Consider the following 66,772-nt stretch of genomic DNA (forward strand, 5'->3'; position numbering starts at 1 on the left):
TGGCACCGCCTCCGGCCACTCCTCCTCCCCCCGCCACCCCGCCTCCGGCCGCTCCCACGCCGGCCCCCAGCACCGCCCCGACGCTCCCGCCCGTGGCGACACCGTCCGCGTCCCCGAAGAGCCCCAAGACCCCGAGCCCCGCCGCCGCAACGTCCCCGTCGCCCGCGCTCTCGCCCGCGGGCACGACGCCGAACGAAGACTCGGGTGCAGGCGCGCGCGCAGCCGGCTTCGCCACGGTCGTGGCATTGGCGGGCGCGGGCCTCGCCGTCCTGCTTTGAGTAGTAGATTTCCTCCTCCTCCTCCCGTCGATGTTGTCACCTCATCCCTCCCCGTGCCTCGACGACGTTGCTGCTCCTCCGTTTCCATTTCATCTCTCTTTTTTATTTCTTTCGTGTTGTTATTTAATTTTACCGGCTCTATGCTCGATTCTTGATGTACGATGATGACGATGGTGATGCATTGGTTTCTTTGGTTCCGCGGGCGGGTGGTGGTTAGTGCTCTGCCCGCGGGTGTCGCACTGTACTTTTACCGCACTACATTTTGGTTCTATAGAGAGGATTTGTGTACATTCTTGGTGCATTATTTCCGTGGCCGTTGAATAAATTCTCTGTGCATTATTTACCGCGATGATCTAGTGAATAGATTTCACCCGTGATCTGACTTAATGGTACCTGCACCGAAGAGCCAATGGTGCTTTGTAGTACGGTGTTGGACGAGATCGCAGCGACAACTGCGACGATTTCATTGTGTTGGTTCAGAATTCAGAGTTGGGTGCAATGTAATTACCACGGCGCATTGGGATCGCAGGTACGATTTGTACGAAATTAATTTGCTAGGAACATGTGCATGTGATGACCACGTCCAGGGTTGTTCGTGCTGCTGTGCTGATTTAAACCGAATTGACAAGCGAACCGAATGAGCAATTCGGTCTCTGGGTTTCTTCGGACTTTCAGAGTTGGGTGTAATCACCACGGTGCATTTGCAGGTAGGAACTACTAGTAGCTAGGAACCTGGTGTCCTGGTCCATGTGAGTGACCATGTGCATCTGTAAAAAAGCACGGACACTTTAGATCACGGTTTCTTCCCCGACTCGCCTGGATCTAGATGCGAAAATCGGTAAATGATATAGGATGTACTGTTTGAACGAAAGCGTAATCATCTGGGCCTTTTTTTTCCTTTTTAAACAAACGGGCCCATCGGCGGGGCCCAACCTGAATTAGACCGCGGTGTCAGGAATGAAAAAAAAAGATGTCATTGCTCAAAAAAAATGGAAAAAAAAAGATGTCAGGGAAGAAAAGAACGGTACGAGAAATCATTCAGGTTTTAAAAAACAAGAATCATTCAATCAGAATTGAAAGGAAATGGCGTTCCAGGTTCCATATATCCATTGCATCGGATACCGTCACGTATGAGTTTGGCTAAACGGTTGTCGTGCTCCGCCTTCGGCAGATTCCAGTTACACCAACAATCATCACAACTTGTAGCGGTGAAGTATTTATAACAGGGTTTCGAGGTTGGGAAAGCGGACTGCTAAATTATACGTTGATGTATTCGAAAAGTAGCACGTAACTCGTAAGCACCATACTCAATAGAGTCCCTTGCTGAATTCTGAATGTAAGGTAAATCAGCGTAAAAATCTCTGGGCATCCACGTGATATGATCAGAAATCTTCCCACCAACCGCTCGTACTAGCGATCGCAGAGCAATTGCCACGACACGCGTGCAGCACTGCTCAAAGTTCATGGTGCAGGTCACGCCTCCGGAAAAGGGCCTGGGATCGAGGACGCAGGGCAAGCAGGGCCAACGTGACATGCTTGCGGAGTTGCGGTTGGTGGGTGGCCGGAGTCCGGATGGGGGGACCGGCCGCGCCATCACCGCGAACGAATTGAAGGCGATCACGCACGATCGGCAGTCGCGCCAGCCCGATGGACCCGGCGCCGGAGGCACGAGCGAGAAAACGGATAGAGGCGCCGGCGCGCGACACGTATGGTTCCCCGCGCAGATCGCTGTCGGGACCCCTGCGCCACGCCCACGCCGCTCGAGTACGGCGCCAGCCCCGCCGCCGGGCCGCCGTCCTCCCTCGCTTCGGAGGCACGCCATGCGCCCATGCCCACGCGTGCGTGGGATCCTGACCTGCTGGCTGCCATCGGATGAGTGCGCGGTACGCAAGGAATCCGCTGGAGCTCGCTCTTCAGCATGCCGAATCACGGATCTGTTTGTTTCGTGCTGCCTCGACGGAGGAAAAGGTAGAATCTGCTTCCTGGTTCGTTCGACCAGGAGCGATGCGTGCGTGCAGGAACGACGCGCGCGGAAATGCGCCTCGGTTAAGTTGGGGTTAGCACGTCATTTTCACTGATGATGAGAGGCGCTTTCGGCCCTGATCTCGCTTCGGTCTTGCATCGCATGCACATGAATGGGGAGCAAGGTGTGGTTGGACGGGCCATCGCGCAATGATGCGGCCGTGGAGAGCCGTGGACCAGAGCAAGGGGCCGGGGCGATGGATGAGGACGCGGAGCACAACTGGGCTGGAAGGATTAATGTTCTGGATCGATCATCAGTTCAGGGGCATGTATGCCGTTACAGATTTACTATGCCGCTGTGGCTTTTCCAGACAATTGCGCGCGACTAGTCCATCTCAGTAGAACAATTTCCTTTCCCTTCCAACCTAGGATGAACAAAAATTTATTCAAGATGAAAAAAAAAGACAAATAGATGCATGAATAGTTGCGGATCTAATTGAACCCGCAATATTACTATCCATGCATTGCTTTCTCTTTTTTTATGCAAAAAAAATTTTATCCTTAAATTTTGCATGATGGTAGAAGATGATAAATGTATACATTCATATTTTTACATGAATTTTTGATGCGCATTTAGAGGTGCATCCACGGATTGGGTGCACGGTAGCACTCTAACCCCGCGGCATCACCTGAACATTTCTCCTTCACCATATGGGTGCCTCCAATAACTTAATTTTTTTTGCAAAGGGTAGCTCAAAATAATTACTATTTATTTAATTAGTGTTATTCGATTTGAAAACTGTTAAGGAGTTGATCGATACGCACGAAGCTTATTGGCCGGCCCACAACCGAAAGGCCTTTTGGGCCTCAGCTGTCGGCCCATGAACAGCCAATAGCGTTGTAGGTAGCCCAAAACGGACGGCCAAGACCTCCTCCGTGGACGTCTCGGCCTCTCCGGGGGTGGCTCTGTCTCAGTCTCAGTGCTGGGCGCCAAGCGTGTACTACTTTAGTTTGTACGCCTGAACCCTTATGTGCTGCTCTTGGTTTTGTTAACAAGAAATGTTAGCCCTGCCCCCTGGTTTTGTTTCGGTACTAGCCAATTGGCGCTCGATTATTAGTAGGAGTAACTGGCAAAGGTTGGTTAAGTTTTGTGCCTCACGAGCCAAAACTACATTGCTGCCCGATTTACTCGCGGCGCGTCACGGCCGTCACCTTCTCTCCCGAATCCCGATAGGCGACACGGACTCAGAGACAGCACGCGGTGGGGTTCAAAGACCAAACATCAGAGAAATGTAGTTTTTTTTTTTCTAAATGAAGAACGACCGTACAGGCACAGGCATACAACACGAGTCTCGAACCAGACGTTCGCGACGCCTAAACGTGAATTCAGAGTGCGTAAACACAATCAACCACAACCACCAAACGGAAAAGGCACGGCGCACGGGAACGGGAACGACAGCACTGCCTCTTGCCTAGGCCATCAGGGCGAGGCCGACGAGCCCCGCGGCGCCCGCCAGCACGCCCATCGCGAGCGGTGCCTCCCCGGCGCTGGCCCCGCCGGTGCTGCTCGGGGTGGCCCTGGTCGTGGGCGCCGTCGTGGGCGTGGACGGCGTTGTCGTCGTCTCCGGAGGAGTGTCGTCGTCGGAGCCGGGCGCGGCGGGCGTCGTGGCGGGCGGGGACGACGCCGCCGGGGCGGTGGCGTCCGCGGCGGCGACCGTGACGGCGACCTTCATGCCGCCGCTGCAGTGGCCCGGGGTGCCGCAGATGAAGTAGCGCGTGCCGGGCGCAGTGAGCGCGATCTTGGTGTTCTGGTCGCTGTACGACTGCAGGGAGTTGCTGGCCGAGCACGCGCTGTAGTCCGCCGAGCTCACCTCCGCCACCGTGTGCATCGCGCTGTACTGGAACACTGCATGCGTCCGTGCAACTTTGTCAGTCTCAGCGACTCAGCGAGAGAGAGGGAAAAAAAATCTGCCTCTACAATTCGCAACCACAGTGCGGCCGACATGTGGGCCATGTTATGGGATTGGGCTTGAGGCTAGTTCTTACCCAGGTTGTCGCCAACACTGAAGGTCTTGCCTTTCGCCCAGGTGGTGTAGTCCACACCGCTGGTCCACCCGGACGAGCCGCCGACCACGTAATCCGTAGCGTACGCCGGAGCGGCGGCGACGGCGAGGAGTACCAGGCCGGCAATAACTAGAGTGCCAGCCATGATTACAGCTTCAAGAACAAGGGTGGGTCTGCAATCTAGGCAGATGAGTACACTGTTGCAGGAGGCTCAGCTTTGGGCAGTGATGAGTGCTGGGACCTGGAGTGACCCCAGCGGTTATATAGGGTCAGCGAAGCGATGCAGGTGCTAACTGAAAGTGATTTGGTGAGTTTTGGTGGAGTTGGGTTAGTTATGCTGAATTGCTCATCAGTCATCACCAACTCTCCTGCTGGCGTCCCCTGATTCCCTGGACAGTTTCTGGTGATGCAGGGACAAGAGCCAACAAATATGTAGCTACGGTACCTATAGATGATTTGTGAGTTTTAGTAGAGAACTAGAGATGATGGAATGGCGTCTACTTGTTTAGGATTCCAATAATTACTAGGCAGTAGGCACTCACTAATCACCAGTCGCTTTAAGCACAGACGCACAACGACGTAAAAAACAACTGCAAGTTCACAGGGCAACTACGACGCATTTTGCTCACATCACAGGTGTTCTCAGTTTAATTTCTCACATGTGTTACAACTTTATTACCAAGACGTGAGCAATGGTGAAAAACACCCTATCAAGACGCGCGCATGTGTTTTCTATAAAAAGGAAGTGCTTGTTGCGCTCAATCAACCTGTTGTAATTCCTAAAAGACTTCACATCACTGCAGGTAGAACATCCCTCCGCCACAGAACTAGTAGAAAGTTTTTCATTACTATTTTTTCTGATCAACTTATATAGGTGTGTTTGGATGGAGAGACAGGATGTGACGATTTCAATTTTACATGTGTTTGATTGGAGAGATATTGGAACGAGGACGACATCAAAGTGAAATATTCCTCGAAAAAGTGGGATAGATCCGTTCCTAATAAAGGCCGGACCGATCCGTCCCTCGCGGACAGCGCTAACGCCGTCTCGCGCAAGGCCGAGGCGGCGGCGCGAGCCAGCCGTGGCCGGACGGCGGTGGAGGAGCAGGCCGCGGCGGGGATAGGCGAGGATGCGGCAGCGGCGGAGCCGGCCGTGGCCGGGCGGCGGTCGCGGAGCAGGCCATGGCGTCGGTGGCGGAGCAGCTAGCAGTGGTCCCGCAATGTTAGAGTGAATGACAATTGGGACCCACATTTAACGGCACGAAAACGTCGTCCATCTCGTCCCTCACCCATCCCTCCAACTAAACACTAAACCAGGGACGTTCCCATTCCTCCAACCAAACATCAAGTGAAATCATCTCATCTAAAAAAGAGGGATGACCCTATCCGTCCCCTCCGTCCCTCCATCCAAACACACGCATAGATAACACGCTACTATATGATATTGCGTGAAATGCTGCATTGGACAAAATACAACATTAAAGCGGCTGCAGTAGTCATGAAAGGTACAGCTAAAAGATGTAGCAAGCAAGTTTTAGTTGAGCCGTTGAACAAACCAACTTGATAGCTTCTGCATCGTACCTTGCGCGGACCTAATTTTATCTAAGCCCATCGATGATTGATTAGCTTTTCATTGTCACAAGCAGGTTTTCTTTCAAACACTTTGTCAAGCAGGTGAGCCTGACGGCGATTGCTGGGCGATTCCTGCAGCTGCTGTCAGCACCTGTTATACTAGTATTCATCAAGATTTGAGGGGCCCTGTCTGGTTGGACTGGTGGATGCAGTTATGTAACATGTTTAACTACTATTCACTTAAAATTTGCTTGCGTGATGAAGGTAAGCACTGTGCAACTAACCATGGACACTTCCCATTGTCTGACCGCCTCTCGTCTGTACAATAAAAGGCGCGCTTTGGGATCAATCATTTGAGCGTTTACTGTCAGAACAGAATTTTGAGTGTAAAAGGTGGCCGTCATTCTGAATGACTGGTCAGTGGCTTTTTTCATGAAAACACCCATTTTCAGTGAGATGCAACATGTACAGGCAAGTTGCCACACCTGTTTAGTTCAACAAATTTCCAGTCAAACTGTCCACTGCTGTTTGACGACTGGAAGTCTGAAGCATCAGAGCATGAGAAGTCGATGGCCTGAAGTCTGAAGCAATTAATCCGGGTGAATTTTGCCATTCCTTTGTGCGTGCTTGAGAGCAAATGACGCCTTTTTTTTTTATTGTTGATGTTCTAAACCGGGAACGCAATTTTGTTCTTTCTTTATGAAAGAAGGGAAAGTACCAATGACTTTTGATGCCTTATTTTTGGATACAACAATATAGAGTATCACTCAGTCACTCCCATAAAAGTACATACAGTAGTACTAGCAGTCGCCCACAGAATGATCAGCAGAGCTAATAATCAAATAAAATGAAATCAAGTTTTCCTCACAATAACCGAAAACCGATTATTTCTCGGTCTATTTCGGGACAGTCGCCGTGACCAGGAAGCCTTTGCCGTCGGGGATCACGACGACGAGCGCTTCGTCGCCGCCGGTCACGATGCTGTAGGACACGTGCACGGGCTTGCTCTCCCTGAGCGCGAACTCCTCGAGCCCGAGTTCCTGCCACTGCGCAACCTCGAGCTCGTGCCCGGAACCCCCGGACGCCGGCAGGCTATCGCCCGCCGCGCACGTCTCCACGGTCATCCCTCTCGGGTTGCCCCCGACGCCGTCCCTGGCGACGGCGACGAGCGAGAACGACCGCGGCGCCTTGCCCGCGCCGAGCCTCTCGCTGGCCTCGTCGACGCAGGCCCTGGCGAGCGCTCGGTGGTCAAGCGCCCCGCCGCCGGCGGCGGCCCTGAAGAGCACCGTCTCGGTGCCGGCGGCGTCGGCGGCTGCAAAGGCGTCGAGCGGGACGGACCTGATGCGGCGGGTCATGGTGCCCGGGTTCTGGAAGTAGCCCGCGTACTGCATCATCGGGATGGTGGCGGCCTTGTCCCGGGCCTTGATCTCGGCGTGCACGCGCGCCCACGACAGGAGGAAGCGCGCCAGCGCCAGCGGGTCGCACAGCATCAGACTGCAGCTCACGCCCACGGCGTAGCCCCCGTCGCCCTGGAACCGTGTCAACTGCAACGCCGCAGGGAAAACAGCAACACGTCAGAACTGTTCACGATTCTGCAAGGGTGTGGTACTGTAGATTCCAAAAAGAAAAAGCAGGCTCGTGCTCGTGTTGCATGCTTTGCATCACACACCACACCGTCTTCGAACAAGCTACATTGATTGCAGCCTTCCAGGGTGTGGTAGGGAAGAAGCACGTTTGTGCCTTTGTGTCGAGATCTGGCTGGATGTGGGGTGGCACAGGACACGTGTGGACCGCACGCTTCGCGCAACTTGCGCTTCTGTTTGTAGGAGCAAAGCAGCTTGCAGTTCGTTACGTGTCCCAGTCGAATTTACTCGAACCACCTCGTACTGTCCATGTCCCCTACATTATGACGCATACGGAATTACGGATGCTATACGTTTCTCGAGTCCACTCTGCTGACTGCTCGAGGCTTGGCACGGTTTCATTCTCTTGATTTGGCATCTTAATTTTCACTCTTGCAAGACTGATTAGTGGAGTGTTAGATTGCTTTTACATCCTAGTTTGAGTCCGGTCGATGCCGATCCCATGGTGGACAACCACAACCTACCATACTGACTGTAATCTCTTTACAATATGAAAAGGTGACAGCTTCCTAGATACTGAATTCCAAATAAGAATTTGATAGCTTTTTTCAAAGGTAGAAATTGAAGGCTCGAAGTAGACATATCTGGCGGTCAATCAAATTACGCATGAAGCAAGCGATTAGAACGATGATCCCAACTTGCTAGTCAAACGTCGACTCGCGACACGCAACGCCGATGATCGGACGCTACCACTAAAACTTGATTAATAGTACGGTTAGTGTCAGGTGTAGGTAATCACGCGATTTGAGTCGTAAAAAATCGGAATAGGTCACACATACCTGCACGAAGCAGAGGGCGCACATGTCGGGATCCTCGGCGTCCACGTCGGTCCACGGCACGAGCGCGGCCTCCCGGCGCTCGCGGCCCTCCTCGCCCCCGCCGACGAAGTCGTCCACGGAGGCCTCCACCGTGGCCAGCACGAGCCTGACGCCCGTGTCGTTGAGCTTCACCTCCCAGGACCCGTCGGCGCGGCGCCGGAGCCGGCCGGCCATCTCCGGGTGGTCGGCCACGGCCTCGCTCAGCGACTCCTTCACCAGGAGCGCCTCCTCCTGCCCCCACGGGACCCCTGCCCCAGCTACCGCGCGGTAGTAGAGCACCACGCGGGCGCGGCGCTGCAGCGCGGCGGCCGGGAGCGGGGGCGCGGCCACGGACACGGGGCGCGCCCGCCCCGGCTCCACCTTGCGCGTGGGCAGCGCCGTCTGCAGGGCCTCGATGTGGACGTGGCGCGCGGCGGTCGCGGACGCCATGTGCGGCGGTTGCCGGTGGGTGCGCGGAGGCGGAGCGGTGGGAGGGGAGGCTGCGGGTAGGAAAGGACAGCGGCAGCGTGGTACAGGGCGAAACGTCCCTTCCGCCGTGGCGCTATTTATACGTGCTCGGCTTGCCTGTTTCGGCTGTATTGACGGGCCGTATTAATTGCCGTCAGCCCGTGGTGCACAGCCTGTACGAATACGACTCCACCGATCGGTGATGAATACAGAGCCTCAAATGGATTGAAACTACGGAATTGCACGTCACAAATTCAGAAGTATACTATTGTCGTCAATTTTAGGTGAAAAACTTTGCATTTCGAGCATCACGTCATCGAAAGTCTCTGATCAGACTCTGAAGTATGTGCCCAACAGGCCAACACCATCACTCCTCGAGTCCATGTGTCCTTCTGAAAGTGTTGTTCTCATGGCTAAAAAGGGGTCCAAGTACGAATGTACGATTAAATAAAAAGGCAACGATAACTATGCTGCGCTAAAGTTTAGCACCCATCACGTCGGATGTTGGATGCTAATTAGGAGTATTAAATATAGACTAATTATAAAACTAATTGCACAGATGGAGTCAATTATGAGTTGGGTGCTTTAACCATTCAGCCTAATTAGTCCATTATTTGATAATGTGGTGCTACAGTAACCATTTGCTAATGATGGATTAATTAGGTTTAATAGATTCGTCTTGTGAATTAGTATAGGATTCTGCACATGTTTAGTCCTCCTAATTAGCATCTGAAAATCTAATATCTAATATGACTGCTTAAGGGGCTGTTTGGGAGCACTTCACTTTAGAAAAACCAACTCCACTCCACCAACTCCACACTTTCCTAGCTCCACTCCAACAACTCCAGAAAAATATGGAGCTGTTGCACGTGTTTGGTTGGTGGCAGTGCTCCAGCTCCAAAAACATGAGCACTTCTTGTGAATAGCCTATTTTACCCTTTGTGAACGGACCCACATGTCTGTCTCTCCTCTCTCCTCCCCTTCTTTCCTCTGTACACGCCACCATTTGCTCAAGTGGGAAGTCCTATATGCAGTATTCAGAGATGCTAGACAGAAGTAGCAGCAGACGGTCATCGGGCGGGCGGCAGGCGGGCGGCGCGCGGCCGGCGACGGGCGGGCGGCGCGCCGGGGCGGGCGCGACAGGCGGCGGGCGACGGGCGGGCGCGGCAGGCGGCGGGCGGCGCGGCAGGGGCGGGCGGCGGCCGGGCGGGCGCGGCGGGCGGCGCGGCGGGCGGAGCGGCCGGCGGGCGGCGCGACGGGCGGCGACCGGGCGGCGCGCGCTAGGGACGGGGCGACGGGAGTCTTGTTCCAGCAGTCCGGTCGGCGGCGCGCCCCCTGCGGAGGAGCTCCTGTTCGCCCCCCGTGGACAAGATCGACAAGAAGAAGGGGGCGACGGGATGGAGGAGCGACGGGAGTCTTTTCTTTTCCGTGAATCGAACCGTTACATGTATAATGAGTGGTAATGGTAGGTAAATACCCACCAACTCCACGAGGAAGTCTGTATGGGGGGTTTTTGGAGCACCTCCTGAGGTACTCCACAAAAAACGTGGATCTACCCCACTGCTCCACCTTTTTCCTGAAGCCGGAGTTGTTGGAACTAGACGCGTTTGGCTGCGAAATTTTCGGAGTTGGTGAAGTGGAGCAATTTTTCGTGGAGTGGAGTGCTTCCAAACACCCCTAAGTTGAGCACAGGATGTCGGCCTCCATTATCGCCGCGCTGCCCGACAGATTCGAGCACTAATGACACCACGGTCACGTCAGGTAACCGTTTCCATTCAAAGTCGCTACTGTACTTTTTGGTAGTGCCGTTGAAGGTTGCTTTTAAACTTCATCACGGCTGCTGCATGGCTGATATTCAGTCATCTCCAGAAAAGATAGCTAACAACTTGTCATCAGTGCTCGCATCTGTCGGGCACTATGGAACTCCTGCTAACTGTTGAGCCTCCGAACCAGCAGGCACTGCCCGGTGAACGAACCTGTCGATGCACAAGCACAATCATCAATCCTCAGTAACAAATCGCATAGACAGTCGGATCGGCGCTCCAGGTAATCTGCGTTACATTTTTCTTTTTTGATGAGTAAGCACTGTGCTCAACAGCTCAAAGTGACTGAAACGTTGTTACTTTTCCCAATTACCCTTTTCGCCTCAATTAATTCGCGTACTGCAATTAAGCTCGAAAAGAAGAATGTTCCGTCATCGAATATTAGCAAAGCTATTAAAAGAGTAATATTTATGTAAAGTCACTCACGGTATATATGTACAGAGCAGTCACAATAAATGTGATGCCTACCGTTAGTACGATCGTTACATATGAACAACCAACCTTATCAAGTTATCAACCGCCATCGCCTCTCCCACTACCCGTCCTTTTGTCATCAACCTTGACCCCTGATTGATCCTCGATGTAGAGTCAATATAATTGAGCTCGCATTTGGGTGTTCAAATTCGCTTGTGCAAAATTCTTACATTGACCACGCAAAGGCCAGGGCCAGCGCCAAACAATGAACTCAAAACATCATAAATGATGTGTCGTCCAATCTAAATGTGTTGGGTCCAATGTTGGCCCTGTTTGGAAGGAAGGTGCTAAAATTTAGCCTTGACTAAATTTTAGCACCATCAAATGGGGTGCTAAACTTTAGCCCTTCAGGGTGTTTGGGAAGGAGGTTAAATTTTAGCACATGTGTTGACAAAAGATAGATTTGCTCCTGCTTTCTCTCTCCTTCACCCCTCCTCTTCCTGCTTGTTTGGCGTCATGCAGACTATAGTAGTGCATTTTGTACTTTGATTTGTCGAGAGCAGCTTGCGTTCTCGAATCATTTGTAGTACCATTCATTTTTTTACTAGGTAATGCAAAGATTTCATCAAGCAGCAGCATCACTAATCACACGCTACTCACTTGGGTGGATCATTTGTAGTACCATTCATTTTTTTACTAGGTAATGCAAAGATTTCGTCAAGCAGCAGCATCACTAATCACATGCTACTCACTTGGGTGGCGTACATCTGCCCGATGGCCGGCGATGCCTCCACCATGGCCCTCACCGTCAGCATCTTCTCCACGGGCGGATCCTCCATCGCGGGCAAGGCCGGCGGAGGCCGCGGGGGCCGGGCAGGGCCGGGCGGGGCCGGCCGGAGGTCGCGGCGGCGGCGGCGAGGCGGAGGCGGCGGGCGAGGTGGAGGTGGCGGGGGAGGTGGAGGCGGTGGGGCCGGCCGGAGGCGGAGGCGGCGGCGGCGGGGCCGGCGGGCAAGGCGGAGGCGGCGGGGCTGGCCGGAGGTGGCGGCGGCGGCGGCGAGGCGGAGGCCACGGGCGAGGTGGAGGCGGCGGTTCGGGCGAAGGAGCGGGGAGAGAGAGACTGAAGGGAGGAGAGAGAGGGGAGGGGGCAGGGGGGAAGTGGTCCGGGGGAACCACCTTTTAGTCCATTTTAGCTACCCCCAAGTGACTAAGGGATTAGTGGGGAGCTAAAATTTAGTCCACCAGTTTTAGCTCACCTGTTTGGGAACACAGGTGACTAAAATGGATTAAAGTGGGGGTGCTAAAGTTTAGCACCCCTCCTCCAAACACCCCGTTGTAGAAATCCTATATTTTGACTGTGATGGTGAATTACTGGTTTTGCCTTTTATGGAAAATGCTTTCTCACTTTCACTAGTCGATGTACAAATTTCCATGGCGTGTAACCTTCCGTTAATGAAGTACTCCCCTCTAGTCATAAATGAGTGACGTTTTGGGCTGTCTTAATTCACCCTTTCAAATTTTGGTTGTATATTGAGTTTTGATACCTGGAAATGCTATGTGTACATTTGTCCTGGAATTTATATTGTTCCTATGTTTCATAAATATTTTGTGATAAAATCAAAATTGTATTTGTTCTATGCCGATGTGAAGCCAAGTTACCAATTTCCTGCTTAGTTAGTTTTTATCACTGATTTTGTACTACTATAATACTCTATTTTAGCCACTAATAAAACAAACAATTATAATACGAACATTGTTTTTTCTTTGAGATGAATCTCCATATGCCACCTTATTGTCGGATACAGAAATATAAGACTCAATAAGGTATATATCGAATAGCTACTGAAGTGCAAAAAACTTAGCTATGTTCATCCTAGAAACATCGTCAATTCGTCACCCATATATGGACGATTTGCAACTTAGGTAGGACCTGCACTTAAAACGGCACAACTCCTCATTTTTATGGAGATTGAGCTGCTATTACGTACTAAGTTCATGGTGAAATTTCTAAACTTCAAACAAAACTTCTTGTAGTATGGCATGTTTTGTTCCATTAGGACAAAGCTTTGACCGGTTATATTGTTAATATGTCATCTATGTGATACGAGATGGTAATCATAAGTAATATCATAAACGACTCTAATAGCATCAAGTTTGTATCCCAAATATTTTTTTGAATTAATAGAGTAATTGTTTGTCAAAAAATTTGACCTAACTAAATGAAATTTGTAGGTTCAAACAGATGAAGTAGGCACAGTTTATTTCTTGAAAGTAGAGTGACCTAAAATGGGCAGTTTGTTTGGTGTTGTTACTTTATTAGATAGGTTAGGGTACCTATTGAGTACGGGCAGTCCAGCCAATCCAATCGGGAATTGCGTGCGCAGTTCAGATAACACATAGTATGTTATTATGTGCTGCTCAAGAAATCTCTTGACCCAATTAGAGGAGATTTCTTTCAAACGGATTGCTCGTATTCGTACGAGGACAGTGCCATGTAATACGTAGTATAGGGAAGATCTAACCTTCCATTACTATAGGTAATTTAGTAATTATTATATTGTAAAAAAGTGAGATTCCACTTGGAACGATCTTAGTGTAAAAAAAATATTATAGTGATACAATTAATCTTGACCATAAGATGTTTTCATACTAATCTTTTTTTTCTAACACAAGTACCGTAAAAGAGGCTTGTTTAATGCCCACTTGTTGCTAGAGTACTCCTACTAGTTCATTTAGGCGAATCTACGCCAACAGATTAACAGGAAATCGTGTAGCGGAGCTGAGCGCTGCAGCTAGCTGACGGTTTGCTTACCAGCAACTGACGGAGCCAATAAATCAGCTAGCCCGAAGCTTATTTCCTCACCAACCACCAACTGCCAATTTGTGCCGTACTACATGGGCCTTGTTTTTGCTTAAACAAGCTGTAGTTTTACATTAGACTAAAGCGTCTTGCGCGATTGATGATTTGTGTTGCTGTTTTGCTCATTGGATATCCCGTTCTTCGATTGAAGGTGGACTACCAATATGCTTGATGGTGTATGAATCACGATAATTGAGCTTCAGAAATGCGGTGGTTTGCCGGCAGGTCGCAGACTCTCTTCGTTTCTTGTAGGCAACATTTTGTGATACGGCCCAGCCCACACAGCAGGCCAGCAGCACAGCACAACGGTCCCACGCAGCCGCCGCCCGCCCGCTCGCACTAGCGCCGCCGCTTGCCCGCACGAACGCCGCCGCTCGCCGGCAAGGGGGACTGGACGAGCACTTACGGACGTCGCAGCACGCTCGAGCGCCGCTTCCCCCCCGCTCGCGACGAACATCCACCTCCAGCGCTCGCCGTTATCTCCGGTGAGTTTCCCCTTCTAGATCTAGTGTTCCTCTGGAGTCTGGATTGATCCTTCCCAGTTATTTTCCTCGTTGATTTCCTCCTCCCCACATGTTCTTCATTTCTTGAGGAGTAGATGGCAGCATCGAGCAGCACTAGTGCTAGAGTAGTATCTGCGGCCGCAACCGACATCAAGGCTCCACTATGTGATCGTGTTGACATTTTAGAGAAACCTAAATCTGGTGTAAGCAATATTTTCTGGAAATGCAATTATTGCTCAATGGAGAAATTCACTAGCTACACTAGGGTAGTGTGAACTTTGTTATGCATTGCTATTTATTATTCTTAAAAAAATGCTGAAACATATGCGCATATTGGAGTTTTCAGGTGGAAATGCCGTACCCGCCTATCCATGTAACATAGGGAGTAAGCGCTCACTACGCTGTGCTGTTTTGATTAATCAAATCAGAAAGGTTTCTGAGTCTGAACTGTATTGTTTTTGTAATGTATGGGCTTAAGCCACAACCTGAGAATTTCTCCATACTTATTTGTATTCATTATAGAAATTTAAGAATTATCGGCAGTAGTATGAAAATGTTTGCTTCTCCTGTATTTCACTTATGAATCACATCTTAAGGTTACATTTGATCCATTGAGCTTAAATAAATTAGAACTGAAAAGCTAGAAGTTTTTATTGATTCAATATCTGGTTTTGTGAAGAATAAGGCAAGATGGCAATGGCCACATCATCAGCATACCCTCCGCCTCCACCATTTTACCGACTTTACAAGGATTACGAGCAAGATCCCTCATCTGCACCAGAACCTCCACCGCCAATTGATGGAATATATACAGTCTTTGGTGTTGAGCGCAAAGTATGTTGCTTATTGTACTTTTCATGCTACCCTCTTATTGGTTTTTGCTAAACTCACTGTGATTTGTCTCCATGGTATCTAGGTAAATGAGGGGCTGCAAAGCTTGGAGAGTCTAGGTCTCCACCAGCTTTATCCAAAGGGTCCCAATATTGGTGCGTCTTGTTCTTGAGAAATAGATCTGTTTATCTGAGTATGCATATTTATCTCAAATGTCTGTGATTTTTTGAATGTTAGAAATATTTATAAGCATAAGCTAGTTTAATTTTTTATACCAAATAAGTTGTTTCTACAATTTTGAGTACTTAATAACTTGTATCTTTGGTTTAATGAGCTGCCTCTTTGGAAAATTGATTAAATTTAGACTTCAAAAAGGAGCTGAGGACCCTTAACAGAGAGCTTCAACTGCATATTTTGGAGCTGGCAGATATTTTAGTGGAGAGACCTTCTCAGTACGCTCGCAGGGTAGAAGATATTTCACTCATATTCCAGAACTTACACCATCTTCTCAATTCCCTACGGCCACATCAGGTGTGAGCGTGTGAGCCTAGTCTTTGTTCCATATGGTGTATTGGTGTATTTTTGTGCAATTCCCAGAAATGTAACATTCTTTAATACCTCTTAGGCAAGGGCCACATTGATTCACATGCTTGAGAGCCAAATTCAGCGCCGGAAGCAAGCAATTGAAGATATAAAACAGTGAGTAACTGCTCCTTTTACATTCTTTAATATCTTTAGGCAAGGGCCACATTCATTGACATGCTTGAGAGCCAAATTCAGCGCCACAAGCAAGCAATGGAAGATATAAAACAGCGAACAACTAGTCCTTTAGCTTGGATGCATAAATTGGAAAATGGATTGTGTCCAGACATGCTTCCTTGTTCACAAATGTTGCAAAATTCTTTTTGTGTCTTTTTTCTTTTACTACAGCATTACAACTTTTGCACAGTAAAGAACTGAAGAAGTGAAGTATTGTTATCCGTTACAATACCGAAGGACCATTTAACTACTGTTTACTGCTTCAGTTTGAAATGTATATTGTAGTTCAGGAGATGGGTGTCTGATAGTTTTGATAAGAAGTGGTAGAGAACATGGTATTCGATAAAGTTGATTTGTTACCTTGAATACACATTTTATACATTATCCTGTATGTCTGCTTCATTTTTGTGTGTAACCTTCGTCTCAGGGACCATAATAATTAATCGCTTGCTTGCAAATCTTTTTTTTTCATTGTAAATTGTGACTGCACAAATGTAGTATTTTGACAACCCATGAGTATTTTCTTACTTCAGGAGGAGACAGGAAGCGCAAACGCTGCTTGGCGAATCACTGCTTGTCTTAGATGGAAGCCAAACTAATTAGGCTGGTGCCATTTGACTGTCAGAAGACAGATTAGTGCTCTATGAGTTCGATAGTGTGTGTAGAAGTTTGCTTGCAGGGACAACCCAGAGACGGTATTGAGATATTTCTTGCTTCTTGTGGTGTCTGTTGTCGCCTTGTTGTATTTCAGCTTTGATCACTGAATCTTACATTGATGGTCGATGCTAACATACTCCAGCTACTTCATGCTTAACTGTGATGTTTATGTTCCATACCTTTTCTCAGTTGGGAGTTGCTGTTGCATACTTGCATTAGTCTGTAGTCTTAGCGGATTGTGTGGTTGATGCCCATACTTTAGATGCTTCTTTAATTTTATTTTATATTGCTATGCGATTGCACGCCGAAACAAGTCGGTCAAATGCCAAGGGATTAAACCTGGTATTACGAGAGCCAATGTGTTCTGTAAAAGTGCGACGGACTAGTTTGTTATATATGTCCAGTTTTGATTACTAGCGATGCCATCGTCTTGTTGCCACACATCCTCTGCATCCTATTTTCTATGAGCCCGTGTCTACTTGCTGCGGTTTTGTCAGTACAAATATTGCGAAGCAGTATTTTAGTTACTGATTGTGGGTTATCTGAATTTAAAGGCTCCCCTGTTTGGTAGCCGCCAGAGCTCGCAAGAGCCGCGCCTAACCTGTGGCGGACAAAACGTCCGCCACGCTTTTGGCGTACTACAGCGCACGGTTATCGCTAAGCTCTGCTTCCTATGACTAGCTTGGCTGTTTATGGGATAGCGTCAAACATGTGAATAGCCCGTCACGTCTGTTTTCCTCTTCCCGTAAAAGTTTCAGATCCTGATCATCCGACCTTCCACTGACGGCTACGATTGCTGTCCCGCCAACCAGAGCCAAACACGCCTACCGAGGCGTAAAGGCAAAACTTGCAACCGAAGAGCATGGGAATACTTGCAAAAATCAGAACACGCGAATCCATTGGATTGGCAAACAGTATATCAACAGACATATAAAAAAACATCGTCTTCCAATAACTAATAATGTGAACGAGAGAACCCCACAACGGGTAGCAGAAGAGTCTAGAACATCCACAAATGCTCGATTGCAATTTAGGACAATCTCTTGTGTAATCCATAAAAGTGATCCAGCAATGCCTCGCCACAAAATATTACTGGAGTATCTATGTCACTGCCACCTGCACTCAACTACTGAAATGCTTTTAATCACAATGCATACGCTTCTCCGTTTGAAGTTGCTAATGATAAGATGCCCAGTAACAACAGGCTGGACAGTTTCTTGCCGTCTGAGTGCAAATAAATCCATGAAACTATCTTAACTACAGGAGCCCCTCAGTAGAAAACAGAAGCCATCAGCCGCAATGGACTCCAGATAAGTCACACTCCTAAAACACACAGAAAGAAAGTGTCAAAGAATCACTCATCTAGACCTAATTTAGATCAATTGGTAGACCGTACAGACAGATGCACAAAGGAATGGGTGTGGATACCATCAGCTGCGACAGAAAACAACATATATTGCCACCCCCTTCTAATTGGCCAGGCGCTTATGAGGTGAGGTAAGGCAACGTCATACTAATCCAAGAAATTGCAAACCAGCAGCGTGGAGGACGCAAAAGGAAGGAAAACAAAAGGATAAGAAGGGGCTCCCAACCTACCAGCCAGCCCATATGCTCCTCGGGCCCATGCTGTATAGGGTCATCTGATCCAGTGCGGCCACTACCCCTACGGCCCTCTTGCTTCCTCCACACCCCTGTTCTACAGTTCACTACTGCGACCTGCAACTCTCCTCCCGGTCGCTTCCTTCCTTCACTGCTCTGTGATCTCTGATGAACCGCAGCTGCTGCCCCTCCTCTCCCCAAGGTCGACAATGCCGCAGTTTACTGGAGCAAATTTTGCACCACCCACACCGGAGCCAGCGGGGACACACAGAATTCCAGCACGCCTCATCTCCTAGGTGACGACTTGAAAAATATACACATCACAATAGTCTAGAAAGTATCTCTCTAAAGTTATAATAACAAATAATCATGTAGCTAATCTCTAAGGCTCTTCCTAAAGAATGCTAAGCAATCTTATGTAATTCATTTTACGAACATCACAAGATTAGAAGACTAATATTCTAAAAGACTAAACAGCACATAATGGGAGCAGCATTAATATCCTGAGCTCACAATGAGACTATGATAGTCAGATACAGGATTGCAAGCTATCTTTTTTCACAGCTCAACACTAACCTTTTGTGAACTACCCAGGAAGCTCTTGGCTTTAAATCTTTATGGAAATTTTGAGTCCTTATGATCCCCGTTCAACAAGGCAGTAAAACAGTTTGCTAGTTCCGAGATATCAACCTCAGTAGAATATCATTAATTCTTATTCTAGACCACTGTTAGAAATTAGAACAGTAGTTTAGCATAAAGTTTGGAAGTAAATTATTAAAAGAGCTCTGTAGGTTAAGACCAATCAAGCAGGACTCTACTGCTGCTATGTAAAGAGATTGTCACACAGTTGAGTTTCCTGAACAACACACTTCTTAGAACTAATGGTAAATTTTATTTGAATTGGCATACCTTCACTAAAATTCCGGGAATGAAGTTTCTGGCTCCATCTTAGCAGCAACAAAAAGTTCAATGGTTATATGCCTAGCTTATCAAGTTTTACACGTATGGGTGGCACATGGAGTGGAAAGTAGAATATATAGTTCCGAATTCAAAGACATACTGTGTTTGGAAAATGAAGATCATTTGGATCACTAACAAGTTAAAATTTATCACACAGACAAGTTACGCAATTAAGGCAGACAGCATATGGATTACAATCTTTCAAACTCATGTACCCATTACCTCAATAGATGCTTATCGGCTTGTCAAGGCATGTGGCATCAATAACGTGGTCAACAATATTTCCTTAACATATATTAGTGGTCAAAGATGAGCAAATGGAACTGCGGGGCACACAAAGCAACGTCTCACAGTACTAGGAAGACTACGTCTAAGTGCTAACAGGAACTGCATAATCATCAAATATAAGTGTATGATAACTAGCAAAGACCGAATCTCGCTTCAGAACCTATAACATCAGAAATGCAGTAATACAAAAGCATTCCAAGTTTGAATGCCTACAATATAAGAAATAGTGGTCCAAGTGCATGCTAGTACTATAGCATGGAAACGAATTACAGCAATACCGCATGCAAGAGTCAATCGCATGACGGTGAAAGAAATGCAAGTAATTTTTCTCGAAACAAAAAGCCCTAGAGCCAACTCTAACAGAAAATACCAGAACGTACCACCAACCCATGGCAGTAGTCTAGTAGGAGACAGTTGATAAACTACTAACTAGTTTCATAACTGCTGCTCCATAAAAAGGCGAAATAAATCTACACTGTCCCAACCTTAGTTAAGTAAAACAAAGTGTAAGGGCTGCTTTTGTCCATAAATCATGTTGAAATATGCAATGCATACTTGGAATATTTTAGAAGATTGTGGAGATCTCAAGAAACTAATTTTGCCATGTATAAGGATAAGATCATGGCAAGGTAAGAAGGTTTCCTAGGTGGTTCTCCATGTTTCAATTAATAGATGTGGTGTTGTAATAAAGCATAAAGGAACACAGAGTAAAAAAATAAATAAACATAACCATGTTGTTCATTTTACCAACCCAGTTGAGCAAACTAAGCATCATCTACCAACAAATTTAATTAAAACAACCCGACTGCAAGGTATGATCAAAAGAGACTAGGCATCATCCTTAATAGGAACCCATCATTTTAATGCAAGCGATAGATAAATACTGTGCATAAATTGCATGTCATTTAGGTATAAACGGGAATGACCAAGGACACTTGCCTTCCTTAGAGCCCTACTGCTGCTCAGAGCCTTCAAAGCCTTGATCTTCTATGAATTCTTTGAACGGCGCACTCTATACGCATCACAGAAGTACATGCAAAGAAAGCAATACAAAAAATGAAAAACAATACACCAATAGAAATAGTAGAACTAAAAAGTGGTACAAACTATTATATACGTTATTATGAACACTTGAGCAGAAGAATCACTCAAAATGGAGTTAAAACGCGAAAGATATGCACTAAACAAGGTTAGGGGCTTGTTGGCAAGTTTTAGAAACTTCCAAGGGCTTAACTGTGAAAACCAAGGGCATAAATGTAAATACACATATAAACACGAGGCCTAACACATAAAAAGCTAAAATCGAACTATAATGAGAGAATCTATACTTTCCGAGGGCTTTTTTCACAAAAGTTACAAGACACCTAACTACTACAATTAATTACATGCTTCTTCGGGGATCAAATCGCAAAAAGGTCATCTTCCAGCTCCAAACCAGAGCAGCGACGGTTGTTCTCGTGGCAATGGGGGCTTGGGACGGTGCTGGTGGCACTAGCGCGGGTGCACAAGCGAACGGCTGGCGGTGCGAGGGCGCGGGGCAGCTAGGGGCGTGGAGGTAGGAAAGTGCGGGCGCAGGTAGGGGGAGCAGGTGGTTGAGCGAGCGCGACTCAGGCGCGGGCACACGGGCGGCCGAGCAAGAGGGGCGGCACTTCTGCGGCTTGGGAAGTGTCGACCATGGCCGGTGCTATGAAACAGAGGGACAACGAGAGACTAGAAGGGGAGCGATGACCATGATTCATTACACTCGCATAAGATGGTGAAACAGCGATACCGACGAGACGAATGCGATGGTGTCCTCACCTTATGGTGTATTTGCTTGTCAAAGTTCTCGTCGGAAAGTTTGTTGGAGTTCCGGAGATCCAAAAATTCGGCGTCGAACCCAGGAAGTTAGGGTTTGCAAAATGAGATTGGGTTTGCGGGGTTGGAAAGCGAACGTCGAGGAGATTACCGGGTATATTTATAGTTAGGGTAGGAGTCGGGTTTTATATTCTCCTTTTTTTTATTTCAGGAATTAAAATAATATGGTTTGGGACACGGAAAATCCAAATAAAATATTTAAAGCTAGGGAAAAACTATGTAGGACCTTATAAAAATTAGATTTAGCTCTAGGAACAAGAGAATAAATTCTCAGAAAAACCTAAACCTCGCATAACGCATTTTTAAAATTTTTACACTCATGAGACACCAAAATGCACATGCATGAATGCATGAAACACACACTCATTTGGACTAAATTATTGGATATGATATTTAAATTCAATTAGCCTATGGAAATTCCAATTAAATCCTAGGAATTTAAATAAGCCTTAAATAAAATATAGAAAATTCAGAAAGTTGCTAAATAAGTTGTGTAACGAATTTTAGGGTGTTATGTAGGTGCTTCCTTCCGGTTGCTAAATAAATTCAGAAAGTTGCTAAATAAAATCTAGCTCCATCCACAGATACGGCTGGTGTCTAAATAGGGGTCGTATCACGTCCACACAGGAACACTACCTGGGAAACAAATGCATCATCATAACATGGCATACAATGCCACCAGGTCCTCCGGACCTCAACCTATGACCAATGCCGACCAGACCTGGGGCTATGCCAAGGTCCTGCTCTAGTCTACCTGTTGCCCACTGTGGCCTCTTGAGATGGTTTACTAGGTCCAACTTAGGGATGAAAATGGTACAGATATTATCCACCTGTTCGTCCGACCGAAGGGGTTCAGATACTCAAATGGTAAGATTCGGATAAACTCAAATGGTAAGTTCGTATCCGAATCCGGACATTCAATATCCGTACCATATCCAAATCTAGATACTCAAAATTTCATTTCTAAGATCCTAATAGGATGAATAACAATATTCAACACATCTTGTCACTATTTGTATCCGAATTCGATCTAAGAAAAAAAATAACTATATATATTTGTATCCGCAATATCCATTCGTATCCGATCCATTTTCATCCCTAGTTTAGCTGGTGGGGTGTGAATCAAGGCTTCACATGGACAGGCACTCCCAAAGACTGTACCTTTTCGGCACGTATGGTTGCACGCTTTCACTAGAAAGATTTGCCCATGAATCGGTCCTTATATGACCGAAGTAAGCTCTTAAGACAGGATCCTCCACCAAGGCTGTCCCCCGACTCCCAAGTCTCTTCCTTAATAGTATCTAACCCTTAGTTGGTTCTTTTTATGTTTTTCTACAAAACGCACACATTTAGGATTTTCCTTGAAAAACATTGTATATTGATATTAGTAAGATATTCTATTTCTAAAATAACGCTCGATCGTTGATCCAGTCATGATCGGGGTCATTTATGGGATTTTTGGCTAGAAGTGGCTCCAAGTCAAGGCAAGGAAGAGAATAGATGTGGGTTGCTCCTATGGTTTTATAAAATTATGCAAGTCAAGTTATTATATTGGCAACTTTTAATATTTATGAAAAATATAAGATAAAAATATGATCAAGGAAGAAGGTGCTAGGACTGGCCTTCATTGACATTTCCTAGGTTGACCAGGGGTTCGGCTTCTTGCCTTCTGGATTCTCAGCTTCTTGTCAGAGCCTGGTCAGGTGAACGCTTCTACACGTCTTGTTCATGGCCCGACCTTCATATCTTCTGGATCCTTGGCTTATGGCCAGGTCTTGGTCATGTCCTTGGTTCACACAAACATACGAATATACAATCAATTGTAGCAAATAATATATGACTAAAGAAAATGGAATAGGACTGTTGATGGACGCTTTGGGAATTATCTAAATGATAATCCCCGGATAAAAGATGAAATGGTTTGTTAATTATTTAGGAATAAGTTTCTACATAAATAAATGGATAAAATTGTTGAATTTTGAGAAGAATTCTAAGAAATAAGGAATGGATTTTCTAGGGTTTTTGACAGGCATCATGATGGCTAGATTTTATTGATATCTAAGATTTTGGTTGGCGGCATATCGACTAGGTTTTGGAATAGACCCTAGGTATGATTTGGGTGTTGGGTGGTGCAAATGGATTTCAAGGCTATGAAACTTGCATGACAGGCTCGGCTTCGACTCGGGGGTCAGCCGTACAATAGGTGGAGCTAGTCAAGTTTTCTTGGACGTGTGTGTCTGTCAATCCTGGGACATTATCCATCAAAATCTTCCACCTTTTGGTAGATTTTGCAAACAATGTGTATATACGTTGGATGAGATAAAAAAAGAAATAGCTTGGCTGCAAGATTTAACAAATAGTAAGTTTCAAACTTTTCCCAAGTCATGGCATATTATATGAAAACAATGCATAATAGAAATAATAGTTTACCTGCAAGATTTTCTAATATCACAAAGAGTAAGATTCAGACTATGGCATGCACACGGCATGTATAGTGCTCTTCGATTAATTTCAAGCAAGCGCTTCTGAACACCTTGGTGAGGACCCTTCATATTTGAACCATTATTATAGCCTTGTCCTCTCACATCATCAATATTCAAATCAAGAGAGGCCAATACATTCTTTAATTCATTCAATTCATTCAAGAGAGGCCAATACATTCTTTAATTCATTAAAAAGATCCAACCTGATGTGTCATCTACCTTCAAGAACTCTAGGAAGAACTCCTTTACCCTTGGAACATTCCTCGACATATTGACACACCGAATAATTAGAGTCATTTGTTCTTCATGGCCCACATCTGGAGTACAATCTAAAATCACAGAAAAATACTTGGCATCCTTGATGATCTTTAATGCAGTTTGTTTCACACAATCTGCAAGAAGAGAAATCATCTCATTCTGAATTTTATGCCCAAGATAATGATGATCAATCTCACTATTTTAAATCTGCCTAATATGGTCTTGCATCACGGGATCAAATTCACTCATCATTTCAACTGTGCCCAAAAAGTTACCATTGCTATCTTGATATAGTTTCTCATTTTTCCCTCGAAAAGTAAAATTATGTTTAGCAAGAAACTTGACTGCAGAAACAATTTCTTACTAAAACTTGTCTCCAACATTCTCTCTCCTTTGGAATTTCCCATTGCAAATCATCATCAATTATTTTATTTTTGCTCAACCTTAGCCTAAGTTCATTCCAAGTATTCATGTTTGTTATATGCTCAACACTATTCTCATGTTGCTTGAGTCTAACACTAAGATGTTTCCAGTCCCTGAATCCATCATGTGCTAGCAAACTTTTGCTCTGACTTGATTTGAACAATTTGAAGCAAAAACAAAAAACTTTGTCCACATGTTTAGAGTAAACCAACCATTTTCTATCAACCACCTCACCATTGCTTAACTTTCTGGAGTACTAAGCATATGTAAAACGTCTATTAAGAGCATCTATGGGGAACTCAAGATTCAATTCTCTCACTGGCCCCTTTTCAATCAATATATCTCTACCCTTTTTATCAAGATTTTCCCAAGTTCTAGGATCAAAGACATCATCAATAGAATCTTCTTGCACATCATCAATTGAATTTTCAGGTTGAGAGGAAGGCCGTAAATTTTCATTCTCTGTAGCAATATCAATGACATCAACTTGTTCACTTAAATTATCATTAACTTGTTGCTGCCCTTGTTCTTCAATATCAAGTCTGCAATATTTTAGTGGAGAGACCTTCTCAGTATGCTCGCAGGGTAGAAGATATTTCACTCAGTATGCTCGCAGGGTGAAGAGACCTTCAAAAGGGAGCTAAGGACCCTCCACAGAGGGCTTGCTTGCCTCGCTGAGGGAGCTAGCTTCAAAACCAGCGCAGATTTCATGGGCTGGTACTTGATTGAGGTGCCGAACTGCGACCGGATGGAGCTGGAGCACCTCTACAATATACCCTGATCATCAGTCCCAATATGCAGATGGCAGGCTCTGCAGCTATGGCGTTGCAAAAATCAATGCAGAGCTGCACGATGGTGCTTCTCTGAAGCCTCCTTTTGTTATGTGAACTTTCTTAACATTGTTGGCCTCTGTCTATTTACTGGTTGCTCTAGAGCATTGTGTGGCATCGGGACAAGGTGTGCTCCCAGCTGCACATCGATGTGGTGGACTGGTTGTGTTTGTTTTTCCCACCTGGGTAGTGTTCAGGGTGTACTCGACTCTTTCAAACTGAGCTTTGTGTTTAGGCTTTGGAAGTGTTGATGCCTCTCCGAAAGTGTGAGCTCAAGCGGAGCCTTGTAATGAACTCAAAACCTTTTATGTCCTGTTGTGTAATGCATATGGACTAGGGTGGTTGCCCTGGAACTCTAAAATATTTCACTCATATTCCAGAACTTGCACCATCTTCTCAATTCCCTACGGCCTCATCAGGTGTGACTTGTGAGCCTGAGTTTTTGTTCCATATGGTGTTGTATTTTTCTGCAATTCCCAGAAATGTACTTACATTCTTTAATACCTTTTAGGCAAGGGCCACAATGATTCACATGCTTGAGACAAATTCAGCGCCGCAAGCAAGCGATTGAAGATATAAAACAGTGAGTAATTGGCCCTTCTTTTACATTCTTTAATATCTTTTTTGGCAAGGGACACGTTGATTGACATACTTGAGAGCCAAATTCAGCGCCACAAGCAAGCAATTGAAGATATAAAACAGCGAGTAACTAGTCCTTCTTTAGCTCGGCTGCATAAGTTGGAAAATGTATTGTGTCCAGACACGCTTCCTGGTTCACAAATGTTGTAAAAATCTTTTTGTGTCTTTTTTCTTGTACCACCGCATTGCAACTTTTGCATAGTAAAGAACTAAGAAGTGGATTATAGTTATCCGTTGCAATACCGAAGGACCATTAACTACTTGTTGACTGCTTCAGCTTGAAATGTATATTGTAGTTCAGGAGATGGGTGGCTGATAGTTTTGATAAGAAATGGTAGAGAACATGGCATTCATGCATTTGATAAAGTTGATTTTGCTGCCTTGAATACACATTTTATAGTATCCTGTATGCTGTGCCTTATTTTTGTGAGTAACCTTCATCTCAGGGACCATAATAATTAATCACTGCATAAATGTCGTATTTTGACAACTCATTGAGTATTTCTTACTTCAGGAGGAGGCAGGAAGCGCAAACGCTGCGTAGCGAATCACTTCTTGTCCTGGATGGAAGCCAAACTAATTAGGCTGATGCCATTTGATTGTCAGAAGACAGATTAGTGCTCTATGAGTTCGATAGTGTGTGTAGTAATTCCCTGGCAGAGACAACCCAGAGGCCAGAGATCTTTACTTGCTTCTTGTGGTGTCTGTTGTCTCCTTATTGTATTTCCAGCTTTGATCACTGAATCTTGTACATTGATGGTCAATGCTAACATACTCCTCCAGCTACTTCATGCTTAACTGTGATATTTATGTTCCGTACCTTTTCGCAGCTGGGAGTTGCTGTCGCAGTTGATATTTATGTCTTAGCGGATTGTGTGGTTGATGCCCATACTTTAGAAGTTTCTTTAATTTTATTTTATATTGCTATGCGATTGCATGCCGAAACAGGTGGGTCAAATGCAAGGGATTAAACCTGGTGTTACAAGATGTGGTCTGTAAAAGTGCACCGGACTAGTTTGTTATAAGCCCAGTGTTGATTAGTGATTACTCCCTCCGTCTCAAATTACTATTCGTTTTGACTTTTCTAGTTATATAGTTTTACATATGCACCTAGATATATACTATGTCTAAATACATAGTAAAAGTTTATGTATCTCTGAAAATGAAAACGAATTGTAATTTGGGATGGAGGGAAGTTTTTGTATCTCTGAAAGCAAAAATGAATTGTAATTTAGGATGGAGTACTAGCTATGCCATCGTCTGTGGCCACACATCCTCTGCATCCTATATTTTTGCATCCTATATTTTCTATGAGCTCGTGTCTTCCTGCTGCGGTTTTGTCAGTATCAGTAATTACAAATATTGCGACACAGTATTATAGTTGCTTATTGTGGTTACTGGTACGCATTCCGCTTAGTTATCCTGGTTACTAGTTGCTTCTTGGGCCGGTTCCTTTTGTTTTATTTTGGGCCGGCAGAGCGCTAAAACTGTGGTCCAGCAATATCGACTGTTGGCTTGACTAGTGACGAACTGACGACGGATTCCTTCAGCACGAAAGAAGATCAGCGGGGCATGCTTCGAATCGAATAATCATCAACTTGGCCAAGAAACAAAGTGTGAACAAAATGAAAGAGAGGCTGCTACAACATCTAGAACCTTCTGGGTGGAGTCAAAGCAACAATCAACTTTAACTGAATCAACATTGCTGTACCCAACTAGCACTCCATTCTGCAGCCGGGACGCAAACATGGAGACATATCTCAACCGTTGGATCGTCCCGTCATGCAAATCGGGTCGCGAATCGCACGATTTCCTGGCTCTCTGCCGTACTAGCAAACTCGTGCCGCGCACGGGGGGATCGCTGAGGTCAAACCGGGCACGTTGCCTGGCCATCACGGCCGCCCGTGTCCCGGGGTCCGTCGCACCGAAGCAAACGCGCGGCCGACGCCTCCCTCCCGCGAGGGCAGCGACGACCCTCGCGGCTACGCGGTACGCCCTCGAGTATTTATCGTTCGGCCCCTCGAAAATCTCCCACGTTTGCTTCTCCAACCACCTGCCCCCCCGCGTCCCTTCCTCTTCCTCCCCCAGATCCATCAATTCGTTCGGACCGCGCCCTCTCCCTCCGGCTCCGTTCGAACCCGCGGCAGGCGAGCGATTCCGCCAGATTTGATTCGACAATGAATCCCGAGTAGTAAGGCCTCCGATCCTCCTCTCCCCTTACCTCCCCCGCTCGTCCCTGTGATCTGTGTAGGTTCTCGCTCTCGTAATTTGCTGTGGTTGCGTAGTTTCGGTTGTAACTTTCAGGGTCTCTCTGATCAGGTGCGCGCTGGTAGGTCTCACCAGCTTTCGATCTGGATCTGGGTACCCGTGTTCCGAATTAGGATTTCGTGAATGGAAGGCCTATCTGTGGCCGCGGCTACCTTCATGGAGGAACTTATGTGGTTTAGCTTGTTGATGAGGGGTGTGTTTGCTCGGTTTAAATTATGCGTTGATTCGTAGGGCGTGGTGAGAATGCACTGTTGTGTTAAGGCATATGTTTCCGGGAAAAATTCTGGAGGCAGGGAACATCACAATGGGAACACAGTCATCATTGTGTTATATGAATTATGTTTATATTTCGCAATGACTTCTTTTTTACTGCGTGAACACGTGCAAAAGAATCCTGCATTTGTTAAATGGTTTGCAGATTTTGCACTTATGTAAAGAACACTAAAGTTATTTCTTATCAGGCACAGAAGCATTTGATTCTCTATATATGGCCGATATGGAGTGCATATGTTGAAAGTGTTGAGTACCAAATATTGGAGTATTGTCTTGTTTACCAAATCTTAATAGTACCATAGTAGCATTGCTGAACCATCAGAAAGACTGATAACTCTACTACTAAAGGAATTGATCCTAGAAATATATGTCATTTGTGTATCACGCATGATAGATTGGTCTCTTTCTTCATATGCGTACTCAAAATCTTCGTGGGCCGAAACAATGAAATTTTGGAACTTAAAAAGGTAAAACAATTCTGAATAGGACTAGTTGAGCACGTTTATGTTGTAATACTGGTAATTCTTTCTTATTGGTGAAGTGATGGCAGCCATCATGATCTGCTAGTAATGCATCCTGTTAATGTAATGCACTACTTAATCCTGTTTTCCTTTTTGCAATTTCAGCGACTACCTTTTCAAGCTTTTGCTTATTGGTGATTCTGGTGTTGGGAAGTCCTGCTTGCTTCTCAGATTTGCGGTGAGAGCTCCCATCTCTTCTCATGATTGCTCGTTGGTAGTTCATACTGCAATGGTGAATTTCTGCAGTGTAGTTGTTGAGATATAAATAAATGTACATTGGAAGAAATATCCACTATTTGACTTAAGCTTACAGCTGCAGCCAAAAAATATTGGTTACAAGTATCCATATCCTGGAGAGGTCCTTTTGATGTTTCTGTTTCATCACTTTGCAGGACTATAGATTACTTATATTAACGTATCACCTTTGAAGCTTAATGTACCAAATATTGTCTCACATACTCCCCCCGTCCCAAAAAAAAAGTCATTCTAGGTTTGTCTTAAGTCAAACTTTCTCAACTTTGACCAAATTTATAGAGAAAAGTATCAATGTTTATGGCATCAAATAGGTATATTATAAAAATACATCTCATGATAAATCTAATGGCACTTATTTCATACCATAAATATATGTAGTTTTTTCTATAATCTTGGTCAAACTTAAAAAAGTTTGACTTAGGACAATCCTAAAACGACTTGTTTTTTGTGATGGAGGGAGTAGACTGAACGTTACTGATACACTGTTTGTTTATGATTAGGATGATTCATATCTGGACAGCTACATCAGCACAATTGGAGTTGATTTTGTAAGTCCATTTCAAATTCATTTACTTACTCCTGAAAAGAATTCATATACTTCAATTCAAGTTTTCTTTGTAGCCTAGCAATAAGTTTATCTTTTTGCAGAAAATTCGGACAGTAGAGCAAGATGGGAAAACCATAAAGCTTCAAATTGTAAGACTGCTGCGCTGTATTCAGTTGATACTTTCTCGTGGTAGCTATGGTAGGAAAATAGTTATATGTTGGCTAATTGTGTAGTAAATAAGTTTGAACGTGATGTAACATTGGTTCCCACTAATAGCACACGAACCCATGTTCTCTAACCATGGAAACGATATTTCCACTGTTCATATACCTTATTGCATATTGATTCTGGTTGCTTCATTGCACAAGTGACTAATTATTTATCTCTAGCAATTAGCATGATCACAAATTTACGTAGTGAATAGGGATCCGTACTTGGTCTGTCCTCATGATTAGGATTGAGGGTGTTGAACTTTTGATACTGTTCTGCAAGCTGATATGCTATTATTTGAAGAAGAATTTTTTTTATAGATGAGTTTGGTTGGGTCTGTCAAATTTTGCTGTCAATATGTAATAGTGACAAACTGATAGTACATTTTCCATGAATTGTTTTTGTGAAAAATTATGAATCTAAGTGTAATTTGGCATTTCGTGGTAACAAACTTACATTGCTATTCGCTATAGCACGTTGAGAGAATATCATAGTCTATCTAATTCACATAGCAACGCGCAGCAATCTAGATTTCTAGGAGAAGTACCAATATGACACAGCTACTGTGTAATCCTTCAGCTCACATGGTTCTGTAATTGCTACAGTGGGATACTGCTGGGCAAGAGCGTTTCAGGACAATCACTAGCAGTTACTATCGGGGAGCTCATGGAATCATTGTAAGTTGACCTTCTGAACTAGTAGTCTTTCTGAAACTTAACCCTCTTGATCACTTTATGATACTATTTGTAACTTTTGATTGCTTGCAGATTGTATATGATGTTACAGACCAAGAAAGCTTCAACAATGTGAAGCAATGGTTAAACGAAATCGATCGTTATGCAAGCGACAGTGTTAACAAGCTGCTTGTTGGGAACAAGAGTGATCTAACTGCCAACAAAGTTGTGGCAACTGAGACAGCAAAGGTAAGTTCTCCAAATTTCATGAACGAATCATGACAATGACTGCAATTGTTCGTGTCCACCACACCCCTAGGTCTTGTTTAGACATTTACAATTGATTAAAAACACCATTCAGGCGTTTGCTGATGAGATGGGCATCCCATTCATGGAGACGAGTGCGAAAAACGCCATCAATGTTGAGCAGGCCTTCATGGCTATGGCCGCATCCATCAAGGACAGGTATAGCCAACATTTCTAAAGTGCTCAATATTCTTTTGTTATCTTGAGATTCTACTGGGTTTATCAAAATCCTACCTTCTGCTGTTCTCAGGATGGCCAGCCAACCAGCCGCGTCAAACGCAAGGCCAGCCACCGTGCAGATCCGCGGGCAGCCTGTCAACCAGAAGACTTCTTGCTGCTCGTCCTAAGATCTCCTTATTGCTTTGGTTCCTTGTAAACGACACGCTATTAGTACCGTTTGTGCACGCATGAAAGATGTATTTGCATAATTTGTTCAGGAAATGCCCTTGCTGATAGTATCTCTTCGTTGGTCAGATGGTTAGAGAGCTGCAGATGTGTAACATCACCGTAGAGAGGCCCTGCAGTGCTCTCTCAACTTAAGGAGCAAACAGCAACAGTTTATTACCTTCATTCTTTTCTATCTTACAGCCTAACTGTTTATAAAGTAACTCGTTGCATTTGTGAACAGCTATTGTAATCCCTAGTTGCGTATTCATAGTGAGATGGAATTCCAGTGTGGGAAACATGTTTTTCTTTTGCATGTTGAGTGGTCATATTCATCTGCAATCATGGTGCCTCGTGACAGGCCCTCGTGGTCTCGCACTGATCTATGGATATGATGCGCCTTTTTCCTCCTCTAGAATGCAGTGCTTTGGCGTGCATAGCAGAGGACCATGACCTGCCGCAGGGCCCGCCACCACCGCCAATTGCTGTGCCCTGTGGTGTCCCATGTTAGCATCAGATAATAAAGTTTGACAAGTGAAGCGATATTCTTCTGTCGGGACACTGAGCAATTGCGATCTTCTCGATTTCTCGTTGAATATACTACTATTATTATATTAGTATGTAAAACTTCAGTGGCTTTCCAGAAATTTCACCTAAAAGCTCATGAGTCATCACATAAATCTCTGAAAGGCTGGCAAAATCAGTGTCGAGCTTTTTTCTTTCTTTCTTTCTTTCTTGAATACGCAGGACTATACATAGTAACACCATTGTATTATGAAAGATGCTTGAAGAGTTTACGTCATTGCATCACTGTATATTAAGAACATGTTTGAAGAGTTTACAGGGCAGAGCAACGCCGTGCTCACGCTTGGCATAAGCTGGGGTCTCCTGCTTCTCGTGGAGATCTACCCGTGGCCCCACCCCCCAAAATGGAGCAACATGGACATGCTTACATGCAACATGCATGATGAAAAAAGAGATAGATCAACCTAGAAGGATCTAGATTTTTCATTAAAAGAGAAATAGTCACCTATAGAGGGGACTCAAATCTAATAGTCAGAGTGTACGACCACACCTCCCACACGAACTATTTAAGCTAGGCTCACTTCCTTGCAACATGCAACATGCATCTTATCGTCCTAACCTCCTAGGACCTGGATGAACCACGACGCACCATGGTGCTCCTTGATGCACCACCGCCCTGTCCTACAGTCCACAAAGTCACGACGAGTCCACGAGTACATTCGGCTATGAGATCTTCTTGGCGTCAAGCTAAGAGTGCACGACCACACCTCCCACACAAGCTCACTTCCTTACAACATGCATGATGCATCACGACGCACCATGGTACTCCTTGATGCACCACCGCACTGTATGAACCACGATGGACCATGGTGCTCCTTGATGCACCACCACCATGGTACTCCAAAGATGCACCGCCGGCTCTACCGCTCCAGATCAAAATCACGACAAGTCCACGAGCGCATTCGACTATGAGATCTTCTTGACGTCAAGCCACGAACCAGCACCGCCACAACGTGGCGATTCCCTCTGGCGCTCGCTTTACGGAAAGCCGAGTAGTGGCCGTGCCCATCTCGCCGGCGCGCCACCCCCGCAAGATTCGCCCGGAAAAACGCGGCGCTCCTTGCGGAGAGCTACGGAATTCAGCACGCGGAACACGCACGGTGGCCGCTGCTTTTCTGCACGGGGGGGTGGGGCATTCGGAAGCAAGATCCAATTTCCGTGGCTGTTCCCGCGTGCCCCCCAAATATTCCTGCGAATCCGGCAAAGGAGACAGGGGGGAAATGCTCCAGGAAAATGTTACGATCAGAGAGGCCGTGATCGTATTGGCGTGGATGAAGAAGATGGCACATGCACAACTGTGTACTTATTCGAGAAAAAATGAGGACGGCAGAACGCAAGAACTGCCAAACCTTGCAAGCAGCTCTCTTGGATCTGAGAAGCTCCATGATTCGAGAGCGATTAAGTTATCATGCTCGCATAGTTAGGATCTCGACAACACTTTACACCATGCTTTGGTACTTAGCATTTGTCAACGCCCATATAGTATAAGGATTTTTAAAAAAAAATAAAAAAGTTGGACGGAGACGCAGCAGTTCCTTTCTTTTTGTGCACAAGCTGGTCCTGGCTAGCTAGTAAAGTTATCTGCAACTGCAAGTACAGCGTCGTTCCCAACTTCCCAAGCAAAGAAGCCATTATTTTAGGAACAGTAGTGGCGAGGTCAGTGGGGAGACGAGAGACAACTAAACAACTTGGCCCGAAGAACGCGACGTCCATTACCATTAGTCTCCGGTCCCGTGTGGTGGTTAGCGTACGTGGCCAACTCACCCTCGCTTTCATCCATCTCTCTCTCGCGGGGGATCGATCGCTGCCACCCGATCCCATCTTTTCCCTCACGTTCCTCACGTCAAAAACTGGCATTGTTCACGCCGTGAATTAACAATGCGACCCCCTTTTTTTTATCGTCCCATTGCTCGTCTCCGTCCACCATGATCATCCACGACCACGATGAGACTAATCCACAATTCCGCTTGTTGATTGGTCACTGGGAACCATTTCGGGCACACCTGAAAAGGCCTCGAGCACCTTGTCCTCTGCTGTCCTGGTAATGGAGTTTTGACCGTTGAGATCTGGGCGTGCATCAACTTGCCCCATCGTGCACTGATCCTGGCAATTTACGATGAACGCAATTCATGTTTTGTAGTAGATCCGATTCATGGTGTTGATATGTTGCCTAACTTCAAAGGGCTTTTAAAAAAAGGGTACTTTTGCAAAAAGAAGAGGAAAAAGAGAGATTAAAAGAAATGAAAATAACACTGAAAAGGACTTTCGTCAGGAAACGGCTTTCACTAGCTGTGTGCCTGTGTCGGAAGAAAAAAAAAGAAAGAAAAGGAGGGTCGAGCCTGTGAATAGGTGAAAGGAGCCTTTGTACTGTAGAGGGTGCTCTGCCTTGTCGGATAGGATGCAGAGACCAAACTGGAGGACGACGATTAGACCACGAAATGATTAGCGAGCCAGTCTTGAATCTGACCTCGCTCCTCGTTCCAGTTCAAAATGCGGTTGCGTTTCAAACATATTTTGCCCAACGACCCCGGTCTCCAGTCCGTACCCGTACGTTCATATGCAAAAACAAAGTTCGTGCCGATCCCTTTGAGTTGTGGAACCTTTGACGTTCGTGTTATCGTGTAGGCCTCGATGGCTTGCGACCTGACTCGCCGGCCTATTATGAACACGGTTTGTTTACTGCACGAAATGATCGGCACTACTGATGCTTAAAAATCGCCGAACATGTCTGCTAACGGGAGAGCTCGATCGCATCAGGCCGTCAGGTCCGGCGACAATGCGGGAGGCAAGAGTTGAATTCCAGCTAATGGCATGAGGGGACAGCGCATGGAAACACGGTGTTTGACCTGACAAACCGAAAATTTTTCTGATCTCCTCCTGCAACAACTACAAGCTCGTCGTCGCAGCTGGCGTTTCGTTTGTTCCTGCAGTTCGGCGGCAGTCAACACCGCTTTGCTTGCGTCGGCGCGCCCTGCGTCACCGCCAGATCAGATGTGTGAATCCAGGCCCCCGCGGCCCGCGCGGTCGCGTCGCGTGGTTGTTCGCCTGCCAAAAAAACATTTACCTGGACCGGACCTGGAACCGTACGCATACGCGAGACTCCCGGGCGCGCGCGGCCATGTGGACACACGCGCTCTCCTCGGCGAATTGCTAAAACGAGGACCGGGCCACGGGCGCCAGGAGCCCAGGAGCACGTCACGACGTCGCCGGCGCCAATTCTACCCAGCGATTCTGGGCGGCGCATCCGCGCATGGAAGAACTGACGGACAGGGACGCCGAGTCAAGGCGGCAGCAAGGTCCAACGCGCCCGCGCGCGCACCGCGTTGCTACGCTACGCAGCGGCGCGGCTGGCATCTGGCAACGCTGTCGCTGGCGTGGACTAGTCGGCAGGGCAGGCACCCGGTTCGGCTCGGCTCGGCGGCAGTTGCCGCGCTCCGTGGCAAATCGGATCGGCGGCCCAGCCCTACCCAGCAGGGCGCGGACGCAGCAGCGCACCCATCCCCGACGGATGACCGTGTCGCGTGCCTCGGGGCCACGGAATAGCGACGTCCCTCGGAGTCGCCGGTTGCAAGTGGCAACCACTCCATTAAATTTCCTCCCCCGCCCTGGCCGCTTCCTCCCCCCGGTTTATAAAACCCCCTCGCCCCCCGTGTCATCTCACATTTCGGAAGCTAGCGAGCAAGCTCAGGGGACCTGGTGAGCAGTCTACAGGCTACATACAGGGCAGGGTAGCAGCAAGCACATCGCGCATCGATTAGGAAGGATCTCTCTCGGCCGCCGCTACCGACGCAGGAGGCAAACCCGATGACAATTGCAGCCGCGGTGACCGCGCCCACGACCGCGCCAGTGCACGTCGCGCCGCGCCACGCCGCGCCCGCGTTGCAGCCGCGCGCCGCGCCGCGCCGGGACCCGTCGCCGCTGAACCCCAACACGCCGGCGCAGGCGCTCCGCTCGGCCACCTCCGCGCCTCCTTCTACTACCTCGGCGTCGGATGGCGCCAGGGCTCACATCGACAACCTCGACAAGGTGCTCGGGAAGCCGCCGCAGGTGCCGAGGGCCGCCAAGCAGGAGCCGGAGCAGGACGGCGGCGAGCAGGAGCCGCTCAGCGTCCGGCACGGCCTGCTCAACGCGCTGAACCTGTCCTTCTTCGTGCCCATGCCCGGGATGCGGGCGCGCACGGCCGCCGACGAGCACATGTCGCCGCGCAGCCTCATGCACATGCAGCAGCTTCTCTCCGCCGACTCCCCGCGCGCATCGCCGAGGTCCACCATCGCGCCGCGCTGGCGCAGCCTCCACGGGGAGGGCGGCTGGGCGGGGCTCCTAGACCCGCTCGACTCCGACCTCCGCCGCGAGCTCCTCCGCTACGGCGACTTCGTGCAGGCGGCGTACCAGGCCTTCCACTCGCTGCCCACGGCGTCGGCGAGGCACCGCGGGCTCATGCTCCCCGACCGCTCCTACCGCCCCACGCGCAGCCTCTTCGCCACCTCCGCGCTGTCCATGCCGCCGTGGGCAAAGCGCCCCAACACCCCCGAGTGGCTCACGCAGCAGTCCAACTGGATCGGCTACGTCGCCGTCTGCGAGTCCGAGCGGGAGGTCGCCCGCATGGGCCGTCGCGATATCGCCATCGTGCTGCGAGGCACCGCCACCTGCCTCGAGTGGGCCGAGAACCTCCGCGCCTCGCTGGTGCCCCTCGACGGCGAGAGCAGCGACGGCGCCGACGCGGGGGCCGAGGAGCCCAAGGTGGCGCGGGGCTTCCTCAGCCTCTACAAGACGGCCGGGGAGAAGGTCAAGAGCCTGTCGGAGGAGGTCATGGACGAGGTACGCCGCCTCATGGACAAGTACAAGGGCGAGGAGCTCAGCATCACGGTCGTCGGCCACAGCCTCGGCGCCGCCCTGGCGCTCCTCGTCGCCGACGAGGTCGCCACGTCCATCCCCGACGCGCCGCCCGTCGCCGTGGTCTCCTTCGGCGGGCCCAAGGTGGGCAACGCCGCGTTCGTGGACAGGCTCGGCAGCAGCGGCAAGGTCAACGTCCTGCGCATCGTGAACGCCGGCGACGTCGTCACCAAGGTGCCAGGGGTGGCGCCGCGGCTGCCGCACAAGAAGGAGCAGTACCACCACGTGGGCGCCGAGCTCCGGATCGACAGCAAGAACTCGCCGTGCCTCCGCCCCGACGCAGGGCCCGCGTGCCGGCACGACCTGGAGGCGTACCTGCACCTCATCGACGGGTTCACGGGAACGGGGCGGCCATTCCGGCACGACGCCCGGCGCAGCGTGATCCGGCTGCTGCAGCTGCAGAGGGGGAACGTCAAGAAGGAGTACGTGAACCGCGCGCGCGAGCTCGGCGTCGACCCCGCCGCGCCGGCGGACGTCGGCCGGAGCATGGCGTACGGCAACTGCGCCGTCGCGAGCCCCTCCTCGTGACGGGATCAAATCACGTCTGTTTCAGTGGCCCGTCCTGTAAATTTTGTAGAAGGAAGAAGATTCTTTCGTTAGTTGCGGTTTGCGAGCGGGGAAGTCCCTCTCATTTTTCGCTCTCTTTTTTTCGATAATCCATGCATGTACAGGAAAAACTAAGCAAGCGCAAGTGCGCAGATCAATCAATCTTCTAGTTAAAATCGTGAGCTTGATGTTTTCTTTGCCAGTTACCACTGCCAATTGCTCTCTGGTTCAGCTTTTCTTTCTGAGAGAGACTTGCTCTCCTCTGTAGTCGAAGTCTCGAAGAGGACTTGGAAAATTTCAACTCTAAATTAGATCAACATCATAGCATCAGAAAGGCCAATTTTTTTTAAAAAAAATCTCTGCTGCAAGTCCTGTAAGCTTGTGCAGGTTCTGACGATCAAGTTATTACTATCATGTAATTCACATTTTTAGTTGCAAGTTACAAGTTTCCAACACTCCTTTGGATCGAAGCAAGGCTGTTGCGGCCTTTCAGTAAGAGTTGATCGATCAAAGCTGTATCCTACTAGCTAAATTCTCACGTGTCTTATTGGACGTATGCAACCATGACGTGAGTACCAGACTACCAGTAGACTAGCAGTAGTTGCGGTCACGAGCAGCATTTTTATACAGTCCACATCACAGTGCTAGCACCAAACGCGCCTCTCCAACTGCCCCCTTCCAGAATGCGCAGCCCGCGGGGCCTCCTCGCCGTCTCCGGCTATCTTGCCGGCCGCCACGCTCGGGCGGCCTCCGTATCCACCACCGGCCACCACTCCCTCTTCTTTGCCCGCGCCTTCCAAATCCTAGCCCAGCCGGAGCCCGTCCGCCTCCAGGAGCTCTCGGCACCCGACTCCGGTCTGTGACCTGGCCACCTATCTGTCACCGTCTCCTCTTAAAAGTTCTGCCTATTATTCAGAATTGCTCTAAAATTCCTCCTTTTGATTATTCTTGAATCTTGACCCGTGTCCGGGATCAGGGATCCTAGAGCTGAGGCTTGAGCGGCCGGAGGTCAAGAACGCCATCAATTGGGATGTGATGAGGAGGCTGCGGAGCGCCATAGAGAAGATTCAGGCCGACGCGACGGCGAAGGTCGTCCTGGTTGTGAGCTCCGTGCCGGGGGCTTTCTGCGCAGGCGCCGACCTCAAGGTCTGGACTTGCCCGGTGAGATGGGGTTTACTAGTCGTTTAGACATTGGAACACAAAGCACGAGTTTTTGTTCGAATAGAAGACAACCGAAAGTGGTGTAGGTGCATGTGCGAATTCTAGATGAGTTATATAGATGATTAAAGAGTTGTTGCAAGATGTTGCTAGCGGAATTGATGGCTGAACTTTGCGTTATGCTGACATTGATGTTCAGAAATAATTGTGTGTTGCTAGATTAATTGTTAAAAGAAAAGGAATGGCTGGAGTGGAGTGGAGTGGGGAAATGAAAGACTCATGGCCAGACAGCATATAGGGGAGTCGGTTTCTTGAGTAGCGTCTAACTATATGAGACAAAGAGGGATGAGGTTCATGTTTTCAAAGACAACTTTATAAAAAGAATGTTTTGATTGGCAATTCTAGAAACTCTAGGATTTATAATTATTAGTAAAGAATAGAGAGTGTGGCTTAAAGAGGAATACATGTGAATTCTCAGAGGGATAATTAGAAGATCTGTAAACTTATTTAGTACTTGAAGTACTAGGATTGCACATGTGCTTGTGTGTTTGCTCAAGATATGATTCTGTATAATTTAGTACTATACTACTATGTACTGAATACAATAAATTCGTATCACGATACAATGAAAACTATTCTAGATCTTTAGGTTTTTTTCATCTCTTGCTCCCTCTTCTTAATATTTTGCTTCTTTTGTTGGCTCTTCTATGTTTCAAGCTCTAACTTTAAGTTGCAGTTATTTGTTTCTATGTTTTTAGATTATTTATTATCTTCTGGATCATTATTTGTAACATCCAAAACGATGGCAACTTTCCTTACAATTTGACCATGACTATGTCCCGTCAAAACAAAGGTTGGATGTTTTTTTTCTTTTAAGAAATTTCTAGTGTATTTCTCTTTTCTCTTAGCAGCTATAAAATGATTATCATAAACCTTTATTATGTAATAAACATCAGAATGCTGCTAAAGATCATGTTTGCATTTCCTGTGATGACATTGATTTCTCAACCAATTTGTTTGACATCATAATCAATACATTAATACTTGACTCCTTGCTGCTGTCCCTTGTCTTTGACCTTTAGCTCAGTTCATGAATTAAAGAACATCGTAATCATGTAGAGCAAATAATGAAACCATGTGGGCCGCATCTCAGAGCAATACTATTGTTATCAGGAAAGGAAACTAATGAGCTCTTCTGAAGTTGGAGAGTATGCTAGATCTTTGAGGTCTACATTCTCTTCTTTTGAGGTTTGTTCCTTGAACTCAAATTTAACATGCCCTTTTGCATCTATAACATTAGATCAACAAAATGAGTAATGATAAACGTATGAATGCGCACATGTATATACAGATTCCTTGCAGTACTTATTATTTTTATTATCACTGGCCATGGTTGTTCTATGTGCATATACTTACAGGGCTCAGGAATTACAGTTTGTTTGAACAGGCACTCCCTATTCCAACAATTGCTGTCATTGAAGGAGCTGCTTTAGGTGGTGGGCTAGAACTTGCTCTTTCATGTGATCTCCGCATATGTGGTGTTGCCTTTAATCTGGAATATTACCAAATTCCTTTCATCCTGTGGGATAACTATTTCCTGGTGTTTTGAATATTTAAGTGTATACCTTCTCTCTAACGTGCAGGGGAAAATGCAGAACTTGGACTGCCAGAAACAGGCCTTGCCATTATACCTGGGTACGTGATTATGTAGCCTACATAGTGCATTACTTTCTAAAACAAATGGTTTAAGAACCTATCATGATGTTCTGAAATAAATTGCTATTTTATCACTGGATGCTATTTTATCAAAATAAATTGCTCAGCTCATAGGGTGGCAACTGACCGTTTCCTATCCTGCAATAGAATGTGATTGCTGAGGAAGATTTGGTCACCATTTACACATGAAGACTGACTTTGTAGTTAACATAGACTATTCTTCAACTTGGCTGACAAAAAAGTTTTAACACAAAAGATGCAAACATAAGTGACTTGCAGAAGTAGACGTCTACATCAATGTAAGTGCATTGCAAATAGTCAATTTGAAACACTGATGCTGAAAAGGCGACACCGACAAGCACGACTTCACATGATGTGTTTATTTTTCTAGAACCAAAATGGACAGTGGTTTTCTTTGTCATGATGGAACTTGCCACTGCATGTTTTGACTTAGTAAGTGTACATGCATTTTCTTACTATAACATTAAAAAGTGTACAAAACCTTTCCAAAATGACGAAAAGAATCTATCTCGGTGAAAATAACCTCCATTTGCTGCACTAACAGAGCCGGAGGCACTCAGCGCCTTCCTAGGATCGTAGGGGGGTCCAGAGCAAAAGAACTGATATTCACTGGCCGGAGATGTGATGCAGCTGAAGCTGTAATGATGGGTAAGGCTAGCCTTGTTACCTATTTTTGCCTACTTATTGGAAAGATTCCTAAATGTGTTTGCATTGCAGGACTTGCAAACTATTGTGTTCCAGCAGGGGAGGCTTATCAAAAAGCTCTTGATATTGCACGCGAGATAATGCAGAAAGTAAGAATCATTCTTAATCCTACTTCTGAACACAGGGAAGTTCACCATGAGTTCACGTTTCTGAATAAGCATTTACATGCCACAGTATACAAATAAGAACAAGTTTCTGTCAGTACAAGTGAACTTGCGGGAACGAATTCATCAAAAGCATAATAAGTGAAAGTTGCAGGAGTAATTTTATTGGGGCCACTGATCCAGCGGCATGTACCTTTAACCACTCCGAGCATGGTTGTTCTTTCTTGCAGGGTCCCCTGGGGATAAGAATGGCGAAGAAGGCTATAAATCAGGGGACGCAGGTCGCCGACATGTCCTCGGCATTGGCTGTCGAAGGGGAGTGCTACGAGCAGCTGCTGCACACGCAGGATCGCCTTGAGGCCCTGGCTGCGTTTGCCGAGAAAAGGAAGCCTGTCTGCACAGGAAAGTAAGCTGTTGGCTGGTGGTGGAGTGTTTGTAAAAGATAAGGAGAAGCGGTGAACTGGCCTTGGATTACCGATGGAGGCCCAGTTACCTATTTCAGCCTGGTTGTTCTGCCTGGGCAGACCGGGCTGCGTGGGCCAATTCTAAACGATTTTTCTGCCTTGCATTAGGCCCATCCGTCAATGCCATCAAGTGGCTCTCTGTACTCTGTAGCTCGCGGCGGCGGCGGTGGCTGTTTAAGACCAGCGAGGGCTGTGTCAGCTAGCGGCTCTCACTGCTCACGGCGCTGCGGGAGCACGGGGCTCTCAAGAGTCAAGAGTCTCGCTCATGGACATGGGTCGTAAGGTCCCAACGATATCGGAGAGACGGAGGCTGCCATGGTCTCCGCAACGCGCGCATCCGGGCATGCCTCACGACGACCGCAGCGCGCCGCGTTTTCTCGTCCGCGAGAGCGAGACCGCGACCGCGACCGGAGATGAGATTGGAAAACAATACAGCCGCCGGCCGCCGCGCAGCTTGGCGCATTACGGCACGTTCCGATTACTCTCCTACAAGACCTCCTGCTCCAATTATTATAATATTCGATCCGCGCCGCGTGATCCCTATCCAACGACGCTGTTGCGGGACCGTCTAATCGGCGCACGCGCGCCAGCAAGAGTTACCCTTTTCAGCTACTAGCAGCTTTCCTTTTTGGGCTTCCGTGCGCACAGCTCTGCGGGCACGCGGCCCCCGCCGCCAATTTCTCTTTTCGCGTGCTTTTTCTTTTCCGCGCGTGCGTTGCACGATCCATTTTTATTTCAACGCGCTAGTTTCCGTTGGATTCTCTTTTAACAGGCCATCATTCGGGACAGTTAGGGATGAAGGAGTAAAAAATGGGTGGGGAATTCGACGATGAAAGCTAGTTTCAATACCATTTTCATACTAAAAATATGTTTAATTGTATATAAAAATACTCAGAAAAGCATTCAAGGTAACAAAAAAAATGTATACACAAGTTGTCATATATAACTTTGCCCCTTATTTCTCTTCCATATACAACTGATCTAAATTCTTGCTCGACCCTGTGTACATGTGGCACAGCCTATCATTTCAAGTAACAGAAATTGAGAATAGAGTCAGTAGTTCTATATTATAGTATATGAAAAAATATTGTTCTCTAAAGTTTATCCCTAAGTTTGACATACTCAATACTTTATTTACATAATTTATGCACATAAAAAATATATATAAATGATCTATTTGTTTGACACATACAAAATTTACGAACATTATGCGAAAAAATATGTATAGACAATTGTTGTCTCTCATCCTAACTTATTGACATGGCACAAATTTATCCACATAACTAATAATGTGCAAAAAGTTATATGCAATTATTTAATAACATAAGACAAAAACTTGAGGCCACAACTTACATAAACTGCTATGGAACAATGTTATTATATTAATGACACATCCTATATACATATATATAAATTATAGGCTATATGTTGTATAAAAGAACTTGAGTTCGCATTGGCTCAAAAAAAGTAAATACAAAAACAAATGGCTATGCGGATATTAAAAAAATAGAAAAACATTATCTTATAACTCATATACAACTTCAGTGCATAATTTATAACCGGTATATAACTTGAGACATATAAGTTGTGTGCATAACTTATAGGTTATGTGTATAAACTTATACCTACATAAGTTATAATTCTATGCTTAATCTATGTGCAACTTATATCATACAAAAAATTGTGAAGGAAAAAAGTTATACCTTAAAAATATATAACTTCTTTGCATAGCTTATAACTGATATATAACTTCTGGTGTATATAACTTATGTGCATAACAAATAACTCTTATGTCTAACTTATGTGAATGACCTATGCTGAACAAACTTTTGAAGGGAAAAGTTTCTCTTGAAGATCGCTATCCCTTAGGAATACTAAATAGCACAGTAGACAGGGAGAACATACAGAGACAAAAATGCACTGAATAGGCCTAGCGACACAAATCATTTTACGACCACATTTGTATTGTGTACATGCGGTAGATTGGAGTCAAAACAAACTAAGGGGAACAAAATTGAGCAGCATATGTGCCTATACAACAGCAGACACAATTAGGATACTAGATCGGTTGGTGTTGAACTGGAATACAAATCATGTGACTACTCACTAGCTATTGCCAAAAAGGGCAATTCCAGAAGGAGTAGAAATTGTGCTGGCGCTGCAATATGGAAGGATCATGAAGTTAGCAGATTGTATATAACATTTTCACAAGTAAAATATTGTATTTGCTTTGAAGGTAACAAATAAATACAGTAGATGTCTTGAATAAAAGAGAAGAGAACATTTTCTGCACAAATTATGAATAAATGTTATATAGCAAAATTTTTATAAAACCTATTTAGAAAATCCGCTCATAACTTTTCTGCACATATTAGCTTACGAAAGTTATCTAGAAAAAAAATGCCTAGAGAACATTTTGTAGATAACATTTTCAGAGAACTTTTCTATAAAACTTCAGCACAATCTTTTCTTTATTACTCTTCCATGTAACAGTTATTAAACAACATTTTCAGAAGAAGTTATTCCATAATAGTTTAGAGAAAAATTATTCCATAACGTTTCATAGAGAAATATAATAACATTTCAGAGAGAGGTCATGTAACAACATTTTTAGGACAAAACTTATTACGTAACATTCTGCAACAAAGTTTTTCCAGACCATAACTTTTGCAAAAAAGTTATTTAGTAATATTTTCACAAACAAAGTTGTATAATAATTTTCCTTAAAAAATGAGCAGAATATTACTTTTGATGAGCTATATTGAGGTCCCTAACTCCACTTAAAGAATATAAACTAATGCTAAAGTAGTAGTTCAGGCACAGAGTCATATATTTGCAAAAAAAGGAAACATTCCTAAGTACTAAACAAAAACTATTCATGAGTACCAAACAAATAATTTGGACATACAAGATCATGCAGAAAAAGGGTTGAAAGAAAACTACAGAGATTAGAGAGTAATAACCCTGAGTGCAATATAGACAATGTCTCCCAGCATTGCTTGCTCCCTGACTTAATAATCCAAAAAACTGAACCAACTGCATGTGGACCTAACCTATTGCACGACAAAATTATGATAAAAAGTTGTGAAAAAATTGTTGTCGTGTGAAGTTATATCCCTGAAATTGGGATGGTCAATAACTTATGTGTATAACTTATATCACTAACTTATTAACATGACTAATAGTTATGTACATTACTTATGCGCACAACTATATAAAATGGTTCTTTGCCTAACTTATTGACATGACAAAATTTATGTACATAATTGATGCAGAAAATTTTATTTGAATCTCTCTCCTAACTTATTGTCATCAAAATATATAAAATAATATCACAACCCAACTTATTGCGCATAAAAAATATGACAAAAAATTATGCAAAAATTGTTGTACTATAAAGTTATATCCCTAAGTTTGACATAATCAATTATTTATGTACATAACTTATCTAGAAAATATATATAATAAGTTTTTAGCATAACTTTTTTTCACATGAACAAAATTTATCTACATAACTTATGCAAAATGTATACATATAATAATTTATCGGACCAAGTTATTGATATGCCCAAAAAAATATCTACATAACTTTTGCACAAATAAATGTATACAATAATCTCTAGATCTAACATATTGACATGGAAAAAAATATGTCAAAAAGTATATGATCAATCAAAAGCATACCTGGATCCCGCAGAAAGTGACTCATAGCTTTGTTGCCACATTTCCAGCCTTCAAGCATCTCTCATCTTATTTTGCTGGAACAGATTGAACCTGAATATAGAAGTGGTAGTTTTAAATTTATGAAAATACCACTCGTCTTATGAAAATTTATGAAAATCACTTTCTATGGAATCAAAACAAGTGCACAACTTAAAATACCACTCAACCAGCTTTATCGAGCAAACAGGTACAAGAGAAAAATCCCATTAGATATCTGTATCTATATTGCTACAGATTGATGTAATATTGTAACGAATGAATCTATATGTTTCATAATCCGATCCCCTCGAACGATACAAATTACTCTTGGTCCAACTGTCCAAGAAAAAAGGAAGTAGAATTTATGAGATCCAAAGTTACTGTCATTTGCAATATTTTTGTTTGTCTACCAAGCCACCTCGTACACAAGTAACCTATTGTTCCCAAAACTAGTGCAAAGTTACTACCACACGCACAGCCAAGTGATAAAGAGATTTGCAGGCTGATGTTAGCCTGTTATCATCAAACTGCAGTATATAAAAAACATATGACCTTCAAGCCTTTCCTCTAGAACCACCTCTCCTTCAGGTAACCTCCTGCTCTAATAGACTACCATTTGGACTATAGTTAGCTCTGTCATGCAATGAAATAACGAACTAATCAGTGATTCCAGTAGCAGTAGTGACTAATGAGTTACTCAGAGGATCATAACGCATGGCAGTTGAGTTGAACACTGAGATTATTGATAGTGAACACAATATTAGAAACTAAACCAGGCATTGTAAAGAAGTTATTTAACTATCAACCCTGTAAATATCTGGGCAGTATGCTTTCTATCAAACAAAAATGGGAATGAAACCTGCTGAAGGTACACTCATTCGAATGAAATTAGAAAATATTAGGAGGATGACTTAAGCAAGAAGACTTTGATAGAGTAACACATCAATACATTAATTAATACTTTGAGAGATGCAAGGGCTAAATGCTTCTACAAGTACTAAACAGGAACAATGAAAAAAAATCCGTACCACAATTGATCGATGCAATGGATTTCTAAGACTCTGTGCTCGTACATTCCCCCTTCATTGGCCAGCCATGAACCTCGCAGTCTCAAACTTCATCCATCAGAGCGGTTATCTAGAGAAAAGGGAAGTGAAATGGAAAGGCAGTGAGAAGCGAAAATGGAGAAGGGGAAAATGGAACAAGGAGCGGCGATTTGCCTGGGATTGCTTCCTGCCGCAACATTCGAGGCCGTCCACCCCTCCATGCCCGCCGCCGACTGCTCAAGGCCGGCGTCCCTTCCACGGCCGCAACTCTGACCATCCACCACCGTGTCAAGCTCTAGTAATTGCCTCGTAGGGTTGCGCCCCCAGCACCTCCGCTTGCCGTCCTTCTGAATCTGAGATCCGCATCAGCGAAGTGGTCCCCTCGTGATGACGCGCGACAGCTTCGCGGGAGGAGTCCGGGAGACGCGTGTGGGTGGGGGCTGCGTAGGTGAATGGAGAGATGTCGGATCGAGCGTTGGTTGTGAAACTAGCGCGCGAATAGAGAATCAATATTGCGCGCTGTTGCGTCTCTCTGCCCATCTCTCGACACCTCAACAAGTCGTCATCGCCCAGTCAGTCTCCCAGTCTCGCCCGGCTCTTCCTCGCCCGCCGCTCCGCTCCACTCCAGCATGCTCGGCCTCCGGCGCCTCCTCGCCGTCTCCGGCCGCCACGCGCCGGCGTTCGCCTCCGCCTCTGCGGCCTCCTCCCACAGCGCCTTCTTCGTCCGCGCCCTCCAGATCCTCACCCAGCAGGGGCCCGTCCGCCTCCAGAAGCTCTCGGCGCCCGACTCTGGTCCGTGTCTGTTCTCACCCCATCCCGGGGAAAATTTTGCATTTCCTTGTTCCCGACCTGTAGTTCGTTGCCTGCAGGGATCGTGGAGCTGTGGCTGGAGCGGCCGGAGGCCAAGAACGCCGTAGGGAAGGAGATGCTCCACGGGCTGCGGAGCGCCATCGAGGAGGTGGAGGCCGACGCGGCGGCCAACGTCGTCTTGGTGGCCAGCTCCGTGCCCAGGGTCTTCTGCGCGGGCGCCGATCTCAAGGTATCCGTTGCATCGACTCTATTCTGCAGGTTCGATTTTGCTTGCTAGGACTCTTTCATTTGTGATTTGTGCTGGTACGGAGTATCTTTCAGCGGCAACAATTGCTTACTGTTTGTTTAAGTTGCTGTAGCACTGACATACAATGATATGCGGTGCGCCTCCCATTTAGCCAAAGCGTCACATTTTTTTTTGAATGTTTATTTGGAGAAGAGCTGATTCATTGCATTTAGCAACGTGAATCATCTTGCGAACACATTTCAAGTAATCAGTAGGATGACTGACACTAAGCACTCTAAAATTAGCAATAAGTGTACATTGCAACTGCCTTTCAGTTTTTGCGCACTGTTTACAGGATTGCTTCAGGAAGCAATTCGCTCGCTTGACTTGCTAAACAAATGCTAGCCGTTTGCACTTGTTTGACCTTTATATCAATTATAGAACTGAAAATATGTATCCCTTGTGCAGAAAAATGATGTATGCAGTGATTTTACAGCCTCTCCTTTATGTTGATAGGAAAGGAGGTTAATGGGCCCTACTGAAGCTCGGGACTTCGTTAACTCCTTAAGATCTACATTTTCATCCATTGAGGTTTGTTGTGTAACAATAGTATGTTCTTCTATATACTGTCGCTCTCAAAATTTTCATAAATTAGCACATCCTTGGTGATGCAAACTTTATATAAAGATACCAAGACACCATAATATGCATGCCCAACTGCCTTGTTACTGACCACTTGACCAGTGCTTGCATGAATCCTCCACATGGACGTTAATTTTTTTGTATAGTATGTTTAGAATGGTATGCCTTGCAAAATGTATACGCAGGCACTGTCAATTCCTACAATTGCTGTTGTCGAAGGAGCTGCTTTCGGTGGCGGTTTAGAATTGGCTCTTTCATGCGATCTTCGCATATGTGGTAATGCTTTTACTCTGCAGTGATCAAATCTCATCTACCTTAAGGAAACAAAGCTTTCTTCCTTTCTTTCAAGCTCATATGAATGCATTTCTTTTTTTCCAAAATCTTACCAGGGAAGGATGCAAAATTCAGCTTGCCAGAGACTGGCCTTGCTATTATTCCTGGGTAAATGGCACTTTACCTTCATAAGTAAATCTTTATATTTTGTTGATATTTGTTTTGTATGGTGCTGGAGTTGTTCTAGCCTGGTGAATTTAACTAGTGGTACTAACTAGCCAAGCTTCCTCTTGTCATAGAATTTAAAGCTGAAAATTTCTTTGTCTAAAAAAAATTGAAATGTTGCAGCATTGAATGTAAATTTTTAACTAAAAAGAAAATGTTGCTGCCTTGCTCATTATACTTGAAACATTGCAATGGCATGAGGAGAATTTATCCAATTAACTTTGAGAGCTGGAGGTCCAGTTGTAAATGATATGCTTCATCTGTTAGCATCCATTTCCTTCAAATGTAGAGCTGGGGGAACACAACGCCTTCCTAGGATTGTTGGAAGGTCCAGAGCAAAGGAGCTAATATTCACTGGTCGTAGATTCGATGCGGCGGAAGCTGTAACTATGGGTAAATTCAGCTGCTTTGACTTTTCGTCCTGCGCTAGGAGTTCTTGTTTCTAGGAATATCCTCTAGCTTTTGTTTTGCTTTTTAGAAAAATCACGTTGACGTGTTTTTACATGGCAGGAGTAGTAAACTACTGTGTACCTGCTGGCGAAGCTTATCAAAAGGCTCTTGAACTTGCACGGGAGATAAATCAGAAAGTAAGAAGCCGCTGAAATAATCATGTGCTTCATTTGTCAAAAAGATCAATTTTGCCATCTGAGAATTCTCAGCAAGAAGCATCTGAGATTACAGTATCTAGTTATCTACTTTATACTTGTCACATCCGTTGCTTAAATTGATTCCTCCTAGATCACTGCTCCATCTTTCTTGAAATTCTAAGCTTTTAGCCTTTTGTTTCAGGGTCCGTTAGCGATAAAAATGGCCAAGAAGGCCATCAATCAAGGGGCAGAGGTAGACATGACCTCGGCACTGGCTGTTGAAGAAGAATGCTACGAGCAAGTCCTGCACACTCAGGATCGTCTTGAAGGTCTAGCAGCATTTGCGGAGAAAAGAAAACCTGTATACACAGGAAAGTAGGGCTTTAGATGATCTTAATTAAATTCATAATACTCCTAATAGCAGCGGAATGATGCGTCCACATTCATATTTCTGTAAATTTCAGAAAAATAAAGCTGCACCTCAGCATCTGGGATGCTACCTATTTCGAAGTGAATTTGGCTGCGGCGTTGAACTTTAGATAGATGGGGATCAGGCCAAATTATTCCGAAATGAATTGGAATGCAGTTCATTTCTCCTACGTATTGGAAGGGAACTGGGTTTGGATCTAATGCTCCAAAACAAGCCTAAAACCTGCCATGAAGCTGCCCAAATTACCATCGGCTGTTGCTTATAAGTTTGTGCGATGTAATTATCCAATCCTACTACATACAGTAGTAGTCAAGTTTGCGTTTTCTGAAAGAAAAATGAGGAGCCCAAGAACAAAAAAAGACGGCGTTGCAGACTGCCAGTTGTTGCACCTACGGCCCAGCCGCGCAGTGAGTCAACGAAGAAGAAGCAACGCGACGACGACGACGACCAACCAACAAAAGAGCCCATGCGGTGCTCCTATATATCTACCGAAAAACCGGAAGATGGTTAAGCGATTAAACTATAAAGTTCAGTAAAGATTAACTTCATATTTTCGTTCCAAAATCACCGAGATCCAACTGATGATGGTTCATTCAACATTTTCAACGGATAAAAACTTTTGACCAATATTTTTTTGAAAAAATTGTACTTAGAAATGTTAAACCTCAATATTTTTCAAAAAATGTTGAGCAATATTTTTCAAGAAATTTCGAAGAAGTGGAACCAACATCTTTTTAAGAAAATGTTGATCCAACATTTTTTTAAAAAATTATTTCAACATTTTTTAAAAGAATTTTTAACATTTTTTCTGGAGCTTCTTCTCCGGCTCTGGCGGCCGGCAGCGATGCGCGCGAGGCCGTGGCGGTGCGCCGGCCAACCGTGGCGGGTCACGACGGTGCCAACGCCGGGCGGCGGCGCACGGGCGCACGGCGCAGGAGGCAGTTACACGGTGGGAGGCAGAGGGCTAGAGTTTGATGCAGAACCGATTTATCTCGTTTCTTACCCGGATCTCAAACACCTTCGTGAAGATGGATAGGATTTCTGGCCCACGCGGCTGCCGGCCAGCCGGCCCATGTTCTAGCCCGTGCGCGGCCTAGCCCGCACAAGGGCGTGCAGTGTACGCCACCTGCGTCCCAGCTTTTCCGTTTCCATCCCGGAGCATCCGAAAACCCACACCCAGCACGGCAGCCCCCACACCCGTCTTGCATTCGTTTCGCTTCCCACGCCGCCTCGCCTCTTCTCTCGCCAGTCGCCACCCGCTCTGCTCTTCCTCCGCCGCGCGCCGAGATGGGGAAGCGGTGGATCCCGCTGGAGGCCAACCCGGACGTCATGAACCAGGTGAGCTCGCGCGGCCCCGCCTCCGCCGCCGGTGCTAACTAGGGTTTCGTTTCCTCCCGTGTTTCGGGCCGCTCTCTCTGACTGCTAGTGCTGCCACGGGGTGGCCGCGTGCAGTTCATGTGGGGACTGGGGGTTCCCGAGGGGGATGTGCAGTTCTGCGACGTCTACGGCCTCGACGACGAGCTGCTCGCCATGGTGCCCCAGCCCGTGCTCGCCGTCCTCTTCCTCTACCCGCTCACCTCCCTGGTAAGTTGCCAGTTCCTGTCCCCATTTGGTAGTCCGCTTCGATTTTGCTTTTGGTTGTGTGATCCCAAGGCAGAGATTGATGGGTTCGTTGCCTTCCGTTGAGCAGGACGAGGAGAAGGAAGAACCAGGCGCTTCTAGCGCATCGACTGCAGAGGGCAAGGTACGGCTGCGTCCTCCTGCTCTGTTTTTTGCTGTCCCCTGCATTTAACGTGTTCGACACAATGCCCTGGCCACTTTGATTATACGCTGTTGTCTCGGTGTGCTAAAGTAGGGTTTATAAGTTTTAGTCTGAAACCATACACAAGTCTTCCAAAGTGGGAGGCTATTTTGCCAATTGGAATTTCATCTGTTAGGACTTAGGAGTGCAATTCGATTTTTTTGGGGTCAAAATTTCGTCTAGTTTCAAGACAGTCTGTTGGTCCTTGAAATGATGTATGAACTTTTGTGACTGACCCTTCCATTTCTCGAAACAAAACAAAAAATTGAGGAGTGAGAAGGTGATGCACCACCCCATTCCTCAAACAAAACACCCCATAAGTGCCGTATGTGTTACCAGATAAGGAGTTGTGCACGGATTTTTCGTTTTGACTCAGTATTGCTCTATCCACACAGAATCTGATGTCACTGCAGCGCAGTTAACTACTTGAATCAAGTATAGTACTATGTTTGGGTGGTTGATCAATTAATCAGCCCTTCAAGAACAAAAACTGAACATTTCTCTTTACACCAGAAAATGGCATGCACCATATTTTTTCCGTGGTGCGTCACAGCTTTGATTGGGCAGATATAATGTCAGACACTCTTATCAACCATGTTTGTGTTACTATCAAAGCTTTATAAGATATCCAGCCTTTGTTTCATATTTGTCACTTGAGTTTTGTAATAAACTAGCAATTTCATTTTTCAAATGAAATCGATGCATTCTCCTCTGGCTTCCATTTCCTTTATTATTCTGTCTAAATGTATGAAAGCATGTGATATTCTAGTCATAGATACCTTTGTTTCTTCTTTTTTTCTACTTAACTCATGCATAATTTCCTGATGAACATCAATTTGTGGTTTAATGACTTCCAATTTGGACAAATTGAGTTATTTGAAACATTTTTTACCTTGAGAATGTTTTTGAGGTGGATGTTGCTTCTTTGTATTTTTTTAATCCCAGAGAACTTTATGATGCAGGATCTGAGCAAGAAGGTATACTTTACAAAGCAGACTGTTGGTAATGCATGTGGAACAGTTGGTGTTATTCATGCAATAGGGAATGCCACATCTCAAATCAAGCTAGGTAATTTTAGAAGTTTGGATTTATTAGCTATTGGTGTACTGTCTACGCTTCAGTCTACAGCCTGCTGTTTTTAGTCACAATGTCTCTATGACCTAACATGAAAGGCCAAAAGTGCCTTTAATAATGGGTAAAAAATTTGCAGATCGAGATAAGCTAATATTCAGGAAACAGCCACTTGAGTGATATTTTTCTGTTTCAGTTAGTTTTCCCAACAGTAACCCGTAGGCATTTCAGTTCAGGACTATCCACCAACAGTTACTATCTTATGATGTCAGGATGTAATCAAGAATATGTGGCTTGAGAGGTCAATAAGCACAAGTAGGAGAAAATATTGTTATACATCTGCCTGATCAGGCTTGTTTTGCCTGTTGTTTCCTTGATAACTTGGACAAGGAAAGTTCATATCCCGATCAGGCTTTCTAACACATAATATTGTGTAAGCGTAGTTCATATTTTCATTAAAGCACGTTCTGACAACTTAAGGCCTGTCTCAATTGTAGATTCTATGTGCTAACCACTTTTTCTGTATGTCATGAACTTATTTAGTTTGTTTGCTTGAACACGTGCCTCTCATAGAGTAGTTTGAATTGGAATTTTGTTTGACTTGTATTATGACTTAATGGGTGCTTGTCTTATTTGCAGTTGAGGGGTCCTATTTTGAGAAGTTCTATAAGAAAACAGCTGATATGGATCCAGTCCAGGTTAATATTAGCATACGGAACTTACACAGTTCATAATCAAATCTTGTTTTGTTCTCACGTACAAAATATTTACTATCATCAGCGTGCTGCCTTTCTTGAGGAGGACGATGAGATGGAGGATGCTCATTCTGTTGCTGCAACTGCTGGCGACACTGACGTAAGCACATCCAAGCAGTTTATTCTGATATGTATATTATCGGGATGCAGTGTTATCATTATTCTTTGGATTTCAAAACTATTTTTCCTTTTGCATTGCTACCATGGCTGACATTGTTCACTCTGAATCAAGTTGCCATGTTAAACGTTACTGACAGAATGGCATTCTATAAGAGCTGAAGTTTGCAGCTTATGTGCTTCCATTTACTAGTTTGGCTGGTAACCTGGGACTTGTAAATAATGTCTTTACCAACAGGGCACTGTTATAATATGCTTCTTGAAGGAACGTTCAATAATACCAAAAGCTCGTTGTACTATTGGGATTGGGAAGATTAATAGATAAATGTTCTCTTGATAAGTCCTTTGTTCCACCCTAAATTTTGTTCTCCTACTTTTGTCATCTTAAAATTGTCTCGCTTTCCTGTGCAGGCCAATGTTGATGTGAATGAACATTTTGTATGTTTCTCCTGTGTTGATGGTAGGTGGTGCCACTATATGGTCCCTAGTTAAATGCTTATCTTATTGTTAGCATCACACCTATCACTAATGTTTTGTCTGTCGGTAAGCTGTATAATTTTTTTCCTGGCATGCATCAGGTGAACTTTATGAGCTTGATGGACGAAAATCAGAACCCATATCCCATGGCCTTTCATCACCAGAAACGTTGTTGCAGGTGAATATTTCCTTGCGTTTTGTTTGCTTTGATTTTTTTTCCTTTTGAAATATGTTGAAGTCGGCCACTTGTCATGTTGGTAGTTTCTTCTACCAGGAAGTTTGGTGCTATTGTTCCTTTTGCAACTAAAAAGTTCATAAATCTGGAAAGTTCGGTGCTATTGTCCCTTTTGTTAATAAAAGTATATAAACCTGGAGTTGTCCTTGAGGGTGCATGCTAAAGTGTGTATCCATTGAGCTTTAAGTATCTTTCTCGGCTTGCCTGATGCAACATATCAAATGATTATCGTTATTTATATATCGACCTATCTTTAGTCTGTTTTCATTTTTTTAATTGTTCTTCTGTAATAGAGGTGTGATCTGATCTTCTGTTTGAAACCTGTTCACAGGATGCTGCAAAGGTCATCAAAGCCAGAATTGCGGAGAACCCGAATTCAATGAACTTCAATGTCATGGCTCTTTCGAAGCAGTGAAGTAAACTGTGATGGATAGGTTTTCTTTGGCAGAAGACAGGCCCCCTTTTCTTTTAAGTTGTGCTGGTTACAGCTGGTTACTTGCACCGAATAGAATGTTTGAATAGGGGAAAACAAATTAAAACACTGTTACCAAAAGCATGAAGCTGTGCTCGTTGCACAGATTTTTGATCATATGACCTGAGATGTTTGGTTGATATGCGCGTGCCTTGTTGATGGAGATAAAATTTGTTGTTCACGATTTCACTTAAGTCCAGTTTATGTCGAATGGAGACTCGGGTGTTATAGTTACCACTGACGGGCGTTTTCTCGTTCCTGCATCTCTCTGGCGCTTCCTCCGCAGATTGATTTATCGAAACTAGCATTTCTATTTGTTCCGCGCGAGTGGTGGCAATTTTCTCTCAGACAAGTATACAACCTATGTGGCTGCGATTAATCGGAATCAATTACCACTTAGTCAAGCAAAGAAAAATTTATGCTGGGATTTTATGCAGGTACAGGGATTAAGAATACACAGGCAAAAAAAGGGTAATGTCTACTGTCTTGTGTCTATCGTATTTCACTATTTCTAAATCCTATTTGGTTCTCTCTCTGCATTTTGTAATGTATGTATAGATGCGAAAAACTGAAAAATGCAAACGCAAAAAAAGAATGAACGGATGTATAGCTACTGCTGCGTGTGGGTGTTCTGCTGTAGTGGAGCCCTGCACACGGCCTCCAGCGAGTCCGCGAGCGCGGCCGAGAACGCGGCCATGGCCTGGAACACGGCGGGCAGCTTCTCCTGCCCGCAGGTGACGGTGGCCGTCCTGGTGGCGTCGATGGCCTTGGCGTGCCTCCTCATCTCGTCCTCCACCATCTTCCGGCACGCCTCGATCTCGTCCCTCCGCTGCGCCACCTCGTTCCGCGCGTCGCGCGCCTGCAGGTGGTCCTCCCTCCACATCGGCCTCCCCCAGTGCCACAGCGACATGCCCCCGGGCAGGTACGAGTCGTAGTAGCTCTTCTCCACCTGCCGCAGCATCCGGGACTTGCGGTCCAGCTCCCGGGAGCGCCGCCGCATGCGCGCCGCCACCCGGAGCTCGTCGCCCTGGAGCGCGTGCACCGCGTGGGCGGCGGCTGCGAAGCCCTTGATGGCCTTGAGCACATCCACGCAGTGCGCGCGGTCGAGCACCTTCCCCCACCGATCGGCGAACGCGGCGAGCTCCGCGGCCACGGGGGACGACACCGCCGCCCCGGTGCCGCCGCCGCTGACCGGCGCCAGCGTCAGCTTCAGCCAGCCGTGGACGGCGTGGACGTAGTCGCGCTGGTGCTTCGCCGTCGCGGCCATGGTGGCGCACCAGGTGCTCATGGCGGCCTCGAGCGCCCGCGTCGCCTTGTGGTGGATCTCGGTCGTGGGCTCCGTGGACGTGCGGCTGCTCAGGCCGCGCAGCTGCTGCGCGATCCGGCCCTGCGCCTCGTGGTGCCGCCGCATCGTCCGCCACATGTCGAGCGTGGCGTGGAAGAGGCACAGCAGCTGGCGCGCGAGGTGGGTGTCCCGGAGCTCGGCGATGGCGGACGCGGTCGCGTCCACGGACTGGGTGGCGGTGTCGAGCTGCGCGCGCGCCCTGTCCCACGCGGACTTGAGCTTCTGGATGTCCACGCCGATCTTCCGGCTGTACTCCTGGTCGCGCAGCACCGCGAGCTTCTTGTCGTGCCTGATCTGCAGCCGCTCCCTCGCCTGCATTGCATTGCAAGACCATTACATCGTCCGAGTGGTAAGAAGATCTGTCTTCGTGACTTGACTTTTAGTCTTCTAGCAACAGCAATAATGCAGGAAGAAATTGGCTCATCAATATGTTGCTGTAAGTAATTCTTTGTTCACCTTGACGTCCTTGTAGAGCTTCTTCTCCCATGCCAGGAGCTGCTGCAAGGTGGAGCTGTGCCTCTGCCGGCCTCCCATGCTGTCGACGCGGTCGACCGCTGGCGCCGACACGCAGCAGAGCGCGCCCAGGAAACTGTGCGAGCCACCTGCAGGAAAGTTCAGGTAACTAATCAGTTACACACCGTGCGAATGTCTTTCCATTGGCCTATCAGTGATAGTGAGTACTGACGCGGTGGCTTACCCTTGTATTCGGTGGTGCTGGTCTCCAGCAGGCTCGACACGACGTCGCCGGCGGCGCTGGCCTTCATGAAGTACTCCTCCAGCCCCGCCGCGACCTCCGCGAGGCTGCGGTGCCTGACCACAATCCTCAGCTCCTCCTCTGCCCCGCCGACGATGCCTTCAGTCCGCGTGGCCGTCGCCGCCGCGCCGACGCCTTCTGTCCGCGTGGCCGCCGCCGCGCCGACGCCTACGGTCCGCGTGGCCGCGGCGCCGACGTCAACAGAAACGCCGTCCTCTTGCTGCTGCTGCTCCTGCGGCTCCCGCTGGTGCTGCTCGATGGCGCGGAGCAGCGGCGGCGGCGAGGACGGGGCGACCTCGCGGTGCACGAGCACGGCCGGCGGGGTGTGGTCGGACACCGGGAGCGGCTCGCCGACCGCGAACCGCATAAGCGCGGACGCCACGGCGCCGAGCGACCTGAGGTACGCGGCGTGCGACGCCGCGAGGTGCCGCCGCAGCCGCACGGCCTCCCGCATGAGCCGCCGCCGCTCCCGGCACCGCTTCGTGTGCTCCCGCGCCGCCGCCCGGGCCGCTTCCGCCTCCCTCGACGACGCGGCTCCCATTCTTGCTTTTGCTTCGACGACCGCGAGGGCCGATGTGCGTGGGATCACGTGAGCGAACGGTGAAGAGCTGATGAAGCAGCTGAGCAGGTTTAGGAGGGTTTAGCGGGTGGCACTCGAGGGAGTGTACTTATCGGCGTCGATCGGGGGGAATGGGGATGGCTCGTCGATCGTCGGTTATGAACGCGCAACCAACACAAAGGATGGGACGGAGATCGAGCGGGAGAAAGGCGACGGTGGATCAGGGATGACAGGAAGGTGGTGGGAAAAGGTTCCGGAGGGAGCACCGCGCGCGCATATTCAGATGGAGCTTACGCGTAACAAATGCGTGGTGTTCCAGGGTTGGGTTGGTCCACCGGACGGGGATCCCACACCCATCCACGTACCTCTGCCGATCGATTCGCTGAAGGTCTGGAGCTGAGCGTAAAGCGCACACCGCGTTACCGTTGTAAACTGTTATAAGCCGAGACGTGTCAGTACACGCGAGCACTCTAGCTACAAACTACTATAGGTATGGAATGTGATGAATTAAAAGAAAGCTGTGTGCAACATTGTGAACAGCTCACCACTTCCTCAAAGCTCTTGTTGAATTGATTCCGCAACAAAAAAAAAAGCTGGTTGAATTTGATCGATGCTGCTATGAGCTACAAGTGGCATCATCTGAATCGGACAGTGAAGATCAAAATGCACATACTGACATACAGGCGGCCTCATGCGGTCATATTTGAAATGAATATATGCCAGGTCGTCCATGGTCAAGTCATTCTCTGCACCAGTTTAGCACTCGGCGTGGGGACGAGGAGTCCAAATTCTCATCGCACACTGTAGTAGACAGCAATCAGCAAGCGCAAAGGTGGAGGATCATGCTGTTCTACGACGACGACGACTCAAGCATCTTGGCTTTTCTTAATCCCCTGCACACGTTAAAAAATTCGAATCGTGGGCTGTCGGCTCCAAAGCGAGGAGGATTCATTTCAAAAAACAAAAAAAAAGTGGTGAGGATGAGGGATAGAGGATGCCGCACGAAGGATCCAAATATATTCACGGCTAAGAAAACGAGGCTGAACCCGGCCCGTGGATACACGCCTAGCTAGCTTATCGCTAGGCCTCTAGAGCCATCGTCACCCTCCGCTTTGCCCCTCATCTTTCGCGCTCGGTGCGCCTGCTTTCGCGACGTCTTTTGCTCAAAAGGCGACTGAACGACCGGCCCCGTAGAACGGATGGTTCGTGGCTGATTGGCCGTGTACGAGCCAGAAAGCGCGCCTCGGATCATGCAGTTCGTTTCTTAAGCCGTGGTCCGGGGATGACGACGGAGGAAGGATAAGGCGGATGTATAGCGAGGTGATTGGAAAAAAGAAGGGGTGGAACGTTGGTGAGATGATAGGTGCCGCCGGATGTAGAGTCTGTGCCGCACAAATTTACACGCCTCAGAGTAATTTTAAAAGGCTGCTAATCTTACCCAATACCTTATTTAGAAAAAAAAAGAGAAAAAGAACTCCAACAGTCAACCTAAAATTCCCCAAAAGATTGGGGACGCAAAAAAAAAACACCCTTCGCCCCGCATATTTTCGCGATGCCCAGTCTTCCCTAATCCGCCTGTGCGCATTTTTTTCCCGGGCGCGGGCCGCACCGCAGCGCCCACCGGCCGCACACCCGAGCAGCCGGACCTTCCTGCGCACGCAGCGGCGGTGGGGGGCGAGGGGCTATGGTGCCGGTGGGGCGAGGGGCGGGGCGAAGGGCGGTGGCGGCAGGTGAGGGGTAGCAACGCCGGAGGGGCGAGCAGTAGGGCGGTGGGGTGAGCTGATCCCTGGGTTGCCGGAGGAGGTGGCGAGGGAGTGCCTCGTCCGGGTGGGCTTCGACCTGCTGCCGTGGTTCGCCGCATCTCGCGTCAATGGAAGTCGGAGGTTGCTGCGAGCGAAGCTTCTCGGTTTCCGACGATGTCGGGGTGTGACAAGGGCGGCAAGGATCTGGGCAAGGTGGCGCCAAGCGCCACCGCAAGGTGCTCCGCGACAACATCCAGGGCATCACCAAGCCGGCGATTCAGAGGCTGGCCAAGAGGGGCGGCATCAAGCGCATCTCCAGCCTCATCTACGAGGAGACCCCGCGGAGTGCTCAAGATCGATGCAGTGTTGCTCATGGCTCTATGTTGTGTACAATTACCTTATTGTTTCTTTGGAGAACCCATTAGAACTAATCAACCTACAATATGAAGAACTGCAAGAATTATATGTATCTGTGGTGATTTTGAATTTGTTGGTCTCCTTGGTTTAATCTGCAAAGTTGCGTTCCATGGTGATTGATGCTTGTTTCAGGCTTCAGTTTGCGCCATTTGCTTGGTTTCTTTGCCTGTTTCAGAGTCTGGAAACATATGTTCTCTGCAGCCAATTGATAGGTGCTTTTGTGTAATGCTATTCTAGACTCAATTGTAAGCGTAAATTCAGAAAGCTGCAAACTGAAAAAATGAGAAAAAAATGAGTATACTGGCGTTCATGAAACGAGAATGGAACAAAGGTCAAGGGGTATGGGTTCTTGTTTCAGATTTCTGCTTGTTTTGAGGTTGGGATCTTCAGTTTGGACCATTTATCTGGAACTTTTGCATTAGCAGTTTCAGACATTTAAATTGGGCCTTAATAGCCCGGCGGCGACCACATGCCTCAATGGACATGAATCCTTATTTTGATTCGGCATGACTTGGAAGGTGCAGGACGCAGGGGCTACCGGCGTGACTTGTCCTCCGTGTGCAGGGCTGACGGTGTGACTGGAAGGCGCAGGACTGCTCCTCCGTGCGCAGGGGCTGTCGGCGTGAATCCTCCTATGCAGGGGCTGGTGGCGTGAGAGGGCTACCGGACCGAGGATTTTGACGGGTACCGTGCGCGTAGGGGCTGGCGACGCGAGGGGGCTCCTGGTCATGGTGGTGGGAAAAAATACAATGGATCGTAATAGGTATAATACGATGACGTGGCCTGTTTTGATTATTGGAGGCTAATTTTTAACGATATGCTGTGGGCTGATATGTTTATAGTGAAAAAAAAATTTAGCATAACCTCCAATACCTCATGTTGGGGAAGAATTTTTTGAAACTTTTGGAGTTGCCACGAGGCACTGCTGCTACTGAACGCGATCGGCTCAGCTCACGCTATTTGTGCGCAGGGTACATACTTTTATTTTCGATGTTTTTTTTTTTTGCCTTCTCGGCTCTGATCTGGTTGCGCTTCGCATCAAGGCCCACGAAGGCAGTGGATACCTGGCGGCTGGGCGGGCCAGGCCGCCACCCGGCCAGCGCCCACCGCGGACGCGTCGCGGAGACGGCGGCGGCGGCAGGTCGGCCGTCGGCGTACCTGTCCAGAGATATCGCCGCCTGAACTCTGCAACTTTCAACGTGGCTTTGGCCCTTTCTGACGGGACGCTCGCGGGGCCGTGGTCGCCGGGAGCTACTGTCTAGGCGTTACTAGCTTACCCGAGCATGCACCGATGCACGGCCGGTGCCAGGTGTCCTTGTGTCAACAAACCTGACTCGGTGGCCTACGCGAACTTTGCAATGGCTGATTCGGACGCTGCTCTGCTTTGGAGATCCATGGCTGGAAACCTGCAACATAAAACGGTTCAAAAGAGTGAGACGAGTCACCCGTGTCCAGAAACACGTTCGAGCCGAGCTCTCACGCCCGGCGTCACAGGATTGGCCGTTTTGTTGGCTTTTGTGCCCTTGCCTTTTTTTTCTAGATAGATGGAAGCACTGCTGCTGTGTTCGCCACTGGCCAGGTCGATGCCGGCCGCTTTCTGTTCTAGTTCTAGACGGCGGTATCGTGATCATGCATCAAGACCTCTCCGCTCGTGCGCATCATGTGTGGACTGGCCGACTAGTCCAAATGCCATGCCCACATCCGTCACCGTCGCGTCGAGTCAGCATCGAGACCGGGGCGATACGGTTTACTTTACCTGTTGGAGAGTTGAAAATGTCCCGACCGTCTCCTTGCTTTGGAAGAGGGGCGAGGGCACGGGATCCGACTGTTCCATCCGTTTATCTCTGATGCCTGATGGCATCCCGTTATCGGATATTCGTCCAATTGACAACAGTTCTATACTGTTCTCAAAGTTGATCATAATGGTTAGTATTTCACCTCTGTTTTCAGATTTGATCACCATGTCTGGTTAGTATCTTACTAGCACAAAGTTTTTTTTTTTAAAAAAAAAACTTCCACGGAAGATGGAACTGATTTTTTTTAAACGAACGGAAGATGGAACTGATTGCCTGAACAAAGAAGACAAGTTTCGCAAACCGCGAGCCCGCAACCGTCTGCATGTCTTGTTAATATTTTTTCGGGGCATGTTCTCAAATCCAACGTTTGCAACTTCTGTTCATAGTTTCATGTATTTTTACTGCAACATCCAAACATAGGCCACTCCAAAAACTTATCACCCTTTTTAATATAGCCAAAACAAGCCTACACTAACAATGCCTATTATATGGCATTTCTTGAAGGACAAAAGGCTTTGATTTTTCATAGTCACGTGCCCAAATTAAAAAAGAAATTGCGGCTGTCGGCAAATGGAAACCTCGTCTGTCTTCAGTTCAGCTAGGCCTTGATTAGTTACCTCAAAATCCCAACTTTGGCACTATGCAAAAAGAAGATTCTCCATCACATCAAACTTACGGTACATGTATGGAGTACTGAATGTAGACGAAATCAAAAACTAATTGCACAGTTTGGTTGTACTTTGCGAGACGAATCTTTTGAGCCTATAGTCAATATCTGGACAATAATTCACAAATACAAACAAAACGCTACAGTATGCTACAGTGCTAACGTAGTGATTTTGGTTATCCAAAATCGGACAACTAGCCCCTAGCCTGCCCCTCTTGCACGCACCCTGAATCCCTGATCCTACAGACGTTTCAAACTTTTGTCGTCCCATGAATTGAAACCCAGCTGTCAAGCATAGAAACACCAGCTAATGCCTGATTCTGAGTGGAATCATGACATCTCTCTTTCATGGATAACCACGGGGTCACTGTTATTCAAATCAACTTGCTCGCTGATCAGTGGATCGATTACATCGCAGTAAATTACACAATCCGGGTAGATTTTAAAATGTATCTGGTCTCTTTTGCGCCTCAAGTTGTCCTCTTGCTGCACCAACCCATCAATACAATCTGCAGAAGCAATGGTGGAACCATTAGTTTATTCTAGTGGTGCGTGCTGGTCGTGCACGTGCTAGTTTTTGTTTTTTTTTTTTGTTTTTAATCTTAGCGCGGCGCCTCTGAATTCTAGACCGCCTAGTCTGCTCGTCTGGTTGGTTTTGAAATTCAGGTCTCTGTCTGCTGACCAAATCCTCAGTTTGGCTGCGCATTTCTCCCTCTCGAATCTCTCATGCGAATACTCGATGCGAGCCAGATGTTGTATTGGCAGTGCATCCTTTCCTAAGGATATTTAAGTTGACCAATTTAACGTGCAAGGTGTGTGCGTTTTTTCTTTTATATCACAAGCAGCCTGTAATTATTTTTTCCCGTCCGAAAACATCTTTCTTTTAATATAATTAGCAGCTCAACTGCCGGTTCGTTTAAAATCGTTTAAAAAAAGTGCAGCGTTTGGTAATGTTTTTTAAAAAATGTACCGATAAAACCTCCAATGAAATGGTAGTGTTTGATCAGTATATGCAGCAACAGTGCGCATGCTCTCATGTCCCAATCAGACAATGAAGTAGAATCTGCCAATTTGAAGGGAATCCCTTTGAATAATAACCAAAGAACAAAGAATAATATCCATTTCTAGAAGTGCTGATGCAATTTTGCACCAGGACCAGGAGCCTCTCACGGAGAAGCTTCCGATTTCAACCCATCCGATTGCAATGCGATGACGCACCAATACGACACACTGAATTCTACGTTACAAGCTTCTCAGAACACCACACTAATTTCTCACGAGACGTCATCATCTGTTTTTTTTTCCTTCGTTTCACTCTAGCAACAATTGAGGAACGAACGAGCTCCATGCGATCAGGAGTCCTCATGTCGATGCAACGATTTCGTCGAGCTCATCACAGTCATTTCTTCGAGCACTGCCATTGGCGATGCGCTCCTCATTTTGCTCTGTTCTCACACTCGGCTCAATCCATCAATCAGCTACGACATGACAGTCATTTAGCTCACTAGCTGCTGGACCGGGCCGGCGGCGAACCACGGATGGGCCGGGAGTGTCAGCTGGACGGGAGCCTGCGCCGGCGGGGGCGGCACGAGGGCCATGGCCATGGTCGCGGCCGCGGCCTCTCCTCTCTTCCTCCGCTTGGGAGTCCCGGACGAGGAGGACGACGAAGGGGAAGAAGAGTCGGAGCTCGCAGCCGGCTCGGGTGACGGCCGCTTCTCCCCCACGGCGGTGGCGGTGGCCGCGGCCGCGGCCGCGGCGGCGATCTCGGAGCCGATGCGGAGCGGGAAGTTGAGGAGCGCGCGGGAGCCGCGCATGCGGTAGGCGGCGCGGTCGTAGGCCACGGCGGCGTCCTCGGCGTTGTCGTAGGTGCCGAGCCACACGCGCGCGCCGTTCTTGGCCGGATCCCGGATCTCTGCGGCGAACTTGCCCCACGGCCGCTGCCTCACCCCGCGGTAGTGCTTGCCCCTGGCCACCGCCGCGGCCTCCTCGCTGCTCCCGGGCGCCGTCGCGGGCGACGCCGCCCCGGCCGTCGGCGTCTCGGGCTCCTCCTCGTGCGACGCGAGGAGGCCGCCGACGCCGAGGCAGGAGCCGAACTCGTAGGGGGAGTCCGGGGACGCCGGGGGCTCGGGCTTGACGGCGGCGAAGGAGCCGTCGGGGAGCCAACCCCGGGAGAAGGCGTCCCGTAGCGCGCCGAAGACGACCATGTCGTCGGCGTCGTCGGGGCGGAACGGGAGCGACTCGCTCCACTGGTCCGCCACCAGGCTGCCGAAGCTCGTGCTGCGGCGGTACACCGGCCGCGCCGCCGCCGCCGCCGGCTCGTCCAGGAGGTGGTGCCGGATGCTGTCCAGCGCCGCCGCCTCGCACGCCGGGTTAAGCAGCATCTTGTCTTGCTCGGACTGTGATGCGTCACGTGATCTGGGTTTTTCCAGGGATTTTTAAGCTTTTGTTTGAGAGGTTGGGCTCGGTTGCGGTTTATATAGCGGAGGCTGGAGAAGTGGGGTCCTGTTGTCATTTGTCGTCGCCTTCTTGGTGACCTTCCTTGAACTTTCCCCGCGTTACTGTCACGTGGCTCAATCGTTTTGGAAGCGGCAGTTTTTGGCAGTGGGCTTACGATTTTTTGAAATAAAAGCTGTGGTCATACATACGCACAATCATGAATGCATTTGGTGACTGTTTTACATAAAAAAAGATAATTTTGAATAACCGGATAGGCAGCATTTTTTTCTTGGTTTTTATATTATCACTAGAGCCTGCTCATTTGTACGAGTTGAATCCTATGTACAAAACTATATTATGCACGCCTGAAAATAAAGGAAAGCGAGGGTTGCTTTGCTTCTCAAATGAAAGCAAACTGGTTAACTATCGCTAAAAAGAGTGATTAAAAAAATCGCGCACTCAGAATGTCACTGTATAATAAACACTATCAGTTCCATGATCATGTGTGCGTTGCTACTGCGGGCCAGCAAATAGGCAAAGAGCAAAAGAAAAGATAGGATGGACTCGGTCATCGCGAAGACCTAAATTGTCATGTCTCTGCAACCGTGCGTTGCAGCGTTCCTAGACGGCTGCACCATAGACAGTGTTCCATTCCACACTCCACACCCCCAAAAAAACGAGAGGAGGGTGCGGGGGTAATGTTTGTGGCATTTCACTGTACGTACTAGTACTCCTTCCGTATACGAAAAGGAAGTCGTTGTTTAGATGATTTGCGCAAATGAAGTCGTTTTAGCTCCGTGAACCAACTTTTGGACGCATTTGCCCCTGGCGCTTTGTTTTCTTATCCTCCCTTCATTACTTGCGACGCTTTTGTTTACTGTGCGCTGGCCTCCCTTCCTCGCTAGCTTGCCTGCGCCATAGAGTCCGGCGCCATGAAGCTCGCTCGCGCCATGGAGGAGGCGCTAGACTCCGTCTCGTTGGAGGAGGTGGCATCGAACTCCTTGCCGCCGGACTCGTTTGTGCCAGACTCGTTTGCCGCCGTCTCATTTGTGCCAGACTCCTTGCCGCCGGAGTCCCAGGCTGCCGTCTCGTTTGTGCCACACTCCTTGCCGTCGGAGTCCCAGCCGTCTACTTGCGTTTGCTGCGGCACGACCCATGACTGCGACGATGTTGAGGGTTGCCGCCTAGCTCGCCACTTGTTAGCAGGTGTGTCTGTTGTGGTCTTGTTCATAGTGACTACGACCTCGCAGCAAGGATAATGGATGATATAGACAAATTTGATTGCGATATCTATATTCCTAATGTCAAAACGCTTCAAATGGATGGCGACACTATACTTGTGCCTGAGCACGTTTTGAAGAAGCTGGACGAGCTATGGAAGATGAAGCAAGATGCAAGGAAAGAGCAGTAGATAATAGGTAAGCTTACACGTCTCATTCATTCAAGCTAACATGCCTCTCCTAAATTGCTGCCTAAGCTTACACGTCTAACTTTTTTTTTATGCAGGAAGACTAGTAATGGCATCAGCTAGCAACGACACCTCACAAGGGATTTGCAATGGCAACAGATCTTCTTTCTCTAGTTTTTTTTTGCATCTGAGGAATCTTGAACTTGTTGCATCCTTTAACCATCATGGCTTCCTTCAAAACACTCTGAAGTGTTAGAAAAATTCTGTTTGCTTTGTATAGACAATACTCTATGAATGCCTAAAAACATGTGTTGAAGAAATCAATCAATGGGTAAATTAGTTGTTCAAAAAACAATGAAACAAGTGAACAATTGATCCATTTACCTGTTGCACTGCTAGAACTAGATCTTCTACTATTTTTGCATTCTTCTTGTATTGAATAGATTGAATAGCTCGAAAAAACCCCAAGTCTAGAATATTGAAATCTGAAGAATTGGGTGGTTGACAAATTAGACAAATGTCAAGTCCTTGTTGCTTAGCAGCCTCACAAAAAACCGGATCATTCACAGGTAAATGGGAAGGTGCATTATTTTGTTGTATGAAAATTGGTTTGTTCACATCTTCTCTTGACCATTTGGCTCGGATGGCAAGCAATACTTTGTTTACCATGAAATCTCTAGTCACATCTCTTGTGATTGAAGTTATGGGCTTGATAACTTGGGCTCCACGAAGACGATTCTGACTTCTTCTTACAGCATTTCCATAAGTGTGGAAAGCAACCAATTTTCCCATCAAAAATACACTATCCATCCCTAAACCTCAGCCGAGCACAAACACACAAAAACATGAGCCTAGGGATGTAATTCTTGTTCTTACAAGTGCGATGGGGCTCATCTTCCTCGGGTAGCAAGTAATATTTCTCAGATTTTTGAGAGAGATAAAACCATTTTTCATCAATGAACACAAAGTTAAAAAACCCCTTAAATCTTGGATCACCAAGTAATCCCTTCTCAATCATGTCAACACACCACTTTAACCGAGACTTCTTGTTAGAATCTATGAGGTATGGTTTGATGCTACTAGAGTGGCGTCTAAGAAAACCTTTTTTCAAATACCTTGTATTTTCCATTTGCTCATGTTAAGTTTGCTACACATATCTTCTATGGCCATTCTTTTCTTAAGAG

At 46.8% G+C, this 66,772-nt stretch overlaps 10 protein-coding genes and 1 long non-coding RNA gene across 16 annotated transcripts; 6 read left to right on the forward strand and 5 right to left on the reverse strand.

Annotated features, from left to right (window-relative positions):
- Positions 1 to 3,522: 3,522 nt before the first annotated feature.
- LOC117848452 (blue copper protein) lies at positions 3,523 to 4,549 on the reverse strand. Its single transcript, XM_034729909.1, has 2 exons — positions 4,287 to 4,549; positions 3,523 to 4,146 (listed from the first exon to the last, which is right to left on the reverse strand). The coding sequence occupies exons 1-2, from the start codon at positions 4,447 to 4,449 to the stop codon at positions 3,713 to 3,715; spliced, it is 597 nt and encodes a 198-aa protein (XP_034585800.1). The 5' UTR covers positions 4,450 to 4,549; the 3' UTR covers positions 3,523 to 3,712.
- Positions 4,550 to 6,560: 2,011 nt separating this feature from the next.
- Positions 6,561 to 8,869, reverse strand: LOC117841562 (uncharacterized). Its single transcript, XM_034721984.2, has 2 exons — positions 8,299 to 8,869; positions 6,561 to 7,420 (listed from the first exon to the last, which is right to left on the reverse strand). Exons 1-2 carry the CDS (start codon positions 8,764 to 8,766, stop codon positions 6,773 to 6,775), a joined length of 1,116 nt encoding a protein of 371 aa, XP_034577875.1. The 5' UTR covers positions 8,767 to 8,869; the 3' UTR covers positions 6,561 to 6,772.
- A 5,156-nt stretch (positions 8,870 to 14,025) lies between these two features.
- Positions 14,026 to 16,804, forward strand: LOC117838378 (mediator of RNA polymerase II transcription subunit 7a). Of its 2 annotated transcripts, XM_034718501.2 has the most exons (7): positions 14,026 to 14,363; positions 14,728 to 14,766; positions 15,061 to 15,215; positions 15,298 to 15,367; positions 15,577 to 15,743; positions 15,838 to 15,911; positions 16,505 to 16,804. In XM_034718501.2, the coding sequence occupies exons 3-7, from the start codon at positions 15,072 to 15,074 to the stop codon at positions 16,572 to 16,574; spliced, it is 525 nt and encodes a 174-aa protein (XP_034574392.1). In that variant the 5' UTR covers positions 14,026 to 14,363; positions 14,728 to 14,766; positions 15,061 to 15,071; the 3' UTR covers positions 16,575 to 16,804. The 2 variants fall into 2 exon arrangements, with proteins under 2 accessions (XP_034574392.1, XP_034574315.1); XM_034718424.2 differs by lacking the exon at positions 14,728 to 14,766 and having other exon boundaries at positions 14,041 to 14,363.
- Positions 16,805 to 27,921: 11,117 nt separating this feature from the next.
- On the forward strand, positions 27,922 to 31,719 carry LOC117834255 (GTP-binding protein YPTM2). Its single transcript, XM_034713878.2, has 8 exons — positions 27,922 to 28,156; positions 29,133 to 29,205; positions 29,783 to 29,830; positions 29,931 to 29,978; positions 30,645 to 30,716; positions 30,807 to 30,962; positions 31,075 to 31,178; positions 31,270 to 31,719. Exons 1-8 carry the CDS (start codon positions 28,143 to 28,145, stop codon positions 31,364 to 31,366), a joined length of 612 nt encoding a protein of 203 aa, XP_034569769.1. The 5' UTR covers positions 27,922 to 28,142; the 3' UTR covers positions 31,367 to 31,719.
- A 3,891-nt stretch (positions 31,720 to 35,610) lies between these two features.
- LOC117865093 (phospholipase A1-Ibeta2, chloroplastic) lies at positions 35,611 to 37,609 on the forward strand. Its single transcript, XM_034749178.2, has one exon. It carries the CDS (start codon positions 35,793 to 35,795, stop codon positions 37,407 to 37,409), a length of 1,617 nt encoding a protein of 538 aa, XP_034605069.1. The 5' UTR covers positions 35,611 to 35,792; the 3' UTR covers positions 37,410 to 37,609.
- A 149-nt stretch (positions 37,610 to 37,758) lies between these two features.
- LOC117865103 (probable enoyl-CoA hydratase 2, mitochondrial) lies at positions 37,759 to 41,716 on the forward strand. 5 transcript variants are annotated; one of them, XM_034749212.2, is made up of 8 exons: positions 37,759 to 38,282; positions 38,404 to 38,588; positions 39,759 to 39,833; positions 40,033 to 40,078; positions 40,229 to 40,280; positions 40,867 to 40,970; positions 41,040 to 41,116; positions 41,362 to 41,716. In XM_034749212.2, the coding sequence occupies exons 1-8, from the start codon at positions 38,111 to 38,113 to the stop codon at positions 41,539 to 41,541; spliced, it is 891 nt and encodes a 296-aa protein (XP_034605103.1). In that variant the 5' UTR covers positions 37,759 to 38,110; the 3' UTR covers positions 41,542 to 41,716. The 5 variants fall into 5 exon arrangements, with proteins under 5 accessions (XP_034605103.1, XP_072150434.1, XP_034605114.1 ...); XM_034749223.2 differs by having other exon boundaries at positions 38,009 to 38,282; positions 38,404 to 38,573; XM_034749190.2 differs by having other exon boundaries at positions 38,018 to 38,282; positions 40,033 to 40,123.
- A 1,706-nt stretch (positions 41,717 to 43,422) lies between these two features.
- LOC117865122 (uncharacterized) lies at positions 43,423 to 46,650 on the reverse strand. Its single transcript, XR_011898412.1, has 4 exons — positions 46,518 to 46,650; positions 46,326 to 46,434; positions 45,280 to 45,369; positions 43,423 to 43,753 (listed from the first exon to the last, which is right to left on the reverse strand). It is a non-coding gene; the product is annotated as an uncharacterized lncRNA (long non-coding RNA).
- A 166-nt stretch (positions 46,651 to 46,816) lies between these two features.
- Positions 46,817 to 49,644, forward strand: LOC117865111 (probable enoyl-CoA hydratase 2, mitochondrial). Its single transcript, XM_034749233.2, has 8 exons — positions 46,817 to 47,135; positions 47,213 to 47,382; positions 47,896 to 47,970; positions 48,207 to 48,297; positions 48,411 to 48,462; positions 48,809 to 48,912; positions 49,030 to 49,106; positions 49,309 to 49,644. Exons 1-8 carry the CDS (start codon positions 46,973 to 46,975, stop codon positions 49,483 to 49,485), a joined length of 909 nt encoding a protein of 302 aa, XP_034605124.1. The 5' UTR covers positions 46,817 to 46,972; the 3' UTR covers positions 49,486 to 49,644.
- A 1,060-nt stretch (positions 49,645 to 50,704) lies between these two features.
- LOC117838791 (ubiquitin carboxyl-terminal hydrolase 3) lies at positions 50,705 to 54,604 on the forward strand. Its single transcript, XM_034718960.2, has 9 exons — positions 50,705 to 50,874; positions 50,989 to 51,120; positions 51,227 to 51,280; positions 52,300 to 52,405; positions 53,048 to 53,106; positions 53,189 to 53,263; positions 53,692 to 53,740; positions 53,859 to 53,935; positions 54,324 to 54,604. The coding sequence occupies exons 1-9, from the start codon at positions 50,824 to 50,826 to the stop codon at positions 54,405 to 54,407; spliced, it is 687 nt and encodes a 228-aa protein (XP_034574851.1). The 5' UTR covers positions 50,705 to 50,823; the 3' UTR covers positions 54,408 to 54,604.
- Positions 54,605 to 54,860: 256 nt separating this feature from the next.
- On the reverse strand, positions 54,861 to 57,535 carry LOC117838784 (protein ROLLING AND ERECT LEAF 2). Its single transcript, XM_034718948.2, has 3 exons — positions 56,507 to 57,535; positions 56,266 to 56,411; positions 54,861 to 56,121 (listed from the first exon to the last, which is right to left on the reverse strand). Exons 1-3 carry the CDS (start codon positions 57,102 to 57,104, stop codon positions 55,075 to 55,077), a joined length of 1,791 nt encoding a protein of 596 aa, XP_034574839.1. The 5' UTR covers positions 57,105 to 57,535; the 3' UTR covers positions 54,861 to 55,074.
- A 5,300-nt stretch (positions 57,536 to 62,835) lies between these two features.
- Positions 62,836 to 64,176, reverse strand: LOC117841710 (ethylene-responsive transcription factor 2). Its single transcript, XM_034722190.2, has one exon. It carries the CDS (start codon positions 64,123 to 64,125, stop codon positions 63,241 to 63,243), a length of 885 nt encoding a protein of 294 aa, XP_034578081.1. The 5' UTR covers positions 64,126 to 64,176; the 3' UTR covers positions 62,836 to 63,240.
- Positions 64,177 to 66,772: the final 2,596 nt, after the last annotated feature.

The sequence above is a fragment of the Setaria viridis genome, chromosome 1, assembly GCF_005286985.2.
Source record: "Setaria viridis chromosome 1, Setaria_viridis_v4.0, whole genome shotgun sequence".
In the NCBI taxonomy this organism is placed as follows: Eukaryota; Viridiplantae; Streptophyta; class Magnoliopsida; order Poales; family Poaceae; genus Setaria; species Setaria viridis.

What these genes read in the sequence shown, in the direction of transcription:
- LOC117865111 (XM_034749233.2), top strand. Translation starts at nt 46,973, where the DNA reads ATGCTCGGCCTCCGGCGCCTCCTCGCCGTCTCCGGCCGCCACGCGCCG. An exon ending in GCTCTCGGCGCCCGACTCTG is followed by an intron (nt 47,136 to 47,212) that starts GTCCGTGTCTGT and finishes CGTTGCCTGCAG; the next exon opens with GGATCGTGGAGCTGTGGCTG. An exon ending in GGCCTTGCTATTATTCCTGG is followed by an intron (nt 48,463 to 48,808) that starts GTAAATGGCACT and finishes CTTCAAATGTAG; the next exon opens with AGCTGGGGGAACACAACGCC.
- LOC117838791 (XM_034718960.2), top strand. Translation starts at nt 50,824, where the DNA reads ATGGGGAAGCGGTGGATCCCGCTGGAGGCCAACCCGGACGTCATGAAC. An exon ending in CTGATATGGATCCAGTCCAG is followed by an intron (nt 53,107 to 53,188) that starts GTTAATATTAGC and finishes TACTATCATCAG; the next exon opens with CGTGCTGCCTTTCTTGAGGA. An exon ending in CAACTGCTGGCGACACTGAC is followed by an intron (nt 53,264 to 53,691) that starts GTAAGCACATCC and finishes TTTCCTGTGCAG; the next exon opens with GCCAATGTTGATGTGAATGA.
- LOC117848452 (XM_034729909.1), bottom strand. Translation starts at nt 4,449, where the DNA reads ATGGCTGGCACTCTAGTTATTGCCGGCCTGGTACTCCTCGCCGTCGCC. An exon ending in CAGTGTTGGCGACAACCTGG is followed by an intron (nt 4,147 to 4,286) that starts GTAAGAACTAGC and finishes GGACGCATGCAG; the next exon opens with TGTTCCAGTACAGCGCGATG.
- LOC117865103 (XM_072294333.1), top strand. Translation starts at nt 38,111, where the DNA reads ATGCGCAGCCCGCGGGGCCTCCTCGCCGTCTCCGGCTATCTTGCCGGC. An exon ending in GCTCTCGGCACCCGACTCCG is followed by an intron (nt 38,283 to 38,403) that starts GTCTGTGACCTG and finishes GTCCGGGATCAG; the next exon opens with GGATCCTAGAGCTGAGGCTT. An exon ending in GGCCTTGCCATTATACCTGG is followed by an intron (nt 40,281 to 40,866) that starts GTACGTGATTAT and finishes CTGCACTAACAG; the next exon opens with AGCCGGAGGCACTCAGCGCC.
- LOC117834255 (XM_034713878.2), top strand. An exon ending in GGGGAGCTCATGGAATCATT is followed by an intron (nt 30,717 to 30,806) that starts GTAAGTTGACCT and finishes GATTGCTTGCAG; the next exon opens with ATTGTATATGATGTTACAGA. An exon ending in TGGCAACTGAGACAGCAAAG is followed by an intron (nt 30,963 to 31,074) that starts GTAAGTTCTCCA and finishes AACACCATTCAG; the next exon opens with GCGTTTGCTGATGAGATGGG.
- LOC117841562 (XM_034721984.2), bottom strand. Translation starts at nt 8,766, where the DNA reads ATGGCGTCCGCGACCGCCGCGCGCCACGTCCACATCGAGGCCCTGCAG. An exon ending in GCGCCCTCTGCTTCGTGCAG is followed by an intron (nt 7,421 to 8,298) that starts GTATGTGTGACC and finishes GCGGCGTTGCAG; the next exon opens with TTGACACGGTTCCAGGGCGA.
- LOC117841710 (XM_034722190.2), bottom strand. Translation starts at nt 64,125, where the DNA reads ATGCTGCTTAACCCGGCGTGCGAGGCGGCGGCGCTGGACAGCATCCGG.
- LOC117838784 (XM_034718948.2), bottom strand. Translation starts at nt 57,104, where the DNA reads ATGGGAGCCGCGTCGTCGAGGGAGGCGGAAGCGGCCCGGGCGGCGGCG. An exon ending in CAGCACCACCGAATACAAGG is followed by an intron (nt 56,412 to 56,506) that starts GTAAGCCACCGC and finishes ACTTTCCTGCAG; the next exon opens with GTGGCTCGCACAGTTTCCTG. An exon ending in AGCTCTACAAGGACGTCAAG is followed by an intron (nt 56,122 to 56,265) that starts GTGAACAAAGAA and finishes AATGCAATGCAG; the next exon opens with GCGAGGGAGCGGCTGCAGAT.
- LOC117865093 (XM_034749178.2), top strand. Translation starts at nt 35,793, where the DNA reads ATGACAATTGCAGCCGCGGTGACCGCGCCCACGACCGCGCCAGTGCAC.
- LOC117838378 (XM_034718501.2), top strand. Translation starts at nt 15,072, where the DNA reads ATGGCAATGGCCACATCATCAGCATACCCTCCGCCTCCACCATTTTAC. An exon ending in TCTTTGGTGTTGAGCGCAAA is followed by an intron (nt 15,216 to 15,297) that starts GTATGTTGCTTA and finishes CATGGTATCTAG; the next exon opens with GTAAATGAGGGGCTGCAAAG. An exon ending in ATTCCCTACGGCCACATCAG is followed by an intron (nt 15,744 to 15,837) that starts GTGTGAGCGTGT and finishes AATACCTCTTAG; the next exon opens with GCAAGGGCCACATTGATTCA.